General features: G+C 42.0%; 2 protein-coding genes across 2 annotated transcripts; one reads left to right on the top strand and one right to left on the bottom strand.

The window, feature by feature from the left end:
- Positions 1 to 21,115: 21,115 nt before the first annotated feature.
- On the bottom strand, positions 21,116 to 46,401 carry NLRP13 (NLR family pyrin domain containing 13). Its single transcript, XM_061172535.1, has 10 exons — positions 46,322 to 46,401; positions 45,572 to 45,897; positions 42,033 to 42,101; positions 37,713 to 39,300; positions 35,646 to 35,813; positions 33,206 to 33,373; positions 31,755 to 31,925; positions 27,405 to 27,575; positions 24,366 to 24,536; positions 21,116 to 21,290 (listed from the first exon to the last, which is right to left on the bottom strand). The coding sequence occupies exons 1-10, from the start codon at positions 46,399 to 46,401 to the stop codon at positions 21,116 to 21,118; spliced, it is 3,087 nt and encodes a 1,028-aa protein (XP_061028518.1).
- A 7,296-nt stretch (positions 46,402 to 53,697) lies between these two features.
- Positions 53,698 to 66,773, top strand: LOC133077788 (NACHT, LRR and PYD domains-containing protein 8-like). Its single transcript, XM_061172534.1, is given in 8 exon segments — positions 53,698 to 54,079; positions 55,304 to 55,393; positions 56,535 to 57,692; positions 57,695 to 57,909; positions 57,911 to 58,134; positions 59,225 to 59,395; positions 61,691 to 61,858; positions 66,419 to 66,773. Coding segments are annotated over 8 exon segments (2,763 nt in total).
- Positions 66,774 to 72,089: the final 5,316 nt, after the last annotated feature.

Raw genomic sequence — 72,089 nt, 5'->3', positions numbered from 1 at the left:
AGTTGGTGAGATAGAGACAGTGGACTTTTGACATTTTCTGCTTGTTCAAATCTGTTTCTCTCTGTCTTTTACAGATCTCTTACTTCATCATTTCTAAAATGAATCTCTCCACAGCTACCAAATCAATCAGCTTGTAAGATGTGAAAATTTCTGAAAGCCCAGTTTCAAATGGGGGATTGAAGGAAACCTGAATATGTCATCCCCAAATATGCCACTTTGAAATAAGGATTTGAGCTGTAAGCAATTGAGGAGAAGTAGATAGATGTACCTACCATATGATCCAGCAATCCCACTCCTGGGCATGTATCCAGAGAAAGCCATAATTCAAAAAGAGTCATGTACCACAATGTTCATTGTAGCTCTATTTAAATAGCCAGGACATGGAAGCAACCTAAGTGCCCATCGACAGATGAATGGATAAAGAAGATGTGGCACATATATACAATGGAATATTACTCAGCCATAAAAAAAACGAAACTGCATTATTTGTAGTGAGGTGGATAGACCTAGAGTCTGTCCTACAGAGTGAAGTCAGTCAGAAAGAGAAAAACAAATACCATACGCTAACACATATATATGGAATCTAAAAAACAAAAAAAAAAAGGTTCTGAAAAACCTAGGGGCAGGACAGGAATAAAGATGCAGACATAGAGAATGGACTTGAGGACATGGGGAGGGGGAAGGGTAAGCTGGGATGAAGTGAGAGAGTGGCATGGACATATATACACTACCAAATGGAAAACAGATAGCTAGGGGAAGCAGCCACATAGCACAGGGAAATCAGCTCGGTGCTTTGTGACTACCTAGAGGGGTGGGATAGGGAGGGAGACACAAGAGGGAGGAGATATGGGGATATATGTATAGTTGATTCACTTTGTTATAAAGCAGAAACTAACACACCATTGTAAAGCAATTGTACTCCAATAAAGATGTTAAAAAAAAAAAAGATACATGCACCCCCGTGTTCATTGCAACAGTATTTACAATAGCCAGGACATGGAAGCAACCTAAATATCCATCAACAGAGGAATGGATAAAGAAGATGTGGTACATATACACAATGGAATATTACTCAGCCATAAAAAGAATGAAATAATGCCATTTGTAGCAACATGGATGGACCTAGAGATTGTCATACTGAGTGAAGTAAGAGAAAGACAAATATCATCTGATGTCACTTATGTGGAATCTAAAAAAAGGGTACAAATGAAATTACCTACAAAACAGAAATAGCATTACAGATTTGGAAAACAAACTTATGGTTACCAGGGGGTAAGGGGGTGAGGGATAAATTGGGAGACTGAGATTGAAATATACACACTACTATATATAAAATAGATAACTAATAAGGACCTACTGTATAGCACAGTGAACTCAATACTCTGTAATGACTTATATGGGAAAAGAATGTAAAAAAGAGTGGATATATGTAAATGTATAACTGATTCACTTTGCTGTACAGCAGAAACAACATTATAGATCAACTATACTCCAATAAAAGTTAAAAAAAATGCTTTTTGCCCTTCTCTATTTGCCTAAAAATAGAACATAAATTTTCAAAGCTGTCCCTCTTCCCCTGTCTATCAGCAAAGACAAAAACTGATCACCAGAGACTTTATCAACCTGGAGACAGCACTAAAGGAATTTTCATAACAAATTAGGTAGGCTTTATCTACCTTTAGTTTCCCATATATTTACCTTCCCACAGTTTATTGCCCTTGGAAGCCTAAAGTTGCTTTTCATTGTCCTGCTATTTCTCTAGAAATTTATTGTTCTTTGTTGAAGATTATACATAACCTGAATTCTAAGCCACCTCTTTTAGTTACTCATCCCTGAGTTTCTCCTATGTGTATGTGAGATATTCATGTTAATAAACTTGTTTTTTACTTGTAAGCTTTTATTACAGAGCCTTAGTCAAGAACCCAAGAAGGGTAGAGGAAAAACTTCTCCTCCCCTACATAACATTGATTTACAGTTTAGAACACCGTATGACCAAAAATAAATTTCAAAAGACGATTGACACACTAAAGGAAATATTTGGAATATCTAGCACAAGTATTTACTACTGCTAATCTATAAGGGATTCTTAAAGATTGATGGGAAAAGAATCAAGTTTAAATAGAAAAACAAGAAAAAGAGACAAAACACCAAACTGTATAAAATTGCTCTTAAAGACATGAAAAGAGCATAGAGAAAGGCAAATTAAAATTACACTGATATACCATTATTGACTTAGCAGACTGACAAAAATCAAAAAGATTTAACAAAGATAATAGGAAAATTGAGCATTCTCACCTGTCACTGGTGAGAATACCAAATCAGACAAGTTTATAAACAAAATTAATAGTGATAATAATGGACTGTAATCCATAAAATGAAAATACATAAATACATACTGATACAGATTAACAGGAAATAAAATTAATTTAGTAGGGGTCATGGAAATAGAACCATTAGGCAAACACCATGGTCATAGTTGTTTCAGAGAAGAATCATCAATGGATTCTAAAAGTGGTGAGATAGTTCCATAATCTCACAAACTGATTAAAAAAAACAAACTGTTTCATATTAAAGTAGACCAAGGAGACATGATGATTAAATGCAATGTATGACTGTGGATTGGATCCACGTCTAGAAGTAGGACACTGGTGAAATTTTAGTCTTTAAATTATAGTATCAATATTTAACTGTTAATTTCCTGATTATCATCATGTGATGGTTATGAAATATGTTAACATTTGCTCTATCTAGGTGTTGAGTTGCAGATTTGAAGTCTGAAAATATTGCAAAAGATAAAGGTATAAAAATTTTAAAATACCAGCAAATTACATTTATTTAAGTTGAAATCCACAAGCTGAAGACCACAGCCAAAACACCTTTTCTGGCAATAGAACCACGGTTGATGGTGGTTGGAGCCAAAAAACAGTTTGATTCCAAAAAGCAAAAGAGTTACAGCTGAATGAAGAAACAGGTCAATCATGTTAGCAGGAAGTACACGGTATGTGTAGCAGCACGGGAAAGAGAAGAATCACGTTGAATTTTGAACTACCCATTAAAGGATAAACCTCCTGATGTTAGCTAGATGATAAAAAGCCCCTCCCCATCCAAAATGGTCAAAATCAAACCAGCACAGGAACTACACAAATATCCAAAAAAAAAAAAGAAAACCAGAGCACTATAGGATAATAAATAGCCTCTTTCAACTTTCAATACACACATGATGCCAAAGAGAAGGGCAAAATTTAGCAAATCCTGAACAACAACAAAAAACTATTTTATGAAGCAATTACATCTGTCAGGTAAGAGTTCAACTCAGGAATAACAGAAATCAGGGAAAAGATGAGACCATAGAAAGAACTGAAAAATATAGAAGTAAACAATATATGCTCTGGGACTTCCCTGGTGGTGCAGTGGCTAAGAATCCACCTGCCAATGCAGGGGACACAGGTTCGAGCCCTGGTCTGGGAAGATCCCACATGCCACGAAGCATCTAAGCCTATGCACCACAACTACTGAGTCTGAGCTCTAGAGCCCGTGAGCCACAACTACTGAGCCCGTGTGCCACAACTACTGAGCCCACATGCCACAACTACTGAAGCCCCTGCACCTAGAGCCCATGCTCCGCAACAAGAGAAGTCACCACAATGAGAAGCCCGCACACCACAATGAAGAGTATCCACCACTCGCCACAATGAGAGAAAGCCCATGCGCAGCAACGAAGACCCAATGCAGCCAAAAATAGATAAATATACTAAAAAAAAAAAATATATATATATATATGCTCATTCAGATACCTGAGTCTTTCCTATATAGAATACTTCCCGGAATAAAAATCAATTAAGTGAGAATGAGATTCTCTCTGCCTTCCCACTAAACTCGTTTTATTACATTGGGCAAGTTTTAAACAATTATGGACCATAGATTTACTCTTTAAAAGAAATTGGGAAGAACTAGGGCCAAGATGGTGGAGTAGGAGAATTCTCAGTTCACACCTCCTCTCACAGACACACTAAATACAACCATTTACAGAACAACCATTGATGAAAAAGACAGGAACTTACCAGTAAAGATCTTCTACAACTGGGAACTCCCTGGTGGTCCAGTGGTTAGGACTCCGTGCTCTCACTGCTGAGGACCCAGGTTCAATCCCAGGTCAGGGAACTAGGATCCTTCAGGCCACACGACCAAAACAAAAAAATCTTCTGCAACTAACAACATTAAGAAAGAACCACAAGAAGACAGGTAGGAGGGGTAGAGTCACAAGAAAGTCAAGTCTCACACCCCCAGGGTGGGTGACCTACAAATAAGAGAATAATTACAACAGCAGAGGTCCTCCCAAAGGGATGAGAGGTCTGAGCCACACACTGGGCTCCTCAGCCCAGGGGTTCTTCACCAAGAAGACAAGCCCCCAGAGTATTTGGCTTTGAAGAGCAGCGGGGCTTATTTTGGGGAGTCCCAGAAGGCTGGGGGAATAAAAACTTCACTCTCAAGGGTGCACACAAAACCTCACATGCTCTAGACCCAGGGCAGAAGCAGTAATTGGTTAGGAGCCTGGGTCAGACCTAACTGCTGATCCTGGAGAGTCTCTTGGGGACACAGGAGGCTCACTGTGGGGACACAGACACTGGCAGCAGCAATTCTGGGGACTCACTCCTTCTACCATGTGGACAATCGTGCTGGGAGGTACTGTTTTGGAATCCTTCATTTAAATTATCAGCCACAGGGACTTCCCTGGTGGTCCAGTGGTTAAGACTCCACGCTTCCACTTCCGGGGGTGTGGGTTCAATACCTGGTTGGGTAACTAAGATCCTGTGTGCCGTGCAGCACAGCCATATAAATAAACCAATGAATGAATGAATGAATAAATGAATGAATAAATACACACATACATATATACATACTAGACCCAATTATGTCTTGTTTCTGTAAAACTAAGAAAACAAAGTAGATAAACTTATGTTAAGCAAATAACTTTTCAATATTTTTATGGAAAAATGAACTGGATGTTAAATACCTTTCATTCACCTTAACTTGAAACCTTAAAGTTATACTAAGTTATCAAAAAAATTTTGGAAATATTTCAAGCAGACATGTTTTACAAAATATATAAACATTGTGGAAAAGTTCATTTACAAAATTTATCTCACTTAAATCAACTTAATTCACTTGTTTTTTACAAGTATTCTTAAATTTCATGAGAAAAACAAAGCTATCTTTCATCTCAAGTTATTTCTCTTGATGACAATTTTGTTATATATATAGTAAGCATAAAATTTCACAGAAGTTAAGAACCTAAAAAGTTAAGCATATGGCTCGAAAAAAATTTTTTTTACGGTTATGCTTGACATATATTAAGCAGTTCACGTGGGAGTATGTTTTATTCTTAGGCTAAATTAATAACATTATAATCTAAAACATTTAATTGCTATAGCATGTTTGTTTGACTAGTCTTTATTAAGCCAGTTAAATAAAGCTATTATACAGACTAATTTATATCAATATGATCTGGAGGTAAAAAATACCATGAATACAAATGTACACAGAGATACAAAAACATACAGAGAGCTGCAAATAGATCTTACAGCTTTAAAAATTTTAGCCCTGTGTCAGGTATTATAATTCAAAATTAATTAGTTTATAAAAAAAATACTTGATCCCAAATGTGTTTCTTAATGATGGGACAAGTAAAGGTCCCAGCTCAGATGGGAAAAAATTTTCTAATATATGTGGAGAAGACTTGAATTTTCCATTATTACAGAAATCTTTCTTTCAAATGTTCTTCCAAAAAAAGAACCCTCCTACATGGTTGGTGGGAGTGTAAATTGGTACAATCACTATGGAAAACAATAAGGAAGTACCTTAAAGATGAAATAGCGCCACCATAGGATACAGCAATCACAATTCTGGGCATATATCTGGAGAAAACCATGGTCAAAAAGATACATGCACCACAGTGTTCATTACAGTGTTGTTTACAATAGCCAAGACAGGGAAGCAACCTAAATATCTATTGACGAATGCATAAAGATGTGGTACATATATACAATGGAATATTACTCAGCCATAAAAAAGGTTGAAATAGTGGATTTCCAGCCACAGGGAAGGAAGTAGAGATGACCATACTAAGTGAAGTAAGTCAAACAGAGGAAGACAAGTATCATATGATATCACCTAAAGGTGGAATCTAAAAATGGATACAAATGAACGTCTACACAAAACAGAAACAACCTCACAGACTTTGAAAACAAACTTATTGTTACCAAAGGGGAAAGGTGGAGGGAGACGTTAGCACATTGAGATTAACATATAACACACTAATATTTATAAAATAGATAATCAACCAGGACCCACTGTAATGTAGAAGGAAATCTACTCAACACTCTGTCATAACCTATATGGGAAAAAAATCCAAAATGGAATATATGTACTCCCATATATAACAGTATCAAGTTGCTACACACCACCACCACCCCAAAAAAAGAAAAAAAACCCCACAACATTGTAAATCACCTATACTACAATACAAAATAAAAATTAAAACAAATCAAAAATGCCAACTCTATTCCCCTTCAGGCCTCAGTAACCACGGCTGGTGTCACATCCCTGGAGCCTAAGCAGGCTTGGGTTTCAAGACTGGACTGTCGTGGGGCTGAGGGAGCTCAGAAGGATGTGCCAGCAAATTAGCCCCGCCCCCTTGGGCCTGGAGTGCCTGGTCCCCTCTGCATGAGACCATAATCTCCAGATCCAGGCAGCGCCCCCCCTACAGCTGAACCAAGCCCCATGCACCCAAAAGAGGGTGGACCCTCTGGGCTGGCGGAGCTTTGAAAAGGCCCCTGGGATCCACATCTCCTAGGGGTGGGGTTCCCTCCTCCAGCCTCCTTCCTGGAAGTCAACCCACCTGAGGACCACAGATCCTGAGCAGAGCAGTTTGGCAGGGGTTGGGATTTGTCCTGGGAGTGAAGGGTAAGTGAGAAGAAGCAATGAGACACAAGACTTTGGGTGTTTCTTCTGGCACATTCCACTCTAATTGAGGACCCAGGAACAGGACTTTCCCTAAGGCTCTTGTTGCCACAGTAACCAGACTTGGGCATGAAGAAATGCTGCCACCTTGTGGTCTTTCCCCTCAACAACAACTTTAAAACCGGTGCTGATGGTCATTTAGTAGTCACAAGGCCTGTGGGCTGTAAACACCTGCCCTCAAGAAATGTCCTGGGATAGGTCATCAAAAAAAATTCAGAACCGGGCAGATGTTCAAGAAGCCCATGTTAAGAGCTAAAGTTTACTCAAGCTGTATTAAAAAAGGAGAAAGCACATGGAAATGTAGGCAACATCACTAATTATGAAAGGAATGCCAATCAAAACTACAATGAGGTATCACCTCACACAGTCAGAATGGCCACCATCAAAAATCTACAAAGAGACAAATGGGGGAGACCTTCAAGACGGTGGAGGAGTAAGACGTGGAGATAACCTTCCTCCCCACATATACATCAGAAACACATCTTGGGCTCCCCTGGTGGTGCAGTGGTTAAGAATCCGCCTGCCAACGCAGGGGACATGGGTTCGGCCCTGGTCTGGGAAGATCCCACATGCCACGGAGCAACTAAGCCCGTGAGCCACAACTACTGAGCCTGCACTCTAGAGCCCGTGAGCCACACCTACTGAGCCCGCATGCCACAACTACTGAGCCCGCATGCCACAACTACTGATGCCTAGAGCCTGTGCTCTGCAACAAGAGAAGCCACCACAATGAAAAGACCACGAACCACAATGAAGAGTACCCCGCGCTCACTGCATCTAGAGAAAGCCTGCACAGAGCAATGAAGACCCAAGGCAGTCAAAAATAAATAAGTTAAATAAATAAATTAAAATAAAATGCATCTACATGTGGAAAAACTCCTACAGAACACCTACTGAACGTTGGCAGAAGACTTCAGACTTCCCAAAAGGCAAGAAACTCCCCATGTACCTGGATAGGGCAAAAGAAAAAAGAAAAAAGAAAAAACAGAGACAAAAAGAATAGGGATGGGACCTGCCCCTCTGGGAGGGAGCTGTGAAGGAGGAAAAGTTTCCACACACTAGGAAGCCCCTTCACTGGCGGAGACAGGGGGTGGTGGTGGGGAAGCTTCGGAGCCACGGAGGAGAGCGCAGCCACAGGGGTGCAGAGGGCAAAGTGGAGAGATTAACGCAAAGAGGATCAGTGCCGACCAGCACTCACCAGCCCGAGAGGCTTGTTGGCTCACCCGCCAGGGCAGGTAGGGGCTGGGAGCTGAGGGTCGGGCTTCAGAGGTCACACCCCCAGGAAAGGACTGGGGTTGGCTGCATGAACACAGCCTAAAGGGGGCTAGTGTGCCACAGCTAGCCAGGAGGGAGTCTGGGAAAAAGTCTGGACCTGCCTAAGAGGCAAGAGACCATTGTTTCGGGTGCGCAGGAAGAGGGGATTCAAAGCACCACCTAAACGAGGTCCAGAGATGGGTGCAAGCCACGGCTATCAGCATGGACCCCAGAGACGGGCATGAGACGGTAAGGCTGCTGCTGCAGCCACCAAGAAGCCTGTGTGCAAGCACAGGTCACTATCCACACCTCCCCTCCTGGGAGCCTGTGCAGCCTGCCGATGCCAGGGTCCGGTGATCCAGGGACAACTTCCCCAGGAGAACACACGGCACGCCTCAGGCTGGTGCAATGTCACGCTGGCCTCTGTCGCCGCAGGCTCGCCCTGCATTCCGTACCCTCCCTCCCCCCGGCCTGAGTGAGCCTGAGACCCCGAATCAGCTGCTCCTTTAACTCCCTCCTGTCTGGCTGGGAACAGACGCCCTCAGGCGACCTACACGCAGAGGCGGGGCCAAATCAAAAGCTGAACCCCAGGAGCTGTGCGAACAAAGAAGAGAAAGGGAAGTCTCTCCTAGGAGCCTCAGGAGCAGCGGATTAAAACACAATCGACTTGATGTACCTGCATCTCTGGAATATCTGAATAGACAACGAATCATCCCAAAATTGAGGCGGTGGACTTGGGAGCAACTGTAGACTTGGGGTTTGCTGCATATGACTGACCATTTTCTGATTTTTATGTTTATTTTAGTTTAGTTTTTAGTGCTTGTTATCATTGGTGGATTTGTTTATTGGTTTGGTTGCTCTCTTCTTATTTTTCCCTATTATTACTTTTTTTATTTTAATAATATATTTTTTATTTTTTATTTTAATATCTTTATTTTATTTTTTCTTTCTTTCTTTTTTTTTCTCCCTTTTATTCTGAGCTGTGTGGCTGACAGGGTCTTGATGCTCTGGCCAGGTGTCAGGCCTGAGCCTCTGAGGTGGGAGAGCCGAGTTCAGGACATTGGTCCACCAGAGCCCTCCCAGCCTCACGTAATATCAAATGGAGAAAGCTCTCTCAGAGATTTCCATCTCAACGCTAAGACCCAGCTCCACTTAACGACCAGCAAGCTACACTGCTGGACACCCCATGCCAAACAACTAGCAAGACAGGAACACAACCCCACCCATTAGCAGAGAGGCTGCCTAAAATCATACTAAGTTCACAGACACCCCAAAACACACCACTGGACGTGGTCCTGCCCACCAGAAAGACAAGATCCAGCTTCATCCACCAGAACACAGACACCAGTCCCCTTCATCAGGAAGCCTACACAACCCACTGAACCAACCTTACCCACTGGAGGCAGACACCAAAAACAATGGGAACTACAAACCTGCAGCCTGTGAAAAGGAGACCCCAAACACAGTAAGTTAAGCAAAATGAGAAGACAGGGAAATACACAGCAGATGAAGGAGCAAGGTAAAAACCCACCAGACCAAACAAATGAAGAAGAAATAGGCAGTCTACCTGAAAAAGAATTCAGAGTAATGATAGTAAAGATAATCCAAAATCTGGGAAATAGAATGGAAATAATACAAGAAACGTTTAACAAGGACCTAGAAGAACTAAAGAGCAAACAAACAATGGTGAACAACACAATAAATGGAATTAAAACTTCTCTAGAAGAAATCAATAGCAGAATAACTGAGGCAGAAGAACGGATAAGTGACCTGGAAGATAAAATAGTGGAAATAACTACTGCAGAGCAGAATAAAGAAAAAAGAATGAAAAGAATTGAGGACAGTCTCAGAGACCTCTGGGACAATATTAAATGCACCAACATTCGAATTATAGTGGTCCCAGAAGAAGAAGAGAAAAAGGGACTGAGATAATATTTGAAGAGATTATAGTTGAAAACTTCCCTAATATGGGAAAGGAAATAGTCAATCAAGTCCAGGAAGCACAGAGAGTCCAATTCAGGATAAATCCAAAGAGAAACATCAAGACACATATTAATCAAACTACCAAAAATTAAATACAAAGAAAAAATATTGAATGCAACAAGGGAAAAGCAACAAATAACATACAAGGGAATCCCCATAAAGTTAAGAGCTGATCTTTCAGCAGAAACTCTGCAAGCCAGAAGGGAGTGGCAGGACAGATTTAAAGTGATGAAAGGGAAACACCTATATCCAAGATTACTCTACCCAGCAAGGATCTCATTCAGATTTGATGGAGAAATTAAAACCTTTACAGACAAGCAAAAGCTAAGAGAATTCAGCACCACCAAACCAGCTCTACAACAAAAGCTAAAGGAACTTCTCTAGGCAGGAAACACAAGAGAAGGAAAAGACTTACAATAACAAACCCAAAACAATTAAGGAAATGGTAATAGGAACATACATATCGATAATTACCTTAAATATAAATGGATTAAATGCTCCAACCAAAAGACATAGACTGGCTGAATGGATACAAAAACAAGACCTGTATATATGCTGTCTACAAGAGACCCACTTCAGACCTTCGGACACATACAGACTGAAAGTGAGGGGATGGAAAAAGATATTCCATGCAAATGGAAATCAAAAGAAAGCTGGAGTAGCAATTCTCATATCAGACAAAATAGACTTTAAAACAAAGACTATTACAAGAGACAAAGAAGGACACTACATAATGATCAAGGGATCAACCCAAGAAGAAGATATAACAATTGTAAATATTTATGCACCCAACATAGGAGCACCTCAATACATAAGGCAAATGCTAACAACCATAAAAGGGGAAATTGACCGTAACACAATAATAGTAGGGGACTTTAACACCCCACTTTCACCAATGGACAGATGATCCAAAATGAAAATAAATAAGGAAACACAAGCTTTCAATGATACATTAAACAAGATGGACTTAACTGATATTTATAAGACATTCCATCCGAAAACAACAGAATACACTTTCTTCTCAACTGCTCATGGAACATTCTCCAGGATAGATCATATCTTCGGTCACAAATCAAGCCTTGGTAAATTTAAGAAAATTGAAACCATATCAAGTATCTTTTCTGACCACAACACTATGAGACTAGATATCAATTACAGGAAAAAGTCTGTAAAAAATACAAACACATGGAGACTAAACAATACACTACTTAATAACCAAGAGATCACTGAAGAAATCAAAGGGGAAATCAAAAAATACCTAGAAACAAATGACAATGAAAACACAACGACCCAAAACCTATGGGATGCAGCAAAAGCAGTTCCAAAAGGGAAGTTTATAGCAATACAATCCTACCTTAAGAAGCAAGAAACATCTCAAATAAACAACCTAACCTTACACGTAAAGCAATTAGAGAAAGAACAACAAAAAAACCCCCAAAGTTTGCAGAAGGAAAGAAATCATAAAGATCAGATCAGAAAAAAATGAAAAAGAAATGAAAGAAACAATAGCAAAGATCAATAAAACTAAAAGCTGTTTCTTTGAGAAGATAAACAAAATTGATAAACCATTAGCCAGACTCAAAAAGAAAAAAAGGGAGAAGACTCAAATCAACAGAATTAGAAATGAAAAAGAAGTAACAACTGACACTGCAGAAATACAAAGGATCATGAGAGATTACTACAAGCAACTATATGCCAATAAAATGGACAACCTGGAAGAAATGGACAAATTCTTAGAAATGCACAAACTTCCGAGACTGAACCAGGAAGAAAGAGAAAATATGAACAGACCAATCACAAGCACTGAAATTGAAACTGTGATTAAAAATCTTCCAACAAACAAAAGCCCAGGACCAGATGGCTTCACAGGCAAATTCTATCAAACATTTAGAGAAGAGCTAACACCTATCCTTCTCAAACTCTTCCAAAATATGGCAGAGGGAGGAACACTCCCAAACTCATTCTACGAGGCCACCATCACCCTGATACCAAAACCAGACAAAGATGTCACAAAAAAAGAAAACTACAGACCAATATCACTGATGAACATAGATGCAAAAATCCTCAACAAAATACTAGCAAACAGAATCCAACAGCACATTAAAAGGATCACACACCATGATCAAGTGGGGTTTATCCCAGGAATGCAAGGATTCTTCAATATATGCAAATCAATCAATGTGATACACCATATTAACAAATTGAAGGAGAAAAACCATATGATCATCTCAATAGATGCAAAGTTTTCAACAAAGCTTTCAACAAAATTCCACACCCATTTATGATAAAAACCCTCCAGAAAGTAGGCATAGAGGGAAGTTACCTCAACATAATAAAGGCCATATATGACAAACTCACAGCCAACATCATCCTCAATGGTGAAAAACTGAAACCATTTCCACTAAGATCAGGAACAAGACAAGGTTGTCCACTCTCACCACTATTATTCAACATAGTTTTGGACGTTTTAGCCACAGCAATCAGAGAAGAAAAAGAAATAAAAGGAATCCAAATTGGAAAAGAAGAAGTAAAGCTGTCACTGTTTGCAGATGACATGATACTATACATAGAGAATCCTAAAGATGCTACCAGAAAACTACTAGAGCTAATCAATGAATTTGGTAAAGTAGCAGGATACAAAATTAATGCACAGAAATCTCCTGCATTCCTATACACTAATGATGAAAAATCTGAAAGTGAAATTAAGAAAACACTCCCATTTACCACTGCAACAAAAAGAATAAAATACCTAGGAGTAAACTTACCTAAGGAGACAAAAGACCTGTATGCAGAAAATTATAAGACACTGATGAAAGAAATTAAAGATGATAAAAATAGATGGATGGGCTTCCCTGGTGGCGCAGTGGTTGAGAATCTGCCTGCCAATGCAGGGGACACGGATTTGAGCCCTGGTCTGGGAGGATCCCACATGCCGTGGAGCAACTGGGCCCGTGAGCCACAATTACTGAGCCTGTGCGTCTGGAGCCTGTGCTCCGCAACAAGAGGGGCCGCGATGGTGAGAGGCCCGCGCACCGTGATGAAGAGTGGCCCCCACTTGCCTGTGGCCCTCGCACTAGAGAGGGCCCTTGCACAGAAACGAAGACCCAACACAGCCATAAATAAATAAAATTTAAAAAAAAATAGATGGAGAGATATACCATGTTCTTGGATTGGAAGAATCAACATTGTGAAAATGACTATACTACCCAAAGCAATCTACAGATTCAATGCAATCCCTATCAAACTACCACTGGCATTTTTCACAGAACTAGAACAAAAAATTTCACAATTTGTATGGAAACACAAAAGACCCCGAATAGCCAAAGCAATCTTGAGAACGAAAAATGGAGCTGGAGGAATCAGGTTCCCTGACTTCAGACTATACTACAAAGCTACAGTAATCAAGACAGTTTGGTACTGGCACAAAAACAGAAATATAGATCAATGGAACAGGATAGAAAGCCCAGAGATAAACCCATGCACATATGGTCACCTTATCTTTGATAAAGGAGGCAAGCATATACAGTGGAGAAAAGACAGCCTCTTCAATAAGTGGTGCTGGGAAACGTGGACAGGTACATGTAAAAGTATGAAATTAGAACACTCCCTAACACCATTCACAAAAATAAACTCAAAATGGATTAAAGACCTAAATGTAAGGCCAGACACTATCAAACTCTTAGAGGAAAACATAGGCAGAACACTCTATGACATAAATCACAGCAAGATCCTTTTTGACCCACCTCCTAGAGAAATGGAAATAAAACCAAAAATAAACAAATGGGACCGAATGAAACTTAAAAGCTTTTGCACAGCAAAGGAAACCATAAACAAGACCAAAAGACAACCCTCAGAATGGGAGAAAATATTTGCAAATGAAGCAACTGACAAAGGATTAATCTCCAAAATTTACAAGCAGCTCATGCAGCTCAATAACAAAAAAACAAACAACCCAATCCAAAAATGGGCAGAAGACCTAAATAGACATTTCTCCAAAGAAGATATACAGATTGCCAGCAAACACATGAAAGAATGCTCAACATCATTAATCATTAGAGAAATGCAAATCAAAACTACAATGAGGTATCATCTCACACCGGTCAGAATGGCCATCATCAAAAAATCTAGAAACAATGAATGCTGGAGAGGGTGTGGAGAAAAGGGAACACTCTTGCACTGTTGGTGGGAATGTAAATTGATACAGCCACTATGGAGAACAGTATGGAGGTTCCTTAAAAAACTAAAAATAGAACTACCATACGACCCAGCAATCCCACTACTGGGCATATACCCTGAGAAAACCATAATTCAAAAAGAGTCATGTACCAAAATGTTCATTGCAGCTCTATTTACAATAGCCAGGACATGGAAGCAACCTAAGTGTCCATCTTCGGATGAATGGATAAAGAAGATGTGGCACATATATACAATGGAATATTACTCAGCCATAAAAAGAAACGAAATTGAGTTATTTGTAGTGAGGTGGATGGAGTTAGAGTCTGTCATACAGAGTGAAGTAAGTCAGAAAGAAAAAAAGAAATACAGTATGCTAACACATATATATGGAATCTAAGGGGGAAAAAAAGGTCATGAAGAACCTAGTGGTAAGACGGGAATAAAGACACAGACCTACTAGAGAATGGACTTGAGGATATGGGGAGGGGGAAGGGTAAGCTGTGACAAAGTAAGAGAGTGGCATGGACATATATACACTACCAAACGTAAAATAGATAGCTAGTGGGAAGCAACCGCACAGCACAGGGAGATCAGCTCGGTGCTTTGTGACCACCTAGAGGGGTGGGATAGGGAGGGTGGAGGGAGGGAGATGCAAGAGGGAAGAGATATGGGAACATATGTATATGTATAACTGATTCACTTTGTTATAAAGCAGAAACTAACACACCATTGTAAAGCAATTATACTCCAATAAAGATGTTAAAAAAAAAAAAAGAAATGAACACAATGACCAGGTCCAGTTAATCCTAAGAATGTAAAGTTGCTTCAGAATTTAAAAGATCAGTGTCTTTCATCATACTAATTAAAAATAAAATCACTATCATCTAAAATAGAGAAAAAGCTTTGAACTAAAACATAATACCTAAGGGTGAAGGATACCTAAAAATAAAAGGTGGGAGGCTTTGCTCTGAAGATATGAAGAGATTACAAATTTATAGAAATTAAAAGCCATGTAAAAACAGACCAAAGACACAGAAGAGAGAGCCTACATACAGACCCATCTATGTGCGTTCAGAAACATTTACTATAATAACTCTTGGAAACAATAATTGGGAACTTCCTTGAACCAATAAGGAATATGTTCAAAACCTCTAAAGCAAACATTTGTTTAACAATGAAGAGATAAAAGCTTTCTCTTCTATGTCAAGAGAAAGATAAGAATGCTGGCTGTATTCACTTCTAATCTACACTGTCCTGTAAATCTTAGCAAGGGCAGTAAAGCTATAGGAAGAAAATATAAAACAAGTAATCCTTTAAAATAAAATAATACAAAGGAAGAAATACCTAATTCTAAAGAGTGTACATAAAGATGTTTTTAATCTGTAGCTAAATTATCAGAATTGAATCTAACAAGCTTTCTTTAAACAATATACAAAAAACATTTCCTATAGACCAAGAGGAAACAACAAACTAAAGGAATTAAAGTACCATTTACAGTAGCATCAAAAAGGAATTGGCAGAATAAAGATTAAAAAAGAAATTACCTAGGAATAAAGGTAACACAATATGTGTTACACATTTGTAGTGAATATCATCAAATGATAGTATAATCCAGGAAAAATGAGAGACATGCCACGTTCAAGAATTGAAATACTCAGTTTCAAAAGCCAATTCTCCACAAACTGATTTTAGTTTTAGTGAAATCCCACTTAAAATGAAATGCTCTGTTGTGTTGAACTTGAACAGTGGATTTCAAAATGTGTATGGAATTTGAAAGGGTGAAGGATACCGAAGAATAAAAGGTGGGAGACTTTGCTCTGAAGATGAAGAGATAACAAAGTTATAGAAATTAAAAGCCATGTAAAAACAGACCAAAGACACAGAAGAGAAAGCCTACATACAGACCCATCCATGTGCGTTCAGATGTTGCACTGTAGACAACTGTTATCACAGGTGGTGCAGGGAAAGGATGGACCTTTGGCAAATGATACAAAGATGATTGATGACCTATCCCCATGGATGATAGAAGTGTAGTGCTTTGCTATCTTCCTTTTCCTGATATCAAACAAAAATGTAGTAACCCTTGAGGGCGATACCATTGCTGTTTTCTTGCAGGATGTTAAAATGTCTCATCACTGCCCATGGCTGTCGAGACCTCACCTCAGTCCTCACTGTCAACCACAACCTGAGAAATCTGCAAATTGGGTGCAATGATATAGAAGAATATGGGGTGAAGCTGCTGTGCGAAGGTCTGACACATCCCAGCTGTCACACAGAGATACTTGGGTGGGTATCCTCAAAGTCATGGTTGTGTCTTCCTGGGTGGCAAAAGATGGAGGGTTGGTGGGCAGAAAGAGATGGGAAAATGAAGACCCCACTAGGGACACGGAGCAGTTAGCTGGCATGGCGTAACAGACCACTCCAAAACATAGAAGCTTAAATCAGTGAGCACTCACCATTGCGGGCTGGTCTGCTGGTATGAGCCAGGAAGCTGGTCTCAGGAAATCTGTGCTTACCTGGGTTGATCTAGGTGGGCCTCACCACTGAGTTTGGAGGTTGGTTGGTTGTCTGTGAACTGAAGAAGACAGGGTTGACTGGACCACATATCTCTCATATCTAACTGGTTAGCCTGGGCTTGTCGGCATGGCATCTGCATCCACTTGCTAGGGCTGTCTTAACAAAGGACCACAGACTGGGGGGCTTAGAGAACAGAAATCTATTTCCTTATAGTATTGGAGGCTAGAATTCTAAGACCAAAGTGTTGGCAGGGTTGGCTCATTCTAAGGCCTCTCTCCTTGGCATGTAAATGTCCATCTTTCCCTGTGTCCTCACATGGTCTTCCCTCTGTGTGTCCAAATTCCCTCTTCTAAAAAGGGATCCAGTCATATTGTAGGGCCCCATCCTAATGACCTCATTGTAGCTGACTTGGCTCTTTACAGAGCTTATCTCCAAATATGACCATCTTTTGATGTGCTGAGGGTTAGGTTTTCAATATGAAGTTTTGGAGGGACACAGTCAGCCTGTAACAGCATCTCAGGAGTCCAACAGAGCAAGAAATGTGCACAGTGTCAGCTCAGAACTCATATAACCTGGCTTCCATTGTGTTATATCAGCCAAAGCAGGCCACAAGTCCAGCCCAGATTCAGGGGGTGGGGAAATAGACCCTAACCCAGTGGAATGAGCTTCAGAGTCACCAATGCCATGGGTTCAGAAGGAGATGGACACTCGTGGCCATTTGTACCATCTGCCACAGAGCAGTCATCTGATGTCATAAACACAGGGCTGAAAGATGGTGTCCTCAGGGGCTGTGGGGTGAGCCTTGGCTCACCTTCCACCCCTGTGCTGCCCTCTTTGCCCGGAGGAGGGTCACTTCTCACCGTGTGTGTGTCTTCTATTGCAGACTGGGTGAATGCAAGCCAACCAGTGACTGCTGCAAGGATATCTCTTCTGTTCTCACCAGCAGTGAAACTCTGAAAATGCTGAACCTGGGTGGAAATGCCTTGGACCTCGGCGGGGTGGTGGTGCTATGTGAGGCCCTGAGACACCCCGAGTGCACCCTGCAGGTTCTCGGGTGAGCGGGCGTCTGCTCCTATAGTGGGGGGGGGGCGGTCCTGGGCCAGAGGAGGGATTGACCAGGGCCTGAGGTGTGGGAGGGCCACAGTCTAATCTCACTGTGTTTAAAATGCAAGTGATGACCATCTGATAAGTTCCTATTTTTCATACACATTTCATGCGTGACATCATCGATTTCACATCATACCCTGTGTGGGATCCATGTGCCTCAATATTTTCAGGTCACTGAATTATGTTTTAGATATAACACAGCCAAGGATCATTCAAAGGTAGATGCAAAGGCCAAAATTGGGTCTATTTTCATATTAAGACTCAGTCTAGATGTCCATCGGGCTTATTTCATCACAATATAATAATTATGGAATTATAATTACATCTATCCCACCTCTCAATCCATGAGAAATAAAGCTCTTGGCTTCCTCAAGACATTTTTATATCCTTTGTTTTACTGAATCCTCTTAACAGCCCCCAAAATGAAAAATCATTACACCAAGGGAAAAAAAAAAAACTTAAGGTAGAGCCAATGTAGGATCTTGGGCCAAATATAGTATTAGGTTAGGATTCTGGAGACTGGGTACTTAATATGCTGCCTGTTACAAACTGAACCAGCATTCTAGAAGCAATGGCTCATTTGTCCCCATGAACAGTAAGTAACTCCCAAGCAACATATGGGTCAGGAACTCCTGGTGGCTGTACTCCAAGGATGTTCCATGGTAATGCTGTGGCATATCATCATTGGATCACCACCACCATCTGTCTTCAGGGTCATTAAAATCCCACTGAGACTTGATTCTCAAAAAGGACCCCTTCTCCTGTAATTTCTCCAACTCTGCTCTCACTACAGAGTACAAGTCTTTTTCGAGCCTGCAAAAAATAGAGAGATAGAAGGAGAAGAGATGATGATGGAACGGGATGATAAAACAGGCATCCCATAGAAAAGCTAACTTTTGTTTACCCTTGTATTGTATATCTCTACCTCCAACTTCACCCAGAGAGATTGGGAAGGCTATCTGAAGGCACAAGAACCCCTTCCCAGAGAAAGACAAAACCACAAAAGAAAAAAGATGGGAAATCCTCAGGAAGATGATGAAATAAACATAGGACAGGGTAACTCAGGTCATCATCACTGTATATAAATCTGATTCCTCTCATTTGTATTATTAATATATGTTTAACAGACTTTTGACAAAGTCTTCACATGTTCTTCTTTGAGAAGAGGTTAGAGTCTGGTTACCCAGTGAGAAGTCCCCTCTACAACTTGACTTTCTCTCTCTCTCTCTCTCTCACACACACACACACACACACACACACACAATTAGCAAGGGGAGACTTGTCCATCCATGGTGGTCACCATCCCAGAACTTTTAAAAATCCATGACTTAAAATTGGTGCAGCCACTATGGAGAACAGTATGAAGGTTCTTTTAAAAAACTAGAGTTACCATCTGATCCTGCAATCCTACTCCTGGGCGTATATCCAGAGAAAAATCTAATTCAAAAAGACACATGCACCCCTATGTTCATAGCAGTACTATTTACAATAACCAAGACATGGAAGCAACCTAAATGTCCATCAACAGATGAATGGATAAAGAAGATGTGGCACATATATACAATGGAATATTACTCAGCCATAAAAAAGAATGAAATAATGCATTTGCAGCAACATGGATGGACCTAGAGATTATCATACTAAGCAAAGTAAGTCAGACAAATATATCACTTATATGTGGAATCTTAAGAAAAAACAAATATATATACATACATATATGTGTGTATACACACTCACACACACAAATGAACTTGTATTTACAAAACAGAAATAGACCCACAGAGGTAGAAAATAAACTTTACAGTTACCAAAGTGGTAGGGATAAATTAGGAGCTTGGCATTAACATATATACACTACTATATATAAAATAAACAACAAGGACCTATTGTATAGCATAGAGAACTATACTAAATATTTTGTAATAACCTATAAGGGAAAAGAATCTGAAAAAGAATAGATGTAGACACAGTAATGTATAACTGAATCACTGTGCTTTACACCTGAAACTAACACAACATTGTAAATCAACCGTACTTCAATTTTTTTTTAAATGTATGACCTAGGTGTGAAGTTGGTAGTATAAAATCCTCAAGGTACAGATTTTGACCAACTTCCCAAAGTAGGCAAGGTTCCTTGGTATCCAAGAGGATTTCTGCTAAAATGTGCTTAGTTTAATGTCTTTCTCAAAAAAAATAAATAAATAAAACCACTGCTTACCTTTCTGATCTCATCTCCAGAATACTGAACCAGGTGGAGAGTGTTCTAATGCTCTTCTTTCAACACCTCCAAGGGTAACACAAAGCTTGGTCCAACCTCAGAGCCTTTGCACAATGCTATTGCAACTTCCTTAGAACGCACCATCCCTCACCTCCATTCACTGTTCAAGTTCCCCTCCTGACACGTGGATTCCTCCCTCTCAGCCTCGTTGGGACTCAAGATCAATGACACCATCACAGACGTGCCCTCCCTTACTACCCTGATCACCCTTGTTTTCTACACCACAACCTGGAGTTTCCCTTCATAGCATTAATGGCAACTAACACTGCTTTTACGTGTCTCAGATTTGCCATCTCCCTAAGAGGAATCCACACCCATGAGGACAAGGCTCAGGACCATTTGTTTCCCACTGACTACACGGCGCACAGTCAGCGCTGAAAAGGAATTTGTTGAGTGAATGTCTGTTGAGTGAAACAGACTAGGTACCAGAATGAGAAAATTGAGGGGACTCACTGCCAAAATACACAAACGTCTATAGGACCACGCCATCCAATATGGTAGTCAGTAGCCACATGTGGCTATTTAAGTTAATTCAACCTACATAAAGTTAAAAGGTCAGTTCCTCCATCACATGAAGCACGTTTCAAGTGCCTAGTACCTGCACGCGGCTAGCGGCTACTCTGTTGGACAAGGCAGATACAGACCACCTCCTTCGTTACTGATAGTTCTGCTGGCCATCATCGCCCTAGGAAATTGAACGCAGGATAACCTGCATGCTCACTTTACCACATCATCCCATCCATCCCCATCTCGGCAGCTGCTTCCCCGTGTCAGCAGGGATTACCCGAGTTTCCGTAGTTTGCACGTCGATTTTTTCAAGGACGTCCACAGCGTGTTGACTCCCTCTGGCCCCAGGTCATTCCCTAGAAGGTTCAGATTAACCAGGCTTTTACTGCTTCTGAGAACTGAGGACAGAGGCCAGCAGCAATCAGGTGTCAAATTGCATTTCTCCAACCTAGGGGTGGGTGGGACAGAAGCGTGAAAGATGGTCCTCCAAGACTGAGAAATTAGAAATAAAAGTGATTCAAGATTTAGGAGGAAATATACTACTGAAACAGACTGGCTTACACACGCCAGACACTTCCAAGTGCTGACGCGTAACTCATTTAATCCATATACCAATCCTATAAAAGGTAGAGGACATCTTAAACCCCATTTGACAGATGAGGAAACTGAAATTTAGCCTGCCCGAATGTGAAATAAACAATTTTAGTATAAAGTAGACGTGTTCATTTAAAAGGCCCTGGAAAGGACTAAAATAGCATTACTACCGCTTCATTACACTTTTTCCATCTTATTTCTAAATGTAACGATACAAAAATCTAAAAATATAGTTGGCTAGCTACTAGGAATACAAAAACAAAAGTGACAAAATGTATTACATCAGTTTAACACAGTGGAAATTTTCATCTAAGTCTGTAAAGAAATGTGGTCCGTGGCTATTCATGCAAAATTTGATGCGCAAAGAGTAGAGGGAAGGGATGTATTTCCATAGGTTGGAAGAGGTTGGGTACATTCCAGGGGACACTTCAGGATAAAGGTACCATTTGTTGGACAGGAAGAGCATGATGAGAAAAACACAGGCTCCAGTGTCAAACAGGTGTGCACCCCCCTCTCAGGCCTAACACCCCCAGCAGGGCTTTTACCACTATTACCACTAAATTATATATCATTGATCTTGATTGTGGTCCTTGAATAGTGTTCCTTTAGTCTTCTAGGCCAGCGTTTCTCAATCAGGAGTGATTTTTCCCCCCAGAGATTTGGTGATGTCTTAAGACTGGGGAGGTGCTAATGGCATCTGGTGGGTAGAGGGATGCAGGGATGCAGCTCAACATCCAACAGTGCACAGGACAGCCTGCCACCACCAAGGATTACCCAGCCCAAAATATCAGTAGTGCTGAGATTGAGAAACCCTGGTCTAGATGGTAAAGATGGAACCCAGTGTACACAAATATGGGACCTGCAGGAAGCTGCTTTAAGGCTACAACACTGGAGAATGAGGCTGGATGGAAGTGAACTGAGTATCAGGAAAGAATTCATCCTTGAAGACAATGCAGTAATTTCTGGCAGATGTTTTACTGTTTTCTGCCTCTGGGGAGGAGAGCTTAGATAGAGAGAGGGCTTAAAACCAGACCTCATTATTTTAAAAGCTTAACTATGACCCTGATTGACTTGTATAAATCTTGCGGCTTCTCCTTGACCTGCAGGATAAAGAATACTGCACCTGAAGATGCTTCTTGAAGGATAGAAATGTGGTGAAAAACAAATGGCCTCTGACTTATTTCAATTAGCATAATGCCCTCAAATTACATCCATGTCACAAATAGCAGGCTTTCCACAGAGGAAGACAATTACTGTGCGATATCACTTATGTGTGTAATCATAGAAAAGCCAAACTCAAAGAAACAGAGTAGAATGGTGGTTTCCAGGGATGAGGGAAGCAGGAAAAGGGGAGATATTGGTCCAAAGGTACAAACTTCCAGTTATAAGATGAATAAATTCTGGGGATCAAATGTATAGCATGGTGACTATAGTTAATAGTACTGTTTTATATACTTGATAGTTATTAAGAGCATAAATCTTAAATGTTCTCATGACCAAAAAGAAAGGGCAACTCTGTGATGGGATGGAGGTGTTACCTAATGTAGGGTGGTAATCATTTTGCAATAGATAAATCTATCAAATCCGAAGGTTGTACACCTTAAACATACACAATGTTATGTATCCATTATATCTCAATAAAGCTGGAAGAAAAAGGAATTGGCTTTTGGACTAGGTCCCTGTCCCCATCTTTATTTAGCTAAATGAGCTCCTTGACTCAGTTTCTTCCTCAGTAAAATGGGTATACAAGTAGCAACCTTCTCATGCCTCCATGCTGGAGTATGAAGTGATGATTGTAACGTGCTTCACGTTTCCAAGCACATAGTAAGCATTCAAACGATACCTTGCCCTACAGAAAATTTTCCTACATAGTCTTATCCCCCTTCCCTACACCCATCACTCGGTTCCAACCACATGTTATTAAATTTCCCTGCAAAATCCACCTCTGAGCCCTTGTATACGCTGTCACCCTTTGCCAAGAGCTTTCCCCCTCTTCTTTTCAGGGGCAAGAACTCAAGTTTCAAGGCTCAAGGCCTAAGCTCCTCAGTACAGTTTTCCCCAAGCACCTAGGCAGTTTGTGAGAACAACGAGAGCCATTGCCTTTGTGAAAAATTGCTATCATTTGAGCCACATTTCACCAAACATCCTATTACTTGAGGCTAAGCCACCTCTGTTTGCTGAGCAAATGCATCACATTGTGGTTAAAAATCAGCCTTCCCCTTAGACAGGAAAGATTCTCAGGGTAGGAAACATGTAACACTGTCTCCCTCCTCGGGACCTACTCTCCAAAATGTGCTGATTAAAAGAAATAATATTTACAATAGATCAAGGATGGGGCTAATAAGAGTTAAACACTTTCTCTAAACTTGGAGCTTATTGCCAAGCAGAAGATACATTTAAAAGGAGAACATGTCCATCATTTCCCACCTTCTTAACCAACCCCCCACCCCCCCAACCCCCCCACCCCCCCACCCCCCCCACCCCCCCCACCCCCCCACCCCCCCCACCCCCCCCACCCCCCCACCCCCCCACCCGCCAACAAGGAACCATTTATTATTCCCTCCCCAGCCCAAGAGTAGAGACAGGGGACTTCCCACAAAAAGGAAAACATTGACTCTTGCTATAGATAGATAATAGATAAATAATGATAGGTAGGTAGGTAGATAGGGATTGATACATATATCCATAGATAACAGATGTATACAGAGATGATAGATAGAGAGACAGAGATAGATACAGATAGATGAGAGAGATGAGAGATTATAGAATAAATCTTTCAGGCAGAATGTAAACTATCGCTGACTCTAGTTAAAAGGTTAATGGTAATTCTTTGTACCACTTTTGCACCTTTTCTGTAAATTCAATAGATTACCAGAATAAAAAGTAACCAAAAAAAAAAGAAAAGAAAGAAAGAAAAGTAGCAACTCACCCAAGCGTCTCCAGTGCACAACTTGGACGTTTCAGAATCCTGCACAGCTCTCTCACCCCATCATCCTGAACATCATTTTTCCCAACATCCAGAATTTTCACATTATGATTGTACTTGAGGGCGTGAGTAAGCTCCCGACAGCCCTCCACCGTGAAAGAACAATCTGACAAGCTGCAAAATAAAAAAAACATACGAAAGAGGGAAAAGTAATCCTTGAATCCTTAGTCTCCATATATTTCAGCCCACCTCACTTTCTTCTAAGGAAGAAAGATGCCCAAACCAGACTTCTTCTCCCGAGCCCTAGAAAGAGGAGGGTTCTGGTTGGGAGGTCTGAACCCCTGGGTGATCTATTTACCTGTGAAAGGAAAAAAGTAGAAGGAACAGCCATGGAGGCCTCTCCCTCCCTCCCCAGGCCATCGACAGGCTTGTCTATGTGAAGGGCTTCTCTCTGTGACACTGACCACCAGAGCACCCAGACTCTTTTGCTAACAGAGAACACGTTTTTCAGCCTTTGAGCTCAACAGTTGAGCTGAAAAAGACAGCAGGACTCTCACTTAAGGGCAGATCTAAATTCCTGAGAATGAATTATTATGCCAAATAAGTTCAAGATGAGTCATCCAGGTAAACACTTGGAGAGAGAAAGAGAGAATTAAAGGAGGGGCAAGTTGAAAGGGAGAGACACAGAGATGAAAGAGAACAGAGACACAGAGAGAAACTAAGATACACAGAAGGGGAGGAGAGAGACATGAAATAATTAAAGAGTGCCACCTTAAGTAGGAGGTGTACATAAGGCAAAAATCCTTAAGACATAAAAGGAAAAGTTTGGCTTCATGAAAAATGTCCACATGGTTAAAACTCTCAAGAGCCAAGCCTAAGGGAACTGCCAGCAAGATAAACAACCTATGTAAATTATACCCAAAAGGGCTCCATTTCCCTACTGAAGAATGCCTACAAGTCAGTAGGAAAAGAAACCCAAAAACCCAATAGGAAAAAAAATAGTCAAGTTTTATCAGAAGGTTTTTCATTTGGAAGTTTACACAAATGGTTTTCAACATTTGAAAGCTGCTCAAGTCCATTCTTATTCACAGGATGCAAATATACAAGGACTTTGAGTTTACCAAGGAAGGTCTATGACCCTTGGGCCTGGACCTAAAATAAGCTTGCGGGTTTAGATGAAAGGAGATTGGCTGTGAATCAACACTTGTTGAAGTCGGGTAATGGAGTGGATTAAATACTACTCTGTCTACTTTTGCCTAAGTTTCAGTATTTCCATGGAAGAATAAAAATAGGTTGAGCCATCATTTTTCTACCTCTCAAATTGACCAAGATCAAGGAGGTTTGGTAACACTGTATGTGAAGGTGTGGATAACAGGTGCTCTTGGCTGGTGGCAGTGTTATATAGCGAAGGACAATGTGGCAATGTGTGTGAATTTTGATTGTCATGCTGAGGGAAGTAAGTCAGATGGAGAAACACAAATATATGATATCGCTTATAGGTGGAATCCTAAAAAATGGTACAAATGAACTTATTTACAAAACTGAAATAGAGTCACAGATGTGGAAAACAAACTTATGTTTACCAGGGGGGAAAGGAGGGGAGGGATAAATTGGGAGATTGGGATTGACATATATACACTACTATATATAACACAGATAACTAATAAGAACCTCCCTGTATAGCACAGGGAACTCTACTCAATACTCTGTAATGACCGATATGGGAAAAGAATCAAAAAAGAGTGAATATATGTATAACTGATTCACTTTGCTGTACACCTGAAACTAACACAACATTGTAAATTAACTGTACTCCAATAAAAAATTTTAAGAATGGCCCAACAAAAAAAAATAAATTAAAAAATTTTGATTTCAGATACCCTTTGATCCAGCCAGTCTATTTCTAGGAACTTATTCTACAAGTATATTTACATATGTCCAAAATGATACAGGTACACAGATACACTGCATAACTTTTATAACTATTCCAAAAGATTGGAAACAACCAGAGTACTTATTATATAAATAGAATACTCATTCAACAGATTACTATGTAGTCATACAAAAGTTAACGTTGTTATGTATGGATGTGGAATAGTCTCAGATACGTTGTTCGGGGTGGACATTTTCATGTTAATAAATGCTGAGTTTATAAAAATTTATATATGTACAAAGGCCTATGGAAGGATTAAAAAAGTGACAACTATACAAAATCACTTCCATTATGACTGGCAGACTACGGAGACTTCTGACTTCTGTATCAGACACGGAAGAGCACATTGTATAGAAAAGAGCTAGCCTCACATCCCTGATGCTTGTCCATAGAAAGCCCTGCTGGCAAGGCTAGCCTGGCCCTTGGCTGCCATCTGGGAACTTGGATTTCAGGAGAGTTCCCCCGATTCTCTGCTCAGAGTGACTCACTGTGCCTAAGCTGTGCAAACAGCGTGGTTTATGCTGAACACCTGCTTTCCCCGTGGAAGTCTAGACTCTTGATATGTGGTGGGCAGAAAGTGTCCACAGGAGCCGTGCCCAATCAAAGTCTTGAGCGTCGAGTCTGTCATGGGCGTCCCTGGTGGACGGCATTGCACGTGTGTTGCCACAACTCTTTGCTGGGAGAATGCAGTGTGTCCTGGGTGATTCCGCTGGGAGAGAATTCCTGGGAGCTTATACCTGGCTTCCTCTGGACCTCAACCCATGCAACTTTTTCCCTCTGCTGATTTTGCTGTTTCCCTTCACAGAATAAATAATAAATCACAGCCACGAACACTACTGTATGCTGAGTTCTTTGAGTCCTCCCAGTGAATCATCAAACCCGTGGGGTGGTCTTGGCGACCCCCAAGACCACCGTGGTTGGTCCTTAACAGTCATGCCATCTTTTCCCCTCCAGCACCAATACCTACCCACACGCCCCCACCTCCAGCAAAACCAGCCCCTCTATGGACTGGCTACCACGCCCAGGACGCAAACCCCATCTGGACCTCAGGTCAAGTCACATGACTCTCGTCTCAGCCACTAACCCAGAGGGAAGCGGATGAAACTTACTTCAGGGTCTGCAGGTTACAATCTGGACGACTCAGGGCCTCACACAGAAACTTCACTCCCTCATCTCCCAGGTTATTCTTCCGCAGATTCAGGTGTGTCAAGCTCTTACTCTGGAGGAGAGCGTCTGACAAATATCTACAACTGGGTGCACCAAGCTGGCAGGACCAGAGCCTGTGGGGTCAGAACCGCAGAGACAGATGCTCAGGAGAGCAGCCCAAAGCGAGGCCCCTCCTTCCAGGTCACCCACGGGGTCTCCCTAGACCCGAGTCCCGGACGTGCCGAGTATCTGTGCACACTTACCCCTTCTCGGTCCAGTTTTGTGCAATGTGCACAGCAAGAAAGTGCTAGTCAGTCATGATTGGGTTAAAAAAAATAAAGGAATGATGGTCAAAGGATACAAAGTTTCAGTTACTGGAGATAACTAATTTCTGAAGATCTACTATACCGCCTAGACCATGCCTACAGCTAACAAAACTACATCGTATACTTAAAATCGTGTAAGAGCCTATGTTAAACGTTACCACACACCAAAAAACGTAATAATAAAGGAGATGGGAAGAAACTTCGGGAGGTGATGGATATGTTCACGGCCTTGATGGTAGTGATGGCTTCACCAGTGTGTATTTATCCCCAAACTCACCGAATTGTATACATGAAGTATGTGCAGCTTCCTACGTGTCAAAAAAATAAAGTTTAATGTAAGAATTCTTTTAAATTTTTAAGTAAAAATGTTAAATGAAGGGAAAATATTTTAAATAGCTTTGAGGCAGCTGAGGATGAACCCCAGGTGCTGGAGCCAGTCAGATGTGGGTTCAAAGGCCACTCAGCCGTTACCAAGTGTTGTCAGGTGAGCTGTGCTATTCCCTTCAGCCTCCACCTCCTCCGTTCTGAAGTGCGACTACGGTCTGTTATAGAAGCACGGGACAGCACTTAGCAAGGGTGCAGTACAGGTTATAGGAGATATGTAATAGAGATGTTATATATCAGATTACAGGTTTATTATACAGTTATCTAACATTTATTTATATATTAGGTATTATATTATGTAATTATATAATAGATCTATAGGTATTATATAACAGATATATGTAATACATGTTATTATATAACATATTTATTACATAAATATATATTACATATAATAGTTATATAATATATAATAGGCTATATTATGTATCATCTTATTGTATATTATTAATATTAATATATATCATAGTAAATGTACTATATGAAAGTATATGGAGGAACTCCCTGGTGGTCCAGTGGTTAGGACTTGGTGCTTTCACTGCTGTGGCCTGGGATTGAGCCCTGGTCAGGAAACTAAGATCCCGCAAGCCACAGGGCATGGCCAAAAACAATAAAATAACATAAAGTATATGGCATAAATTATTATTATGAATATACATCATAGTAAATGTAATATATTAAAGTATATGGTGTAAGTATAATTATTATTTTATAATATATTATTAGCATAACAACTGAACATGTGTAATATTAGTTCTTACTATATATGTATTAATGGCCTATTAGCATTCTGGTTCTTTGAGGCTTAGGGCTAGGCGAGTACTATTCATTGGTTTCTTTGTTCAGACTCCATGGCCTTTCACCATAATCACCACCTTGGATGTACCTAAGGACCTTGGCCTTTTCCAGTCTTTTATACTCACCTGAATGATATCCAACCCCAGGAAAACTCAACTCTCCATCTATTCCACACCTGCCCCCAAGAAGCAGAATGTAGCTAAAGAAGAAAATATCTCTGTAATCAGCTTGGCATCCACCACTGCATGTGGACTCTCATCCCTACCCATCGACCCCCTTGAGTCCTACAGTCCTATATACACCTGCTCAGGTAACATCTCTGCATGGTTAATTCACAGGCATTCCACTCTCGTATGTCCCAATCCAAACTCCTCACACCCAAGCCAGTCTTCACCATGTCATAAAATGGCACCACCCTTCACCCAGCAGCCCAAGCCCATCACCTGGAGGTGTTCTTGCTTCCTTTCCCTCCTAAACCACCCCTAACCCATCAGGAAGTTCCCATGGCTCCATCGTCAAATATACCCTGAAGTCCTACACCTCATCCAAGCCAGCTCTCTCTTATCCTCTTGCCTGGGGTACAGACACTCGCTTCTTCTCAAACTTTTGTCCCTCATTATAGTCCATCCTTCAAGAACAGCCTGGGTGATCTTTCAGAGTATCTCACTGTCAAACCTCCAAACAAAACACAAAATCCTACCCTGCCTGGGCGTATTCAGGCATCTTGCTGCCTCTCCAGCTTCATCTTCTCCCGTTATCCCCTCTCACAGGACTCCGGCCATACTAGTTTCCTTGTACAACACCTCCAAGCTCATTCGAACCTCAGAACCTTTGCCCTCCTAACCCTTCTCTCTGCTTGTGGCTTCCTCCCTGACTTTCTTCAAGTCTCTGCTTCAAGTGTCACCTCCTCAGGTAGGTTGGTAGGAGAAGACCTTAGGAGAAACCAATCCCACCACTATTTCTTGTCTATTCATTCCACTTTTTTTTTTCATATCTGAACTATTGCTGTTGTTTGTATCTCACTCCTAAAACTGCATCCTCCACACAGGCAAAAAGCTTGTCTATCTTAACCACCCCCAACCTTGGCGCTAGCTCTGTATCTGGAGATAGGAGCTCAGAGATCAGTTGACTAAAGCATCATCATTTCCTGAGGTCCTTCCCTGGTGGTCCAGTGGCTGGGACTCCGTGCTTCCAATGCAGGGGGCCTGGGTTCCATCCCTGGTCAGGGAACTAGATCCTGCATGTCGCAACTGAAAGATCCTGCATGCCGCAAATAAAAGATCCCGCATGCCGTAATTAAAAGATCCCACATGCCGTAATTAAAAGATCCCGCATGCCGCAACTAAAAGATCCCACATGCCACAACTAAAAGATCCCACATGCCGCAACTAAAGATCAATTAAAAGATCCCACATGAGACACGGGGCCCAGCTTCCGAGGGCGCCAGCGCGGCCCTGGGGAGCGCGAGGAGCCGGTGGGCGCGGGGCCTGCTGTTGGCGGCCTGATCTGCCACGCTTGGCACCCACTTGCCCTCGAGGTGGTGTCCAAGCCCCAGAGAAGATGGTGTCCTGAATCCTCTCCAGAGCCGTGGTGTTGGTGTTTGGAATGCTTTATCCTGCATATTATTCATACAAAGCTGTGAAAACAAAAAACGTGAAGGAATATGGAGGAAGAATAATGAAACATTCAACTCACAAAGCAAGAAGAATATCAGAATTAAAGGAATCTGTAAAGAAAGTAGGATGAATAAAGCAATAAAAAAGCAGAAATAAAAATAAAACCAAAACCAAGAGAATTACAATATCTAAGATTTGTTCCCTTCAATGAGTCTAGTAAGATAAACACTTGAAATAGCTTAAGGTAGCGAGAAGAGTAGAAAAAGGATTGACAAAATAAACAAGAAACGGTTTAAGCAAGTAATGCTAAGCTTAAGTGACAGAAAATTAAGATTATATAATGGAGGGCTTTAAATGAATGCATAACATAGTTCTTTTTAAAATTTTAGAATAAATTTTTTTTGGACCTAGAGAGTGTCATGCAGAGTGAAGTAAGTCAGAAAGAGAAAAACAAATATCGTATTTTAACGCATATATGTAGAATCTAGAAAAATGGTATAGATGACCTTAATTGCCAAGCAGAAATATAGAGACAGATGTAAAAAACAAATGTATGGATATGAAGGGGGAAAGGGGTGGGGTGGGATTGACACCTATACACTGTTGATACTATCTATAAAATAGACAACTGATGGGAACATACTGTAGAGCACAGGGAACTCTACTTAATGCACTGTAGTGTCCTAAGTGGAGGGGATACATGTATATGAATGGCTGATTCATTTTGCTGTGCAGTAGAAGCTTACACAACGTTGTAAAGCAACTATACCCCAATAAAAATTAATTAAAAGAAAACAAAAAGATCCCACATGCCACAACTAAAGATCCCGCATGCCGCAGTGAAGATCCCACATGCCGCAACTAAAGATCCCGCATGCTGCAGTGAAGATCCCACATGCCGCAACTAAGACCCGGCACAGCCAAATAAATAAATAAATATTTTTTAAAAATTTCCTGGGGTCCCTGTTAAAACTGAATTTCTTGTCACAATCTCCAGAGACTGATTCAACAAATTTGGGGGTGCTACTCAGAATCTATGTTTAGAGCAATGACTAGCACATTGAGTAACAGCTCCATGAATGTTAGTTTTCAACGACATAGCTGGATCCCGAATGAAAGAGCCACTGTCTTCTTCAATGCCTAACCCCACGGAGGGTCATTTCCAGACACCGAAGGAGGAGGAACTTACACCAGTCTCTCTAAGACACACTCAGGGTGAGTCAGGGAAGCACACAGCAGCCTCACATCATCATCCTGGAGTTGATTAATTCCCAGGCACAGTCGAGTCATTCCCTGGGTGCTGATGAGAAGCAAGGCCAGGTCCTGACAGTGGGCCGCCAACAGGTTGCATTTCTCCAGGCTGTGGGAGGTGAAGATGCAAGGTGAGCCACAGCTATGCCCAGTTTCCTATCTCCTTCTCAAACTCTCAGTCCCTTGGGCCATACATCTGGGACCCAAAATCATGGAAAGGTTAAATTAGATAAGGAACATAATCTTCAAGGGAGAGAATAATGTGGGTAAAGGTAAGATTTCTCATTCTCATTCCTACCGACCTTTAGGGCAGATCATTCTTGATTGTAGGGGGCCCTCTGGTACACCGTAGGATATTGATCATACCTGGTCCATGCCAGGAGCACTAGATTACCCACTAGATGCCAGGAGCGTCCTCCCCTTCCCAAAGCTGAAAAACAAGCCTGTGTCCAGACACTGCCTAATGTTCCCAATGGGGACAAAACTGGCCCTCACTGAAAACCACTGTGTTTAGAGGAGGCTGGCAGAAGCCTAAGGAAGAAGCTGATGGTCAAGATGCCCAAGATCAAGGTGAAGGCAAAGCTGGCTGAGATGGAGCCCTAAGGAGAATGGTAAGAAGAATGAAGATGATAAGAACTGTGTCAGTGGGATGGGGGAATCAACACGGGGATCCCCAAGGCTCCCAAAACCCAGTCCCACTGCCAACTCCACGCTGCCACTCAAACGTGCAAAGAAAGTATTTTTGAAAAAGCAGGAGGACTTACGACAGCTCCTTCAGGGGGCACTTGGACATCCCAATGGGCCCCTGCAGTCTTTTCAGCTCAACATTAGAAAGATCATTGTCCCCCAGGCTGAGGAACTTCAGACTTGAGTTCTTGCTGAGTTCCATGAAGAGCTGATGACAAACCCTAGGGGTGAGGCCACACGATTCCAACCTATCAAAGAGGCCCCAGGATAGGCAGTTACTCCTGGGAAGAGTGGTCTTTGTTTAGAGACCCCCTTGCTCCATGAACAAGAGCTGATTTCTCCCTGTTTCTCATCCCTTCAAAGACAAGATGGCTACGCCCTTTCAAGTCAGTGCTACTCAAAGTGTGGTCCACAGTCCGGCATCACCTCAGAGTCTATTAGAAATGCTAATTATCAGGCCCCTCAATAGACCTGCTGGATCCTGGGGGTGGATTCCAGGAATCTGTGTTTTAACATGCCCCCTTGAGTGATTCTGATATAAGTTAAAATTTGAGAACAACTGCTCTACACCCATGCTTTTTTTTTTCCTCTTTGCTAGTCTTTCTCTGTATTCTTTTTCTGCAGTGTTGACTCCTGTCCTCCCAATGAATCATCAAACCTATGCGTGATCTTGGGGACAGATCTGGAAGAGCAAAGACTTACCACAGATACTTGAGGTTGCAGGCTGAGTGCCTCAAAGTTCTAAAAATCATCTTGGACACAGTAATTCCTAGGTTGTTAGAACTCAGATCCAGGTGGGTCAGCTTGTGGTTACCATGAAGCACGATGACAAGCTCCTTCAGAATCTTCACAGGAGATATCGATTTGCACCTGAGGAAGAGAGGCAGTGATAAAGTTTTGGGAGAGAAGCCTGCTTCCTCATCTTTCCTTTCTAACACACACGTACACAACCTCAAGGATGATGTACAAGACATAAGAGGAGGGACTTCCCTGGTGGTGCAGTGGTTAAGAATCCACCTGCCAATGCAGGGGACACGGGTTTGAGCTCTGGTCCAGGAAGATCCCACATGCCGCGGAACAACTAAGCCCATGCGCCACAACTACTGAGCCTGTGCTCTAGAGCCCGCGAGCCACAACTACTGAGCCCACGTGGCACAACTACTGAAGCCCACGTGCCTAGAGCCCATGCTCTGCAACAAGAGAAGCCACCGTGATGAGAAGCCCGCGCACCGCAACAAAGAGTAGCCCCTGCTCACTGCAACTAGAGAAAGCCCACGTGTAGCAACAAAGACCCAAAGTGGCCAAAAATAAATAAAATAAATAAATTTATTTTTTAAAAAAAAAATAAGAGGAGTCCAAAAATTGATTTGAGTCGTGGTACTAAAATGTTGAAAAGGCAATCTCAAATATGATCACTAAGCTCAGTTGGATGTATGAAGTCAGGAATCCATCCTCTCCCCACTCCTCCCCAGATCTAAAGTAAAATGTCCTGGGGCTGCCGACACTCTTCTAGGGAGGTGACCACCCATCTCACACCAACCCAGAGAGGACTGGTGAGAACAACTCTCTTGTTTTCTTCTTGAACTTGTTTCTCCTTATCTTGAGAACTAAGTTATAGAATGAAAATAGAAGAAAAAAAAGAAAGAAAGAAAGAAAGGAAAAGGACGTCAAAGGCTGTTTAAGCCTGCCACCCGTGTATTTGATCCGGTTCACTCAACACACAGAAGTCTGAGGACAAACATCATTGTCAACTCTTCTGCTCTTAAGTCGTTGAATCAGTGTCTGCATCTGATTTTTAGACCTTGGGGCATGACCTTGAGAAAGGTGGAGGGAGAGTAGGATAGAGTTAGTTGTCCTAGACTCCAGAACATCTGACCAAATTCCATCTCAAATTCCACTCTCAGTACTACTTGCTATGTCCTTTATCAGTTAATTTCTTCCCTGGCTTCTCTCTCAAGGTCGACCTCCACCTGCTAATTCTTCCCTATCTTTGAGCCAGATTTGAGAATCTATCATTTCTACTTGCAGCATGCTATAGGACCACTAAGTTTCAATCCTAAATTATGCTTCATATCCAATGTATAGATCTTTCCTCAAATATCTTTCAGGTAGATAGGGAAGGCAGAGGGTGCCTCCCCTATCTAAAAGTGCAAAGCTTACCTCTTTCACACCCTTTCTGAGTTGCTGAACTGATTTCCTTCTGCTTTGGGAGATGTCACCATCTCATATACCATCCTGATTATTTAAGTTTGTTTCTCCAACCCAATGTAAGCTCCATGAAGGCAAGAATTACCTGTTCTGTTCACTGCTATAACCTCAGAACAGATAACAGATGCTCAATAAATATGTATTGAATGAATAAATGCTGTACCACAAATGATTTACCTTTCCTTAAGACACAGAGCACGTCTCATGGACTCCACATACCTTTAGCTCTTCTCAAACACTTTGCCCCTACCATGCCCTAGAAATTTTCTATTCCTTCCTATTTGGCTCAAAAAGCAGTCCACCTTAAATGTCTTAAGGAAAAAGTAGTTTGTCTACATGTATCTCTAGTGCAAGATAGATTGCCCTTTTTTAGTTAAAATTATGAGATGAATTATTTATTTTTTTTGAATCATCACTTTTAGTTTCACAATGGTACCCTAAATATCCCATCTTCTATGTTTTCTGGGTATTTCCTCTCAGAAAATCACACTATACAACTTTCTGTAGAGGTGATGCCAGAACCCCCCATCTGAGTTGCCGTTGTGATACCTAAACTATTAAAGGTTCAGGTTCAAATAAACCAAGCAGAAATAAAGGATGCCATTTACAAGGGCATGTCACATACTAATTGAATTCTAAGGCCATATTCATGACAATAATTGAGTTGTTAATGGCTCTAAAACAATGTGCTCTAGAATGGTCAAATCCCTTCTGACCAACTTGCCACCTACTGCCACAGCAGATGGCCATTTTTAAAAATTTCAATCTACTTTGCCTAATTAGCAGCTTCATGAATGTAAGTCTCTTTATTTTATTCTCCTGCACACCTAGCTTACTTTCTGGCCAATAGATAACTCACGGCTGTCACAAAAAAAAAAAAAAAGTGGGTTATTCTCCTATTGTATTCTTCAAACCGTGAGAGTCTCACACTTACGTCAGTTTTTGGAGTTTGCACCTTGGATTTCTCAGCTTATAACAGAGTTCCTTCATAGATGAAGTATTAAGCTTGCTGTTACTCAGGTCCAGCTCTCTCATGTTCCCATTGCAAAACACAGAGCAAATATCCTCCCACTGATGTTTCCTGAAATCGCCAACCCCTGTCCTTTGTGAGGGAGAGAGAGAAGGCTGATGAGAGTAAATGAAACTCAACCAACACCCAGAATATGATCTACAGGAGGCAAGAAAAGACCTTAACAAAAGAGACTCACTGGAGTTCTGAATATGAAAATGTGTAACCAAAAAAGCATAGTTCGCACACCACCAGATGTTTTATTCCCACAATCCTTAACAATTCTTTTTGGAGGAAAGCAACCACATAAGTGAGGCAGACCACAGGTATAATCCTTAAGAGTTCAGACTTAAAGTTAAATAGACTTAAGACAGATTCAGAGCTCTGCCTCCTAGCATTGAATCTCTGTGCTCCAATTTCCTGTCTCCAAAATGTGCCTAGTAAAATTTACTCTCATAGGATTTTGTGATGATTAAAGAAGATTCATGCAAATATTTAGATCTTAGAATTATTAGAATTCTAATTATTTAGAATTTCCCTAATGCAGTAGGCTCTCAATGTTAAGAATAAAAGAGCAATACAGTCAGAAATTAAATTTTTTTATCTCAGATGAGATGAGGGAAGTAAAACAAAGAATATATTCTAAAAACACCTGGAGGATATAAAGTTCTACTCCGTAAGTCCAGAATTGTAACTGGTTAAAGTAGTTGTTTCCAACCTTAAGTGTACTTGTATGTGTGTGTGTGTTGTGTATACATGCCTGTGCTTTCATGTGTTTAACACCCCAGTTAATACTGATATACAGAGTTTAAAACCACTGAGGAGAAAAAGCAGTAAGAAGCTGTGCTGTAGAAAAGGAGGACATAACCCAACATCAGAAGATCTGTTATGAACTTTAGGGAAGGTCTTAAACTTCCTTAAGTCTTAGGGTGATCATGCATGAAGTGAGGACTGATGTTGTCTGGGCATTAATTCTCATAATAAATGGGATGATCCTTAGAAAATCACTTATAGTAAGGGCACTTACTCACATGACCCAACAGTGAATGCTACCTAAATCAAGTCTCCTATTTAAGTTTTAGGGATTCCAATATAGGACAAATGATAGTCTATATGTATTGGACATTAATTACCCCAGACCCCCAAACCAAGCATCTTACTAATATTCCAATGTGGGTGAACACGAAGAAATTAGTCTACTCAAAATCTTAACTTGTTCAATCCAAATTGGACTGGTGCTTCTTATAGATTTGAGGGTTAAACAGGAAAGGATTTGAGAACATGAACAGCAGCTCCTGTCTCAAGATAAGAATTTAGAAAACATTCCCGGGACCTGAAATAAGTAGCAGAACAGTCAGGTTTCCTTATCTTCCAGCTCAGAAGCCAGAAGTGTCAGTGATGGGATAAGGTCGTAGGAGAAGAACCAAAAGTAGCTCAAGTATTTTTAAGGTTCTTCTTCCAGGAGGACAAAGGGACAAACTCATCAGAACAAGCTTTTAAGATTCTGTTGACACCATCGGTCCCACCCTGGCTCCAATGTATGCTCAAAGGAGAGGCATACAGCATTTTATTTAAGTTCTGGAGCTCTGAAAGGGAGCTGGGCTACTTAATCGTCACATTGACTAAGAAAATTGTGCTTTTATTCTGCAGTTTTCTCATCTCTGAATAACAATAAGAGATCCCCCTCCATTGAGTTATGGGCATCAGTTTGACACAAGTAGATGTTATAGTACAATGCCTGGCACATAAACCTTCAACATGCAGTGCCTGAGATATAAAATCTACCTCTAAGTAGATGAGTTGAGTACCCAGGGAATCCTCCATGACACCTAAAGGAAAATGTTCTCACAGACTGGAGCTGATCTAGAATGTTTGGTCAATCATAACCATTGATAACACAACAACAGACTCCCAGTTTTTCATAGAAGAACTTGGGCAGAGCCTGTGAAGATGAGAGAAACTTAGGGAAGGGATGGTTTTTGCATTACTCACTCCAGAGTTTCCAAGGCAGAAGTCAATTTCATCTCAAGGATGGGACCGCTGACAGAGAGCCTCAGCTTACGTAACTTTTGACAGTGCTTTAGGCAAAAGGAAGAAACCTGGAGGTGCTGATACCCGTGAATGTCGAGATCAGCTTCAAGGAGGTGATTCAAAATCTGCCTTATAAAATTTTCGTCCTGAGTCTCACATAAGCACTGGAAAAACTGTAGGAATTCGAAGTGGACTGAGACAGCATCATACTTCTCCAACCCTTCTGCCCAATCTAATAATTCGTCCATTACCCTGGGAGACATTTCACAGCGTAAAGTATCTTCTAGCTCTCTTGCTAGGTCTGTATTTAAAAGACCGAAGAAAAAAAGAGCCATCTGATGCCAATAGAAGTTTGTGTTGGCAAAGGCGTCATTCAGGAGCACCCTCATCTCTTGATGCTTTGGGGGACCACCAAGGGATCCTCTTGTTCCCCAGAGCACATAAAACATGGCCCCCAAAAATGCCTGGAAACCTTGGTGAGTGAAAGAAATGCACTCTTCACAGTCACTGACCTTTCGAAGAATATTCAACCTCAAGAGAGAATCAATAAAAGAGGCTTCCAGATGCCCTTGTTCCATGACCTCTTTTGCAAATGTGAAGTTTGAGAACCACATCCCCTCTGCAGCCAGAGAACACAAGGCTCTCCACTGTTCTGGCAAGCTCTGATCTGACAAGCTCACCTCTGCCGTGGCAAACAAGCTGCAGAAAAAGTAGGCATAGATGCTGGTGGTGGTCTGTGTGGCCAGCCGGAAAGAAGGATTACTTGCCGTCTGCCACTTCAGGCTGGAACACACAGTCCAGCACACCAGGGGGGCAGAGCAGGAATCAAACAGAGTTTCCATTTTTCTTATCCGATTCAAGATTTTATTAGCTTTGTCTAGGTCACCAAAGAACTTGATGAAATACTCCTCCCGGTCTCCCTCTGTGAACCCTGAGACGACAACAAAGCATGGATTCACTAACACATTTTTAAGATCTCGATTACCATAGTCTCTGGTCGTTATCAGTAAGGTAGCTGTGGGAACCAACTCTTTCTTCAACAAGTGGAGTAAGATTCTGGCCACTGGGAGCTGCTGGTACCAGTCCGTACAGGGCGGGCTTTCGTACGAGTTGGAAGACACAGTCATTTCTTCAAAGCCATCAATGACAAACAGGAGCCTCTCGGGATGACTCCTGAACTCTTCGATGGGGACCTGAGAGTCAGGCCAGTCTCGGGAAAGCAGGCCAGCAAAGGTGGTGTTCACAGTCTCTCCCACTTTATGGCAGCTGATGTAGAAAACATAGGAGAACTGGTGCTGAAAGAGTATGCCCTCTGCCCAGTGTAGCATGACCTTCATTGCCAGGGTGGTCTTCCCAACGCCCGCCAGGCCCTCCAGTACGATCGTCAGTGGCTGGGCTCCAGCCCTGTTAGGACGCAGTAGGCTCCTTAGCGATCCGTGTTCCCGCTTCACCGTGCTGTGGAGATATATATGGTCATCAGGCCAAGGAATGTTGTCCCACAGAACCAATATGTTCGTCCTCATCTTCTCTCTGTATCTTCTTCTGTGAGCTAAAACAGAAGAGGGGCAAAAGAGATGGCCAAAAGGCACATGAAACGACACTCGACATTGTTAATTATCAGAGAAATGCAAATCAAAACTACAATGAGGTACCACCTCACACCGGCCAGAATGGCCATCATCAAAAAAATCTATAAATAATAAATCTATAAAATCTATAAATAATAAATGCTGGAGAGGGTGTGGAGAAAAGGGAACCCTCCTACACTGTTGGTGGGAATGTCAATTGGTGCAGCCACTATGGAAAACAGTATGGAGGTTCCTTAAAAAACTAAAAATAGAACTACCATATGCCCATTCCTGGGCATATATCTGAAGAAAACCATAATCTGAAAAGATACATGCACCGCAAGGTTCACTGCAGCATTATTTATGATAGCCAAGACATGGAAGCAACCTAAATGTCCATCAACAGAGGAATGGATGTATATATGTGAATCACTGTGCTGTATACCTGAAACTAACACAAAATTGTACATCAGCTATACTTCAATTTAAAAAGAAAAAAGAAAGTGGAATTCAAGATTAAATGGAGTCCCAGGATGGCAGCTACGTGGCAACCGATATGGAATGGAGAAGGATATGGGGCTTCTGGAAACTGTCTAGAAATTATGACAAGGGAGCCGACTGATTCCTTGATATGTTTGATGGTGTTATGCTTCCCAAAGAATTCTGGGATGATGTAATGGTAGTTGCAAAGAAAGTTAAACCAAAACAAAGCAATTATTACCTCAAACAAAAATAGAAAATGGGGGCTTCTCTGGTGGTGTAGTGGTTAAGAATCCACCTGCCAATGCAGGGGACATGGGTTCAAGCCCTGGTCTGGGAAGATCCCACATGCCGCAGAGCAACTAAGTCCGTGCGCCACAACTATTGAGCCTGCAGTCTAGCGCCCGAGTGCCACAACTACTGAGTCCACGCACCACAACTACAGAAGCCCGCGTGCCTAGAGCCTGTGCTCCGCAACAGAGAAGCCACTGCAATGAGAAGCCCGCGCACCGCAATAGAGAGTAGCCCCCGCTCACCGCAACTAGACAGAGCCCACGAACAGCAACGAAGACCCAACGCAGCCAAAAATAAATAAATAAATAATTTAAAAAAAAATAGAAAATGGTTCCCCCAAAAAGGCATGTGTAGTGGGCTCAACAGTGACCCCCCAAAAGATATATCCACATCTGAATCCCCAGAACCTTATGTGACAAAAGATGTGATTAAGGACCTTGAGAGGAGAAGCTTACCCTGGATTGAGCCCAATGCAATCAGATGTATTTCCATAAAAGAGAGGCAGAGAGAATTCCGAGACAAAAGAGGAGGCCACGTGACCACAGAGGTGAAAATTGAAGTGATGCTCCCACAAGCCCAGGAATGCCAGCAGCCACAGGAAGCTGGAAAGACGAAGGACCGATTCTCTCCCCAGGCTTCTCGAGGAAGCACAGCCCTGCTGACCCCTTGGTTTTGGACATTTTCTCTCCAGCACTTAGAAAATAAACTTCTATTGTTTAAGCACCCAGTCTGTGTTAGTTTATTACAGCAGCCCTAGAAAATGAATATAGCATGTAATCCTGATTAATTACATGGCTCAGCATTGACTTATATCCACATGACACTGACTACCTGTTCTTCCAAATCATACTTTTATTGGAGGATAAATGAGAAGAGATACTTACCTGCCATGATGAGTCAGCAGATAATTGATTGAAAACCTAAGAAATGGCAGTATATGTTAATCACTTATGAACACAGAAATAAATAGCCGAAGTGGCTGCCAAGAGAGGCTGTGATTGATTCCACAGAACAGAAGTCCAGGGTTGGGCAAAGGATCGATGCTTTTCATTGCAAGTTTTGCATTTTCTGTGACTCTTTTTGGATTATACACAAGTACAGCGTGTATTTCTTTAATGCAACTTAACTTGTTCCATCACAGTAGGTATTAGTTTGTCCATGTGAAAAATCTCCATGAGGCCACCAATACAAAAAAATACAGCTACGCAGCGTTACTCACAATAGCCAAAATATGGAAGCAACTTAAGTGTCCATCAACAGACGAATGGATAAGGAAGATGAGGTACATATACACAATGGATTATTAGACATAAAAAGAAAGAAATCTTGCCCCTGTAGCAACATGGATGGACTTGGAGTGTATTATGCTCAGTGAAATAAGTCAGAGAAAGACAAATACTATACAATATCACTTATATGTGGCATCTAAAAAATGCAACAAACTAGTGATAGTAACAAAAAAACAGCAGACTCACAGTTATAGAGAACAAACTAGTGGTTGCCAGTGGCGAAAGGGAAGCAGGGAGGGGCAGTAAAGAGGGTGGGGGACTGGGGTGTACAAACTATTGTGTGTGAGACAGGCTACAAGGATGTAGTGTACAACACGGGGAATATAGCCAATAGTTTGTAATAACTGTAAATAGACTGCAACCTTTAAAAATTGTGTAAAAAAAAAAAATAAAAAAATACATATACCTATTAATGCAACACAAAGTCCAGAAACAGACACTGGTATCTTAGACCTTGGAGGGGACCCAGAGGAAATGTCCAGTTTATGGTAACCTATTCCTCAGTGGGCAGCACTGGAAGAACAGATTGGCAAGTTTCTGGCAGACTATAAATTGAAGACAGTTTCAAAGGAGGTGGCAAATGTGGAACCCATAAAATGAATGTTCCATCAAGCAATTTGTCTGTAATCATCACAAAGTAGTAGCCAAACCTGTTTCTTCTTCCAGCATCTCTGGTTCTTCTTGGTTTGGATCTTGGGGTCCCCATACCTGCGCCATCTCTGAAATAAAACAGTGATGATGGGGTAGTGAGATTTCCCCTGGCTGAAAAACAAGTTAATAATGATGGATGGTCTTAGTAGAACCAACCATTTCTCTGACAGACTTGGAATTGAAGAGACTGAAAATCGTTATCTTCAAGCCGCATCAACCCAACTACTTTGGAAACATGCTACTTTGCAAAGACCACAGCACACATTAAAAGCACATCCCTGCCTGGGGGCCTTGGATCCAGCCAGCCTCCTGTCTGGAATGCTCTCCCCCCAACCCCAATATCCACTTGGCTCACTCCCTCCCCTCCGAGTCTCTACTGAAATCTTAGTGTCTCAGTAGTGCCTGATGATCCTGATTAACACTGCACCTGATTCCTGCAGCACACACCTTAGGCAGACCCCACCCGCCCTCCCCTCCACTCTCCATTGCATTTGTCACCTTCTAGCACACCCTATAATGTACTTATTCATCACATCCATTACCCGTCTCCCCACACCGGAGGAGGAGACCGGTAGCCAAGCTGTGTTTGTTCACTGATGTACCCCAAGTGTGCACAGCAATGCCAGCACACAGAAGCCACTCTAATATTTTGGAAATAAAATGCCATGGAAGAAAAGCACCGAGAATTGGTCTAACCCCAGCCCCCTGATGTGTTTCACATAACCACTCAGAAAGTCCTATTCTCAAAAACTAAAGGACCCCTTCCATGTCTCCCCGTGCGCCATATGATCCAGCAATCCCACTCCTGGGCTTATATCTGGAGAAAACCATAATCCAAAAAGATACATGCACCCCAATGTTCATTGCATCACTATTTACAATAGCCAGGACATGGAAGCGACCTAAGTGTCCATCAACAGAGGAATAAAGAAGATGTGGTACATATGAACAATGGAATATTACTCAGCCATAAAAAAAGAATGAAATAATACCATCTGCAGCAACATGGATGCAACTAGAGATTACCATACTAAGTAAAAAGTCAGATGGAGAAAGACAAATATCATATATCACTCATATGTGGAATCTAATGTTTTTAAAAATGGTACAAATGAACTTATCCACACAACAGAAACAGACTTACAGTTATCAAAAACAAACTTCTGGTTACCAAAAAGGGGAACACTGGGGAGGAGGGATAAATTGAGGAGTTTTGGATTGACATACACACAAGATAGATAACCAACAAGGACCTACTGTATAGCACAGGAAAATCTACTCACTATTCTATGATAACCTATATGGGAAAAGTATCTAAAAAAAGAATGAATATATGTATATGTATAACTGAATCGCTTTGCTGTACACCTGAAACTAACATTGTAAATCAACTATACTCCAATAAAATTAAAATTAAAAAAAAATCAGAAAGTACAAAAAAAAATAAAAAGAGCTAGGCTGTTCCAAATGAACAGCCTGGAATTTAAATCTAATTTCTTAAAAAAAAAAAAAAACCCCAGTTCTCACTTCCCTTTGGCCATCTATGGAAGCCTGTTGAACTAAAGATCCACCCCAAAAAAAAAAAAAAAAAAAAAAGATCCACCCCTTCTCCCAGATCTGATGAACTAGTCTTGGTGGGGTGGAGGGTGTGTACCGTGAGATGGTGAAGACCCTCCCAGTTCTGATACCGCCTGTCTGGCATCATCCTCAGTGATGATGTAGGATCTGGAAACCACCAGGGAAGGTGATACTGTTAAGAGAAAAACTGTCCCAAAGATGAACAAATGATTGAGAATCTACACTGCACCCAATGCCTTATAAGTTTTCACCCTAGAAACTCAGTTAGGTTCAGCTAGCTCTGTTTTCAATAAGAGAGAATGGGGCTCAGTGGTACATAATTGGTCCTGGGTTACAGTTGGTGACGTGGAACCAGCCTTTGAATCCAGCTCTGTGGTTAAAACCTGAACTCTTAAACCCATAGTCCCTAAAAGACAGCACACTTGTGCCTATAAACATGTGCATTCACAGACTCACTCACAAATCCCTCTGCCACAGCACCATTCAAGCACAGAAACTCTCACTGTGCCATGTTTGCTAGAAGGTGGAGCTGATGGGGGCATCAGTTATCCTGACCTGTCCGCTGGTCCCTTTACATCATCTCCCACGTTGCTGTGGGATGGGTGTGGTCTAGGGCTCCCTCCTGCTTAGGAGGTACCTTCTGAAAGCCCCACCCCTTTAGAAGGCCAGGTGGGAACCAGGTAAGGACTGGGGAAAAGGGGCTCCTGTGATGCAGCTTCAAGCAGGGCATTGACATGGCCAATTAGGACCAGTGGCCAGGAGGGAAGTTCTTCCTTTAATGTCATTCTCCTCTGTGCCAATGTCTCTCTCTGGGATTGCCAAATGGGATTTAAGGATTCTAGATCCCATTCCCAAGCTCTCTGTTCAACATCTGCCTATTCCAGACAACCATATGTAAGGGATTTATGATGGGGAGAGGGGAGGAGAGGAAGACGGAACTGAAGATGCAGGGAAATCGAGTCCCCATCCCCTCGTCCTGCCCAGAAGATGCTCGAAGCCTGAATTTCTGTGGCTCAGAACCTCCAATGCCCAAAGCTCTGATGGGGAAGACTTCATGTTGCCAACTCCCATCGCATTCCTTGAACTCATGCTCTCATTCTAGGGCAAGAGCACAGAGGATTTGGAGACCCACTGCCTGGGTTCACATCCCACCTCTGTGACCTTGGGCAATTTACTTGAGCTTTGTGCTTCAGTTTCCTTGTCTGTAAAACAGGAATAACAGAACCCCCTTCTTATGAGAGTGTGAAAAGTCAGTACCAATGCACAGAAAGCATTAAAATTAGTGCCTGGCTTGTAACAGGCACCAGCAAAAGTTATTAATTTCTACAGGTCTCAGAGGCAGCCAGGTCTGCCAGAAAGTGACATATGCATTCCTAAAACTCTCTGCAGTAGGTAAAGTTGCGGGCAAAAACCAGATGGAAAATGGGATCCGTGACACATTTTAAAAAGACAAACAATTAAAATGGTAGTGCAGTTTTACACTTGCTAACTAACTATGAAACACATGACTAGTACAATAAATACTGCAATGCTACAATAAATACTACAATATTACAATAAATGAATGAATACTACAGCCGGGTTCAGTTTCGTTGTGGTTTTTTTTGCATTTACCTCTTTGGAAAAAATCATGCATAAGTAAACATGAAATTCCTGTGGTGAGCAAATCATCCCCTAATGCAACAATTGCATTGGCACAAATCTGCATTTTCAAAAGCAGCCTTGGAACAGAACTAAATATGCATGTTTCAATTCCCTCTTCTTGCTTTTGATCACCATCCCCTCCGAGGCTAGAGCTCCAAACTTTCACAGCCTTTATACTTTTAAACTTTCATTCCCGTCAGGGAGAGTCTTTCTTAGGGGGGAGACCAGCAATTTGGAAGGACCCCGTAAAAATCCAACAGCAACCTCCCTGCTTCCACGAGCACCAGGAAGCTATCCCCGGCACAGACCCACTCACCATTCATCTCCGCTCTCATTTGCTCGCATAGCGAAGTCAGCTTCATGTGCTCAAAGATGCGGAGGGTCACGTCCCATATCTGCCTTACTGATAAGTGTTCCTTCAACAGACAGAGCAGGTTAGTGGGACTGATGGCTTTCAAGTTTGCCCAGGAGATCTTCTGGACGTTCTCAGGCAGCAGCTGTGGGGACTGGATGCAAAGTTTGAAATCCTCCAGCTGATACCGATCCAAGCCCATCAGGTGAGACAGCAGCTTATCACTGGAGCCATCATCTACAAAGATGCTAGGAGAAGAAGTCATCTGGCCCAACACGCAAGGTTTCCAGCTTCACTCAAGAACGCTTACAGCCACAAAATGAATAGCACCTGTAGGAGATAGACAGCGAAGACCATGAACCATGACTTTCACCTGCTTCAAGACTGTCTAATCTAGCCACGTGTTCTGTTTTCTCCTCACAGCACCTCCTGCTCCGTGTTTGTGTGGCTTATTTCTCTCTCTCTCTCTTCCACGTGAATGTCAAGTCGCTTTGAACACAGACCTTGCCTGTCCTAGGCTGTACCACCAGTGCCTAGAAAAGCACGGGACAGACATGAGGACCTCAGCTCTAAGGAGAAGGAAAAACGATACTGATGGAAGAAATGTTCACATCGTGAGGTATGGGGAGGTCCTTCTGGATGATACATGATTTGGCTTGAACTTGATGCTAGCTAGAACAGCCTGTCTTCGGGCCTGTCACACATACATTGTACATCTGCTTTAACCATGAAGTGTGGCTCATCATCCAGTTATAGGAAGGGTTAAGTCTCAGCCCCCTGCAGTCGCCCACCATCAGTGCACTGAAGGGAATTCAGGATGGCAAAAACAGGATGAAGCTTTCTGTGCTTTCATCTTCAGGCTCCTACATAGTGAAATGCATATCTAAGGAAGAATTTCAATGACCCCAGACTCTTGCATCTTCCCATATATAGATAAACACTAAAATCAACTTGAGAGACCTGTTCTTTGTGATTAGCAGTCATCTTTTACAAAGATGTATGCTTGACTGCATGTATTTTCCAACAACAACAACAAAACATCATATATCCTGGCCCCTCCTTTACCTCTTTGGAGAGTCCTCTCACAGCTACTGAGAGGCTGTTTCCCAGGCTATAGTCCTCAGTTTGGCTCCAAAAAAAGTCTTCTACTCTTATTATAGATTGTTTATTATTTGCATCACCAATACTAAGCACTTCCTATATACCGTGAATTGTTACCCTCATTTCATTCTCTAAACAACCAGTCACGCACAGTTTTGTTTACTAATTCTATTTTTTAAAAGTGAAAATGAAATGACATCTTCACAATGCTGTAAAGAACAAAATACCCTGCCACTTAGACTCTACGTCCAGTGAAAATATCCTTTAAAAATGAGGGAAAAATAAAGAGATTTCCGATCGAATGCTGAGTAGCCAGGGGCCGCCGGGAGGTGGGAGAAATGGGAGATGTTAGTCAAAGGGTACACATTTCCATTACACAATGAATAATATCTAGGGATGTAATGCACACCTTGGTGGCTATGGTTAATAATACTCTGTTGTATTCTTGGAATTTTCAAAGAGAGTAAGCCTTAAGTGTTCTCATCACACACAAAGTCAACTACGTGAGGTGATGGATATGTTCATTAACTTGACTGTAGTGATCATTTCACAAAATGTATGTGAGTTAAATAATGTTGAATAGCTTTAAAAATCATTTTGTACAACTTAGACATGAACAATTTTTATTTGTCCATCTTAGCTCGATAAAGCTGGAAATTTTTAAACTTTTAAAAACAGAATTTATTGCCAGCAGACATACACACCACTAAAAACCATCTAAAAACTTTTTCAGATGAAAGTATAGCAGCACAGAAGGAAAGAAAAAGCACAGAGGTAGCTGGTGTGTGAATCAATGTGAATGAATATTAACCCTTGACAACAACAACATCTTCTGGACTTTATAACATACGTAGTAAAATATGAAAACAATAACACAAAGGATGAAAGGAAAGTAAATGAAACAACTGTTTCAAGGTTCTTCCATTGATTGTAAAGTCCGGATGTAATCTCAGGTCAACTACTGGTGAAAGATGAATATTGACCTCTCTGTGGCAACCACTCTAAGAATAAAAGAATGTAACTAAGTTAAAGAAAAATGATATTACAAAGTATTTAGTTTATTCAAAAAATGGTAGAAAAGGAACAATAGAAAACAAGAAAATATACTAAATTCCAAATGTGTCAACAATTATATAAGCATAAGGGGGCTAAACACTAAAGAAGACTATCTGTCAAATTAGATCGAAAATAAAAGGTACACTTCAAGTACAAGAGCATAAAACGTTTAACATAAATTAATGGGGAAAAATGCAGCGTGCACACCCTAACAAGAAAAAAATAGGTACAGCTATATCATTACCAAAATAGATTTTAAGGCAAAATTGTTACTAAATACAGCACACTTCATAACAGAATCAGTCCAGCAGGAAGATACAGCAAGTCTAAAATTTTATGTACCAAATAGTATAGCTTCAAAATATATAAAGCAAAAAATAGAACTAAAAGAATGATTAAATGGAGATTTAAACACACATCTCAATAACGAAGTGAACAAGCAGGGGGAGGGTTGGATTGGGAGTTCGGGATTAGCTGATGCAAATTATTATTATACATAGAATGAATAAACAACGAGGTCCTACTGTGTAGCACAGGGAACTATATTCAATATCCTGTGATAAACCATAATGGAAAAGAATATGAAAAAGAAAGCATATATAACTGAATCACTTTGCTGTAGAGCAGAAATTAACACAACGTTGTAAATCAACAATACTTCAATTTTTTAAAAATGGAAAACAATTATTTCTTCAACCTTTCTGTGCATGCCTAAGAATGACTTTGGAAAGCACCACAAGCACTGATTTGGGGAGTTACAAATAAACTTTAGTGATCAGGTGAATTCAAAAACATGGAATCCATGCATAAGGAAGATCAACTGTAATTCGTATCATGTGTGTTGAGTGTAAGACGGGATCCCACAGGGTCCATGAGATTATACCGTGTAGAACAAGCAAGCCTAGGAAAGGGAATTATAAGAGACTTGAAGGATGCATCGGATTGAGGCAAGGAGGGTGGAAAGAGGGTTACAGGGCAGTGGTCAGTGAAAACAGGTGCAAAAACCCTGAAGAGAGAAAATACAGGACGGGAGAAATTCAGCTGCAATTTCTCAAAGACCTATCAAATCTCCTGGGTCTAGAAAGTCGGAAGCTTCAAATGAGAGTGAAACAGAGCAGGACCCTATGGTCCTTGCCCCCCATGTCCTCAGCCTGCCTTTTGTCTGTGGGAAAACTTTAGTCAAAGAATAAGTTTAATCAGAGAAGTGAAAAAATGCAGAAACGAAGGAAAACACTCCAACAAGATTGCATAATAATCATTTAGTCTTTAAGCACAGTCAAGGACGTTAGTTCCTCCTTAAGGGCTATAAGGTAATATTCTGGGCCATATCCTGTGAGCTGTCTTGTAGATACTGAAACGCCCACCAGGAGGAAGAAGTTAACTACATGATGACCAGACTGTAGCCATGACATAAGCTGCCACAATTCCGAGAATTGGCCTCAAAGAAATGGAAACAAAATGACCCTGGACCTGAAGACTAACTGTACTTAAAATAATCAATGAAGCTGATCAGACCACTGATGACCAACTTCAAGATGACGGTCAGAGGTGACTGTGCTGTTTCTGCATGGAGCCCCCTCTCTCCATCTATAAAAGCTCTTGCCCCCTGATTGTCCAGGAGGGGGGAGTCGGCCTTTGGACAGGAGTCTGCATTCCCGCCCCACAGTTGCTGGCATCCAAAATAAAGCAAACTTTCCTTTCCACCAACCTTGCCTCTTTATTGGCTTTTGAGCGGCGAGCAGCCAGACCCCACTTTCACTTACAAGAGGACAGAGGTGCAACAGATTCCTGCTGATTAAGAAAACACCGGCAACAATGACTCCCCATCTTCCGCTCCCCACCCCGAGCTCCTGGTAACCACCTTTCTAGTCTCTGCTTATAAAAGTTGGAGTCTTTTCTGTACCTCACAGACTGGAACCCTGCAGTATTTTCCTACTGGGACTGGCTTACTTCACTTAGGATAATGTTCTCCAGCTTCATCCATGCTGTCACAAATGGCAGGATTTCCTTCTTTTTTAAGGCTGAATAAGATTCTATACGGACTTCCCTGGTGATCCAGTGGGTAAGACTCTGCGCTGCCAATGCAGGAGGCCCAGGTTCCATCCCTGGTCAGGGAACTAGATCCTACATGCCACAACTAAAAAAAAAAAAAAAGATCCCACATGTTGCAACGAAGATCCCGCATGTTGCAACTAAGACCCCGAGTAGCCTAAATAAATAAATAAATAAATAAATAAATGTGCTTAACCCTGTTCTCATTACAGTTAAAAAAACAAAAAAGATTCTATTGTATGTATCACCCATGGTGTAAGTTTCAGTTATGCAAGATGAATTAGTTCTGGGGACCTGCCCTACATCAAAGTGCCCATAGTCATCAATACTGAATTGTACCCTGAAAATTTTCAGAGGATAGGTGTCATGTTAAATGTTCCTACTACACACACACATACACACACAGGACACAAAGAAACTTTTGGAGGTGCTGGCTATGTCTATTCCCTTGATTGTGGTGTATGCCTGTGTCCAAACTCATCAAGTTACATGTTAAAATATGTGCAGTGTTTTTTTCATATATTAATTATACCTCAAAAAAGCTGGTTGTTTCTACCCACCCCACTACTGTAAATCAATCACAATAAAGCTGTTCTTTTAAAAAAGAAAAGAAAAACCAAAGGACAGGAAAGTTTGAAGCCCCAGAGAAAGGAGACATCACTTACCAACCAGACTTCTAATCTCATACAACTTTCTAGATGCCGTTTACAGGGAACCTCAAAGAGGAAGTCAACTCCACGCCCTCCCCAGCCTTTGATTGGCCCTTGGGTCCCTTCAGCTCCTATCAGATCTGTCTCTGGGCGTCCCGCCCCCTCCATTGCAGCCTATCCCCGCATAGGTCAAGAAACCACCAAAACTCAGCTGCTATAGGTAATTGCTGACTCCTTCTCTTTTAGGTGTAAATCATCCCCACCTGGGAGAGGAGAGGCAGAGATGGGTTTCTAATTAAAAGGTGGGATAGGGAGGGTGGGAGGGAGGGAGATGCAAGAGGGAAGAGATATGGGAACATATGTATATGTATAACTGATTCACTTTGTTATAAAGCAGAAACTAACACACCATTGTAAAGCAATTATACTCCAATAAAGATGTTAAAAAAATAAAATAATAAAATAAAATAAAATGTGATTCAGTGAGCTCTGACAGATGCACACACTCGGGAAACCACTGCCACAATCAAGACAGAATATACCTAAAAAAAAAAAAAAAACCATCTGATGTAAATGGAATCTTCCACTTTAGCCAAAGGCCACTGATGTGAATACCTCTCCTACCATCTGAGGGGTCTTGTAGAACAATGAAAGATGAAAGGAGTCAAGAGTGCGTGAGGCCTCAGATACACAGAACAAACTAGTGGTTGCCAAGGGGGAGGGAAGGTGGGGGAGGGAAGGTGGGGGAGGGAAGGTGGGGGAGGGAAGGTGGGGGAGGGAAGGTGGGGGAGGGAAGGTGGGGGAGGGAAGGTGGGGGAGGGAAGGATTGGGTGTTTGGGGTTAGCGGGTGCAGACTATTATATATTGAGTGGATAAACAACAAGGTCCTACTGTATAGCACAGGGAACTGTATTCAATTTCCTGGGATAAACCATCATGGAAAAGAATATTAAAAAGAAAGCATATATATGTATAACTGAATCACTTTGCTGTACAGCAGAAACTAACACAACATTGTAAATCAACTATACTTCAATACAATTTAAAAAAAGAATCTATGAGCCCTGAAAATCACAGAGGCAACCACATCTAGGGACCACTTCTTCTCCCAATGCCAGGAAAACCACCCATGAAGCCGTTCCATCATAAACACGGAGGCTTTTCCACTGAAGTCAGGAACAAGACAGATGATCTCATGGCCACCACTAATTAACATCATGTTGGAGGTATTAGCCAATTAAATTAGCAATTTTAACTAATTTAACTCACCCCTGTCACAAACATCATCCCAAAACAGAAAGAAAATGCATTTGGTTTGCCCCACCTTCCAACTTAATAGGCTCTGGGGATACAGGCAGTTGACAACTGTAACTAATTTTAAATTTAAATCAGCAATTAGAGAAAGGCATAAGAATTGGAAAGGAATGGTAAAACTATATGTGCAGATAACTTGATTACATTTCAGAAAACCCAAAAGACCCCATGGAAATCTACTACCAATATATGTGTTTATATATATGTCTGTGTGTGTGTGTGTCATTTTCCTACATGCTCTGTCTCTGAGTCTCCTTTGACAGGGTCTCTTGCTTTGGGACGCACATTAGGTCCTGGTGATACTGAAACCCTCCTTTTGCTTAGTAAGATTACATTTCAAATAGGGGAGATGCTCATGTGAACAAGATCATCCAATTAATTGCTGTAGATGTTTTCTGTTGGATGCAGCACCTTTGGGCTGACAACAGTGTTAGCCCTCTGTGAGTTTGGAGAACACTCCAAACCTGTAATTTTCTAAAGTTGCTTGTTCTTCTGAATCTAAGAGGTAGGGGAGCAGATCCTTCACAAATTGGAAGCACCTGTGAGAATAAGCCTTGTAGCCCAGTTCCTCTGACCGAGGATGCTAAATGCTTTCAAATCTGTGCCATGAAGAAGAATGATAACGCACCAGCCCCAGCCAGTGGGAAGGGAGGATGCACGTTGCCCAGAACCCCAGAGCCTATTAAGGTGGAACGTGGGGCAGACCAAGTGCTTTTTCTTTCTGCTTTGGGAGATGTTTGTGACAGGAAGGAGACAGGAAGCCTAATTCCCTTCAGCGGTGAGTGGTGGTGTTGTTTTCCTCTCTCTTCTATCTCCTATTTTTCCACATCACTTTCTTACAGATACTATACCAGATACTTGAGTTCACCAGGTCCAGCTGGGCTCAGTTTGTTCTTCTTTTTCCACTTCCTTGAGGTGAAAAGTTAGGTTGTTTATTTGAGACCTTTCTTTTTTCTTAATGTAGACTTTTTCTTTTTGCTCAAATATCAGAATAACAGAATCAAGAGTGGAGGTGAAGTTTAAGTAGTGTGGCTACTTAAGAGGTGGTCGTCATCCACAGGGAGCTTGCAATTCTCCAAAACTGCTGCAGTGAATTGAAGGAGATAAAACTTTGAGTCAGTGCCCAATACACTGATGACTTAAGTATCCAGGAAGTTCTCGGGTGATGGAGATGAGAGTTAACAGATGATAATACATAAATAAGATAACTCAGAGAAGCAATAGGATACGAGCAGTAGGTAGACCAAGGCGAAAGCCCCACTCCCCCTAGTGACTTCATTCTTTTCTCCTCCACATTCCACTTTTTACACACAATAAACACGATGGAAGAAGACAAAAGAAAGACATATGGTGGAGAAGATGCAAGAAGATCCATAGAAGGGAATAAACCTTTGATTCCAGGTGCTTTTTATAAATTCCCATTGAGCCTTTAAAATAATCATGGTATAGAAGGAAGCCCTGAGTCACTGTTAGCTATGATGAACCAGGCACCGTCTTAAATGTACTTGTGGGTGTATCTCTTTGAGAATCCTCACAACCCCAAGAGCACATATGATAAGATCCCAGTATCAGAGATGAGAAAAGAGTCGCAAAGAGGCTCTGCAATTTTCCCAAAGTCACCTTGCTAATAAGTGGCCTAGAGAATAAAAACTACAAAATGGTTTTGAGTCTAAACACTGAGCCCCAATACTGGAGGGGCTCCCAGGTTTTTCCGCAGGCCAGAGAATCTTTGAGGAAGGGAGGGGAAGAGGATATCCAGCACATGGTATGCTCCATCCAATATGGATTACATAAATCTGTCCCCTGGGGTGGTGTTTGCACGTTCTTATAACTTCATGTCTCCCCAGGTCGCGTCTCTTCTCTCCCCCAACTGGTCCTCCTTGTCGCTGGCGCTGAGGCTCTCGGCCTTGAGTAACGATGAGTGATGTGAACTGGAGTTCTGACTCTTCCTCCTGCCCCTCCTCCTCTCCTTCCCCCCCTTCCTTCTCCTCTCACTCCCCTTCTTCCTTCTCATCCTCTTCCTCCTCCATCTTCCCTTTCAAAGACAGAGTCATGCTGTACATGGTCTATTTAAGCAAGGCGAACCTACAGAGGTTCAAGCAGCTTTTAGTGGAAGAGAGCCCCAGACCTGGCTCTCTCCAGATCAGCTGGGACCAGCTGAAGACAGCCCGGTGGGGGGAGGTGGTTCACCTCCTAATGGAGTACTTCCTTGGACACCTAGCTTGGGAGGTGACTCACTACATCTTCGCCAAGATGAACCAGGCCGAACTGTGTCTTCGGGTACAGATGGAGCTGAACGGTGAGTAAGAATCAGGTGTACAAGGTGGGGTTGGGCTTGGGTGCTACAGAGCTAAACGCTTCACTAGCCACTCCTATGTAGATACACTATATTTACACTTTATTTTCTTATACATCTAAATATGCACATACATAGATATATACACATATATGCACATACATACATGTATATTAAAGCGTTTATTTATTTTTTTATTTCTTTCGACTATGGTTTTATTTTTTAATTTGGAAATTGGCTCCCTTTTTCATTGAAGTATAGTTGATTTACAGTGTTGTGTTAGTTTCAGGTGTACAGCACAGTGATTCATATACATATATATTCTTTTTCAGATTCCTTCCATTATAGGTTATTACAAAACACTGAGTAGAGTTCCCTGTGTTATACAGTAGGATATTGTTGTTTATTTTATTATTTTTTAAATTTTTATTGGAGTATAGTTGATTTACAGTGTTGTGTTAGTTTCAGTTTCAGGTGTTAGTACAGCAAAGTGAATCAGTTATGCATATACATGTATCCACTCTTTTTTAGATTCTTTTCCCATATAGGCCATTACAGAGTACTGAGTAGACTTCCCTGTGCTATACAGTAGGTCCTTATTAGTTATCTATTTCATATATAGTAGTGTGTATATGTTGATCCCAATCTCCCAATTTATCCCTCCCCATACCTTACCCCTTCGGTAACCATAAGTTTGTTTTCTGTGTGTGTGGGTCTATTCCTGTTTTGTAAATAAGTTCATTTGTATCATTTTTTTAGATTCCACATATCTCTAATTCCATCCATGTTGCTGCAAATGGCATTATTTCATTCTTTCTTATGGCTGAGTACTATTCCGTTGTATGTATGTACCACATCTTTTTTCCCCATTCATCTGTCGATGGACATTTAGGTTGCTTCCTAAATGCACATACATGCACATTAAAGTGTTCCTGTGTTTTACATATATGTGTGTGTGTGAGTGCAGTGTCTGGCTGGGCTGTACATTTATATGTTATTAAACACCCTCCTAAGGACCTTCTGACACACCACCATTTTCTCACTTCCTAACATCGCAATGGGAGGTCTAGGTAGTCTTCTTCTCCCTGAACTAAGGTGGAGAGAGAATGAGACTCGTGAATGACGTGGCCGCCACTATCCTAAACGGTCCCGTTACCTCCGTGTTGCTCTCCCTGTTCTGTCCACGTTATCATTCCAGTGAGGGGCTCCTTTGTTTGTCTGTTCCAGACATTTTACCTAACTTGGAACCAGAGGCCTTGAACCCAAGAGAAACACAAATGAACTTGGAGGAAGATGAATCTGATATGTGCTGGCCCTGTGTAGGTTCTGGTGGAAAACAGGCTATGGATGGGGATGAGAAGCCCAGTTCCCAAGGCAAGGCAGGTTGTAAATGAGTATGTCTAGCGTCCCTTCTGTGAATCAGAACTTCAGAAAAAAGAGCAGCTGGGCACTCACCTAATCAGGAAGTCCAGCCACCGACCCAGCTGGATGCAGGGGCTCATGCTACCTCCTCGAGACATCACTTCTCTCCCTCCTTCCACTGGATTCAGTCTTGAGTGGTCCCTCCTCTGCACACTGGCCGTTTCTGCCACCAGCTGCCCTTAGCAACACCAGCAGGAAAAAAGAGTGCTTATTTCTCATTTTTCCAGCACAAGTCCTGGAGCTCACTCCCTTGAATGAACCGAGACCATGAGCTCCTCGATGAATGACGTGGTGAAATGCTCTGGTGGGTGGACGCTGGCTCATGTGCTTATGAGGCAGCTTGATGGTAGGTCCAGCCACCGTCCAAAGTAACGGTCGGAGAGTGGGAAGGGGGCGGTTCTCCAAAAAATGTAGGGTGCTGTTGCCAGGCTAGGAATGGTCAATAGGTAGGCAAATACAGCAGCTGTCTTAATCCATCCCTCCTTCCCCTACTCCATTATCCTGGACCATCAAAGTAGGATTCTAGGGAATTCCCTGGGGGTCCAGTGATTAGGACTCAGCGCTTTCACTGCCAAGGGCCCAGGTTCTATCCCTGGTCGGGGAAACTAAGATCCCACAAGCCATGCAGCGCAGCCAAAATAAAATTAAAAGGAAATGTTTTTTTAATTAAAAAAATACAAATAACATAGATAAAGCTACCCCAGCCATCTTCTGAGAGTTAAGAAATAGGAAGAAAGGACCAAAGAACTACGGTGCCAATAGAAGCTATGGGGTCACTGAACCAATTTCAAGAGCTTTATAACTGCCCCCCACTTCTTATGTAACGAGCAGTTCTTGCTTTGTCTCAGCCACTTCAAGTTGTCTGTTCTGTCCCTTGCAGCTTCTTAATTGACGCACTGCTCTCCGGAAACGTGCGTGATTGATGCACGTGTCCTGGAGCTGGATGTAGACATCAAGGCTCGTTTTCCGGTTGTTCAGTCAGTTCTCGCAAACAACTGACGTTGTACCCCGTATCTCTCCCATCTCATTCATCCAGATAAATTACGGGAGTACAGACTACACTTGATGAATGAATATTCGACCCTATGGAACAGGACCGCTTGGCCTGGGAACCACACGGACTTCTTTTACCAAGACCTACACAGAGAAGAGACATTCTTACCCTGTCTACTTCTTCCCAGAAAACCTCAAGGAAGACAGCCCAAGACTGTGGTTCTTCAGGGGGTCGCCGGGGTTGGAAAAACAAGCCTGGCCAAAAAAGTGATGTTAGAATGGGCAGAAAACAAGTTCTACGCCCACAAGCTCTGGAACGCTTTCTACTTCCATTGCCAGGAGATGCGCCAGTTGGACGAGCAAAGCTTTGCTGAGCTCATTGCACGCAAGTTGTCCGGGTCTCGGGCTCTGGCGTCCAAGATCATATCCAAAGCAGACCAGCTTCTGCTCCTCTTTGATGGCTTCGAGGAACTAACCTCAACCCTCATAGATAGCCCAGAGGACCTGAGTGAAGACTGGAGCCAGAAGGTGCCCTGGTCTGTCCTCCTGACCAGTTTGCTGAGCAAAAGAATGCTTCCCGGGGCCACGCTAATCATCTTCCTGAGGTTCACCTCGTGGAAGAACTTGAATCCCTTTCTGAAATGCCCGTCTCTGATAACCCTTACAGGGTTTAGTGTGCCTGAGAGATCCAGGTATTTCAGGACGTACTTCAGAAACAAGAGCGAAGCCGGTGAAGCCTTGCGTTTTGTCACGGGAAACACGATTCTCTTCTCCGTGTGCCCGGTCCCTGTCATCTGCTGGATGGTATGTTCTTGTCTGAAACAGCAGGTGGAGAGAGGAGCAAATCTCCTGCACACACTTCCAAACGCCACAGCTGTATTCGTCTACTTTCTTTCCAGCTTGTTTCCAACCAGGGTCAGAGACCTTTTCAATAAGACTCACCAAGAACAATTGAAAGGTCTGTGCTCCTTGGCCGTAGAGGGTATGTGGGAAAGGAGATGGGTGTTTAATAAGAGAGACCTCAGCCTGGCCAGACTGGATGAAACAGACGTCGAGACTTTTGTCAGCGTGAATATTTTTCGAAGGGTGGTGGGCAACAAAGACCTTTACGCCTTTGCCCACTTGAGCTTCCAGGAATTTTTTGCCGCCTTGTTGTATGTTCTCTGCTTCCCACGAAGACTCAGAAATTTCCATGTGTTGGACCGGTTCCATGCCTACGCCTGATAGCACATCCCGGAAGAAAGAGAAACCATCTCGCCCAGATGGCACTTTTTTTATTTGGCCTTTTAAACAACACGTGCGCTCTAGCCGTGGAGCAGGTGTTCACATGCAAGGTGTCCTTGGGCAACAAGAAGAAATTGCTGAAAGTCGCAGCCCAGCGCCATGAATGTGACCCACCAACCTCGCACCACGGGGTGCCCACAGCTATTCAACTGTCTGCATGAAATCCGGGAGGAGGTATTTGTGAGTCAGATCCTAAACAACTGTCGTAAAGCTACTTTGGTCATCAGCAGAAGTAAAGACATGCAAGTGTCTGCCTTTTGCCTTAAGTTCTGTCGACGTTTGCAGGAGTTAGAGCTGACTATCACCCTGATCATCACCAAAGCGAGCAGGCTCTACCCGGATCCCCTTCCTGCCTCTGGGTAAGTGCGCCCATCTCTCCCTTGGTAGATTCACGGTCCTATCGGGGACCTTGCCTACCATCTCCTGGGCATCTAGGGCGACCACCTCTGTCTTGAGGGGATCCCTTGCACATGGGACTTTCAGTCTTAAAAACAGAACACGACGTAAAATAGAGAGCTAGTGGGACGCAGCCGCATAGCACAGAGAGATCAGCTCGGTGCTTTGTGACCACCTAGAGGGGTGGGATAGGGAGAATGCGAGGGAGACGTAAGAGGGAGGAGATATGGGGATATATGTATATGAATAGCTGATTCACTGTGTTATACAGCAGCAACTAACACACCATTGTAAAGCAATTATTCTCCAATAAAGATGTTAAAAAAAAACAACAAAACAAACAAACAAACAAACAAAAAACAGAAGGTGTTCCTGGGGTGCCGATTTCCATGCTAAAACTGGGAGAATCCTGGAAAAAAACAAGAGGAGTGGTTCACTTACCTTGCCTCTATGCTGCACACCCTCCTTCCCATGTATGTGGGGACTCCGTTTCATCTATCACCCCAATTCTGTACATCATAAGCCTTTTAGTCTCTAAGGAAGTGCTGTCCAACGAGACTTTCTATGATGGGGAAGAATGAAGGGGGAAATTAGAGGTACTCCCAGAGCCAAAGACACTACGTGCTGGTCTTGCTCTGGATTTTGTATTCTGCACTCACCGTGCCCCTCCCACACCCACCAAAAAAGAAAGAATAATTTTCCCTTATTCTGTTCCTATATAGAGTTTTTTCTTTTTAGTAACAATTTCATAAGCACAGAGTAAGAATATGGATTATATTTTGCATCCTAATCTCTGCCCCCATATAAATCCTAAGTGATTAAAAGGCAACTCCCTTTCTCCCTAAGTCATAGGAAAATAGAAGTGAGGCCACGAATCTTCCTGGAATGAAATGACAAATCCTGTAACAGTTCTGCTGGGCATCTTCTTAAATGAGGGCATCTTATGACAGTCATAAAGGGGTCTGTGATCATAAGGAAACCCTGGGTTTGCTAGCAGGTTTTCTCAAGCTTAATCTCTAACGATGAGCCCTTTTCCCTTTTTCTCCCACACAGACCAGAGGGCAGTGATAGGTGTTATCTCTGGTGGCAAGACTTCTGCTCTGTGTTTAGGACACATGAGAGTTTGGAAGTCCTGGCTGTGACAAACAGTACTATGGATCCTGGTTCAGTGAAGGTCCTTTCTACAGCACTGAAACATCCACACTGTAAACTCCAAAAGCTGATGTGAGTATAAAACAAATCCTAGTTGGAAGGAATTCCATGGAAACAGTCTGTTTCCCTCTCTGCTCACGCCAGACGTGCTGAAGGCATCCGCGTTCATAGGTTTTTTCCTAGTCTGACTGAGATATAATTGACATATAACACTGTAGGTTTAAGTTTTACAGCATAATGACTTGACATACATATATTTCAAAATGATGACCACAGTAAGTTTAGTCAATATCCATCACCTCATACAGTTACTAAAATGTTCTTTCCTAGTGATTGAATGGTCTACTCTCTTAGCATCTTTCAAATCTACCACACAGCAGTGTTTACTACAGTCACCCCAGCAGTTATTTGTCTTATAATTGGAAGTTTGTACCTTCTGACCACCTTCACTCAATTCCCCCACCCCCGCCTCTGACGACCATAAATCTGATCTCTTTTTCTACGAGTTTCGTTATTTTTTAGATTCCACATGTAAGTGAGGTTGTTTTTCTAAAGAAGACATACAGATGGCCAACAGGCTCATGAAAAGAGGCTCAACATCACTAAACATTAGAGGAATGCCGATGAAAACCACAATGACATATCACCTCACACCTGTCATCAAAAACACAAGAGGTAATAAGTGTTGGTGAGGATGTAGAGAAAAGAGAACCCCAGTGCACTGTTGGTGAAAACATGAATTGGCGGCCACTGTGGAAAACAGCATGGAGGTTCCTCAAAAAACTAAAACTCCTAGTTGTTTTTACTGCTCGAATCGTCATGTGCTAAGCAGGTACTTAGTATGGTGTACCACTGCAGTCCTTTGAGGTAAGTACTGTTATCCTGATTTTTTTTAAAGGGAGAACCAGAGAGGTTAAGTGACTTGTCTGAGATCACACAGCTGGTAAGCTTTGGGGAACGCTGTCCATCTCAGGTGGTCTGAGGCTCGCCTCCTCCATCACCACACCACACTTCTGTGATGCATCACGCTTTGCAGGCCCCTGCGTGTCACAGGTCAAGATTTCCATGAAAGAGGGAAGAAGGTGAGCCAGATCCAATTGCAGTTTGGCAGGCTCTACGAAATGAAAAATGCATGTACACCTTGACCCCACGGTCCACTTTTTAAAATCCACCTGAGATAAATACATATGCACATACTCGGAGGAATGGATGAGAACATCACTGCAACATTACCTTCAATAGCAAAAAATGTACAGACATTTATGTAGCACTTACCCTCTGCTGGGCTGTCTTAGGTCCAGCATTACATTTCAGTGCTCTTAAAACTTACAACCATCCTAAAGAAGTAGGTATTTCATGAGGAAGCTAGGGCACGAGGTTACACAGCTGGTACGTAATTGGAATACAGATTTAAACTCCAGAATCAGTGGCTCCAGAATCAGTTCTCTTAGCTACTACCCTATACTCTATCTCCCTAACGTTTTTAAAACTCAGAAACTTAATACTTCATCAAAATTCCTTGAAATAGCCCACCTGGCCAGTATCTGAACTATTTTCTCTCCTGTTATTATAATGGTTATCATTAGCTCCCATTTTTTGAGTGCCTTTCTTTCTACATCAAGCCCTAAGCAGAGCCTCTTACAGGCATCACGTGTGTTCATTCTTGTGACCATCCTAAGCGGAAAATGTCATGAGCTCTCCCGAGGACGTGAAATGAAGTTTGGGGAGATTAAGTGACTTACATAACGTCGTCCAACTAGGAGGCTGAGCTGAGAAGAGAACCCAGTATGGAGCCCTGGGCTGCACAGAAAGGGCCCTCACATATTTATGGACTGATTGAACGAAGAACTAATTAGCAAATGGGGAGATGTTGGTCAAAATGTACTACAAACTTCCAGTTAAAGGATGAATACTTTCTGGGGATCTAATGCACAGCATGGTGACCATAGTTAACAATACTGTATCGTATACTTGAAAGTTGCTAAGAGCTTCAATGTTCTTAAACACAAAAAAGAAATGGTAAGTATGTGACCAGATGGAGGTGGTTAGCTGATGCTCAGGTGGTAATCATTTTGCAATATTAAGTGCATCAAATCAACAAGTGCTGTACACTTTAAACTGATACATTATTATCTGCATCATCTCAAAAAAGCTGGAGAGAAAAAAAGAACTAATTAGCCACCTTGATTGTGGTGATGGTTTCATGGGTGTATGAACACGTCCAAACTCATGAAATTGGGTGCATTAGATATATGATAGATGCACTTTTTTTGGTGTGTCGATTATACCTCAATAAAGCTGTTCAAGAAAAAAGAGCTGATGGGCTGATGCGAGCCTATGATAACCGGACACTGCTTACCTCTGCAGCTTTAGGCATGTGAGCCCCCTCGTGTTGAATGAAGCCTTAATCAGAGTTCTGGTGGAAAGCCAGTACCTAAGATACTTGGAAATACAAGACACTGAAGTGAGATGCCAGGTCACGGAGTTTCTGTGCAACGCCTTGAAACACCCCCAGTGTTTTCTACAGTGTCTGAGGTGAGACTGGGAGGGATGGAGAGAGAACCCTGGGACCCAGGTGGTCTGTTCAGAGGTGGGGGTTACATGCTCAGCCTGCCTGACATCTTACTGTAATCAGTTGTCAGTTTCACTCAGCTTTTTTCTTTTATCGAAGTATAGTTGATTTACAATATTGTGTTAGTTTCAGGTGTACAGCAAAGTGATTCAGTTATACATATATTTTTGCAGATGCTTTTCCATTATAGGTTATTGTGAGATATTGAATATAGTTCCCTGTGCTATACAGTAAACCCTTGTTGTTTATATATTTTATATATAATGATGTATATCTGTTAATCCCACACTGCTAATTTATCCCTCTCCCCACCCCTTTCCCCTTTGGTAACCACAAGTTTATATTCTATGTCTGTGAGTTTGTTTCTCTTTTGTAAATAAATATTTTATTTAATTTTTGTTTTATATTGAATTAGAGTTGATTTCCAATGTTCTGTTTGTTTTAGGTGTACAGTAACTTGATTCAGTTATCCATAGAGGTGTATCTATTCTTTTTTGGGTTCTTTTCCCATACATGTTTTTAGAGTATGTTCAGGAGAGTTCTCTGTGCTATTCAGCAGATACTTTTGGATTATCTATTTGACACATATTAGTGTGTATATGTTAATCACAACCTCCTAATTTGTCCTTCCCCCCTAAATTCCCTTTTTGATAATCATAAGTTTGTTTTCTAAGTCTGTGACCCTGTCTCTGTTTTGTAAATTAGTTCATTTGTATGAATTTATGGATTCACCTATAAGGGATGTCTTATGATATTTGTCTTTCTCTCTCTGACTGACTCCACTTAGTATGATAATCTTTCAGCCCATCCATCCATATTGCCACAAATGTCATTATTTCTTTCTTTGTTATGGCTGAGTAGTATTCCCTTGTAGAAAAGTACCACATCATCTTCATTTTTCTATCGATGGACATGTTGGTTGATTCTACGCCTTGGCTATTGTTAAGAGTGCTGCCCTGAAAATAGGGGTGTACTTGTCATTTTGAAATATAATTTTTCTCCAGATCTAAGACCAGGAGTGGGATTGCCAAATATTAGAGTAACTCTATAATCAGTTTTTTGAGGAACTTCCATACTGCTCTCTAAAGAGGCTCCACCCATTTACATCCCCACCAATGGGGGAGGAGGATTCCCTTTCCACTGCCGTCTCTGGCATGTACTAAAAAGCTTTTGCACAGCAAAGGAAACCATAAACAAGATGAAAGACAAACCACAGAATGGGAGAAAATATTAGGAAATGAAGTAACTGAAAAAAGATTAACTACCAAAATACACAAACACCCATACAGCTCTATCTCAAAAGGGATGGGCAGAAGACCTAAAAAGACATTTCAGCGAAGAAGACATACAGATGCCATAAAGCACATAAAAGGGTGCTCAGAATCACTAATTAGGAGACAAATGCAAATCAGTGGGGTAAAGTGAGGTATCACCAGACACCGATCAGAATGGTCAACATAAACATCACGCCATTTGCAGCAACATGGATGGATGGACCGAGAGATTTTCATAATAAGTTAAGTAAGGAAGACGGAAAAAGAAAAAATCAGAAGATATCCCTTGCAGGTGGACTCCATAACAGAGACAGGTTTAAAGACTTAGAAAACAAACATGATTACCAAAAAGAGAAGTAAGGAGGGAAGGATACATTAGGAAGTTGACATTAACATATATGCACCAAAATATGTCAAATAAATAATCCACAAGGACCTACTGAATAGCACAGGGAAATCTCCTGAACATACTCTAATAACCTATATGGGATAATAACCCGAAATAAAATCGATATAAGTCTTTGAATAACTGAATCCAGTTCTTGTACACCTACCACAGACACAACATTGGAAATCAACGGTACACTAATATGAAATAAAAATTAAATAAAAAAAGAACAAGGAGAAAAACAAAAAAGGTTGGGCATGAAGACATGCTGCCACCTTGTGGCTGTTTCCCATAACTACACCTTGAACACCTGTGCTGACGGGCACTTGTTCTTCGCAAGGCCTGCGGGGCTGTAAAGAAGAAACACCTGCCCTCAAGACACGTCCTCGGGTAGGTCAGCGAGAAAGAATTCAAAACCGGGCACACATTCCAGAAGCCAATTTCAACAGGTTAGTTTTACTCACCCTGCTTACAAACAACCACATGAAAAGAGGTCCACGTCGATAAATAGTAGAGAAATGCTAATCAAAACTAAAGCGAGGGAGAACAGTATGGAGGTTCCTTAAAAAACTAAAAATAGAACTACCATACGACCCAGCAATCCCACTACTGGGCATATTCCCTGAGAAAACCACAATTCAAAAAGAGTCATGTACCAAAATGTTCATTGCAGCTCTATTTACAATAGCCAGGTCATGGAAGCAACCTAGGTGTCCATCATCGGATGAATGGATAAAGAAGATGTGGCACATATATACAATGGAATATTACTCAGCCATAAAAAGAAATGAAATGGAGGTATTTGTAGTGAGGTGGATGGAGTTAGAGTCTATCATACAGAGTGAAGTAAGTCAGAAAGAGAAAAAAATACAGTATGTTAACACATATATATGGAATCTAAGGAAAAAAAAAAGGTCATGAAGAACCTAGTGGCAAGACGGGAATAAAGACACAGACCTACTAGAGAATGGACTTGAGGATATGGGGAGGGGGAGGGGTGAGATGTGACGGGGTGAGAGAGTGGCATGGACATATATGCACTACCAAATGTAAAATAGATAGCTAGTGGGAAGCAGCTGCATAGCACAGGGAGGTCAGCTCGGTGCTGTGTAACCACCTAGAGGGGTGGGATATGGAGGGTGGGAGGGAGGGAGATGCAAGAGGGAAGAGATATGGGAACATATGTATATGTATAACTGATTCACTTTGTTATAAAGCAGAAACTAACACACCATTGTAAAGCAATTATACTCCAATAAAGATGTTTAAAAAAAAATTAAAGCAAGGTATAACCTCAAACCAGTCAGAATGGCCACCGTCAAAAACTCTACAAACAATAGATGCTGAAGAGGGTGTGGAGAAAACGATACCATCCTACACTATCGGTAGGGATATAAACATGTAACAGCCACTATGGGCCCCAGTGGGGAGGGTCCCTAGATGATCAAGAAGAGCATGAAATTAGAACACTCCCCAACACCATACACAAAAATAAACTCTGAATACGTTAAAGTTCTAAACTTTAGGCCGCATACTGTAAAACTCTTGAGGAAAACCTAGGCAGAGCATGATTTGACATAAATTGCAGCAAGTTCTCTTTGAATCCATATATTAGAATAATGAAAAATAAATGCAAAAAAACAAATGGGACCTAATTTAACGTAAAAGCATTTGCACAGCAAAGGAGACCAGAAACAAAAGAAAAGGACAACCCACACAATGGGAAAAAAATAGTGGAAAAGCAAGATACCCACAAGGAATTCATCTCCAAAACATAAAGGCAGGTCATGCAGCTCAATATCACAAACACAAACACCCAATAAAGAATGGGCGGAAAATCTAAATGGACATTTCTCCAAAGAAGACATACAGATGGCCAAAAAGCATATAAAACGGTGCTCCGCATTCCTGATTAGGAGAGAAATGCAAATCAGTGGGGAAAATGAGGTATCACCTCACACAGGTCAGAATGGCCATCATCCAAAAATGTACAACAATAAATGCTGGAGAGGGTGTGGAGAGAGGGAACCCCCCTACACAGTTGGTGGGGACGTATATCCGTACATCCACTATGGACAACACTGTGGAGGTTCATTAAAACACTAAACATACAAGTACCATGTGACCCAGCCATCCCACTTCTGGGTACGGATCCGGAGAAAAACAAACTTTGAAAAGACACGTGCACCCCAGCGATCCTGGCGGTACTATGTACAATAGCCAAGGGAAGCAAGCCACCTAAGCATAGAACGAGAGATGAATGGATAAAGAAGATGTGGTCCATACAATCATGGCATATTCCTCAGCCATAATACAGGATGAAAGAATGCCATTTCCAGCCACGGGGAAGGAAGTAGAGATGATCCTACTAAGTCAACTAAGGGAAGCAGGGAAACACAGGTCTCGTATAATATCACCTATAGGTGAGTCGAGAAATGGATACAGATGAACGTCTTTACAAAACAGAAGCAGCCTCACAGACCTAGAAAACAAACAACTTATGGTTACCAAGAGGGAAAGGTGGTGGGCAGGGAGAAATTAGCCACTTGAGATGAACATGTACACACTAGTCTTTATAGAATAATCAACAAGGACCCACTGTAGAGCACAGGGGACCCTACTAGACACTGTGGGATAAGCTATATGGGAAGGGAAGCCAAAAAAGGACATATAAACGTCTAGGTATAACTGACACAAGGAGCTGGAAATCACCCACCCCCCAAAAAAAACCCTCCACAGCATTATAACTCACCTACGCCCCAATACAAAATAAAAAATAAAAGGAAGGAAAGAAAGAAAAGAAACGCCGACTCTATTTAACCGAGGCCTTGGTGACATTGGCTGGTGTCACAGCCCTGCAGCCGGACAAGTCTTGACTCCCAAGGCTGGAGTGTCGAGCGGCTGAGGGAGCTGCGAGGATGTGCAGGCAAACGGGCCCGCTTTGCCCTCGGAGTGCCTGGTCCTCTCTGCATGGGACCACACTCTCCAGATCCCCGCAGCCCTCCTACCGCGAAAGCAAGCCTCGTGCACCCAGAGGATGGGGGAGCATCTGGGCTGGAGGAGCATTCAAGCGTCCCTTGGGCTCCGCGTCTCCTGGTGCTGGGCTTCCCTCCTCCAGCCTCCTTCCTTTGGGTCGCCCCACCTACGGCCGACGGCACCCTCAGCAGAGAGGTGTTGCAGCACTCGGGTGCCATCCGGGGGCGGGGTCAAGGCTAAGGGGGAAGAAGTCAGGAGACACAAGCCTTGGGTGATTCTTCTGACGGATTCCACTGGAACTGACAAGCCAGGAGCAGGACTCTCCCTAAGGCTCTTGTTGCCACAGTAACCAGAGTCCGGCATGAGGAAATGCTGCCGCCTTGTGGCCGTTCTCCGCAACAACAACTGTAAAACCTGTGCTGAAGACCACTTCATATTCACAAAGCCTCGGGTTGCAGTTGACGCCGGCCCTCAGGAAATATCCTGGGCTAAATCATCGGAAAAGGAGGCAAACAGGGCCGACGATCAAGAAGCCACTTTCAAGACGTACATTTTACTCACAATGTATTAAAAAACGAAAAAACCACACGAAAAGATAGGCAACAGCACTAATTACGAAAGGAATGCATATCAAAACGATAAGGAGAAGTCACCTCACACCGGTCAGAACGGTCATCCTCAAAAATATCTACAAGACTACATGCTGGAGACGCCGTGGGCAAAAGGCAATCCTCCTCCACCGTTGGTGGGGATGTAAATGCGTGCAGTCACTATGGAGAACGCTATGGAGGTTCCTTAAAAATGTAAACATAGAGTTACCCTATGATCTGTCAATCCACTCCTGGGCTTGGATCCAGAGAACAATCATAATTCGAAATGGCACATGCCGCCCTATTTTCAGGTCAGAGCTATTTACAGTAGCCAGGACGTGGAATCCTCCAAAGGTCCTTCCACAGGAAAGTGAAGATGATGTGGTACATATGTACAATGGAAAACTGCTCAGCCATAAAAAAGAACAAAATAACGCCATGGATGGATGGACTGAGAGACTGTCACACTAAGTCAAGTAAGGCACAGAGAGAAAGACAAATATCAGAAGATATGCCTTACAGGCGAATCCTTACATTCATAGAAATTAACTAATTTACAAAACAGAAAAAGACTCACAGACTTAGAAAACAAACTTATGATTATCAAAATGGGTGGGTAGGCTGGAGCGATACATTAGGAGTTTGAGATTAACATATACACGCCAACATATGTCAAGTAAGTAATCCACAAGGACCTACTGAAAAGCACAGGGAAGTCTCCTGAACATACTCTAATAACCTATATGGGATAAGAACCCGAGAAAGAGTCGATATACGTCTATGGATAACTGAATCCAGTTCGTGTACAACTACCACAAACACAACATTGGAAATCAACGGTACACTAATATGAAATAAAAATTAAATTAAATACAAAGAAGAAGAAAAACAAAAAAGGGTGGGGCATGAAGAAATGCTGCCGCCTTGTGGCTGTTTCCCATACCTACACCTTGAACACCTGTGCTGTCGGGCATTTGCTTTTCACAAGGCCTGCGGGGCTGTAAAGAAGAAACACCTACCCTCAAGAAACGGGGTAGGTCAGTGAGAAAGAATTCAAAACAGGGCATACGTTCCACAAGCCAATTGCAAGAGGTAAGTTTTACTCACCCTGCTTACAAAAACCACATGAAAAGAGGTCCTCGTGGATAAATAGTAGAGAAATGCTAATCAAAACTAAAGCGAGGTATCACCTCACACTGGTCAGAATGGCCACCGTCAAAATGTCTACAAACAATAGATGCTGAAGAGGGTGTAGAGGAAACGATACCCTCCTAAACTATCAGTGGGGATAGAAACTTGTAACAGCCACTATGGGCTCCAGTGTAGAAGGTCCCTAGATGATCAAGAAGAGAATGAAATTAGAACACTCCCCAACACCATACACAAAAGTAAACTCCAAATAGCTTAAAGTTCTAATCCTTAGGCCGCATACTATAAAACTCTTGAGGAAAACCTAGGCAGGACATTTTTTGACATAAATCTCAGCAAGTTCTCTTTGATTCCACCTCATACAATAATGAAACATAAACCCAAAATAAACAAATTGGACCTAATTCAACTTAAAAGTATTTGCACAGCAAAGGAAACCAGAAACGAAAGAAAAAGACAACCCTCACAATGGGAAAAAATAGTGGAAAACCAAGATACCCACAAGGAATTCATCTCCAAAACATACAAGCAGCTCATGCAGCTCAATATCAAAAACACAAACAACCCAATAAAAAATGGGCGGAAAATCCAAATGGACATTTCTCCAAAGAAGTACAGATGGCCATAAAACACTGAAAAGGTGCTCAGCATCCCTAATTAGGAGAGAAATGCAAATCAAGGGGGTAAAAAGAGGAATCAGCTCACACAGGTCAGAAAGGCCATCATCCAAAACTGTGCAAGAAGAAATGCTGGAGAGGCTGTGGAGAGAGGGAAGCCCCCTACACGGTTGGTGGGGACGTATATCCGTACATCCACTATGGACAACACTGTGGAGGTACATTAAAACACTAAACATACAAGAACCATGTGACCCAGCCATGCCACTTCTGGGTATGGATCCGGAGAAAAACAAACTCTTAAAAGACACCTGCACCCCAACGATCCTGGCAGCACTGTGTACAATAGCCAAGACGAGCAAGCAACCTAAGCGGAGGACAGAAGAATGGATAAGGAAGACGTGGTCCATATACTCCATGGCATATTCCTCAGCCATAATACAGGATGAAAGAATGCCATTTCCAGCCACGGGGAAGGAAGTAGAGATGATCCTACTAAGTCAACTAAGGGAACCTGGGAAACAAAAGCCTTATATGATATCACATATAGGTGGAGCTGAGAAATGGATACAAATAAACATCTTTACAAAAGAGAAACAGCCTCACAGACCTAGAAAAGTTACTTATGGTTACCAAAAGGGAAAGGTGGTGGGCGCCGAGAAATTAGCCGGTTGAGATGAACACGTACACACCAGTCTTTATAGAATAATCAACAAGGACCCACTGTAGAGCACAGGGAACCCTACTCGACACTCTGGGATAAGCTGTATGGGAAGGCAACCCAACAAACTACATATAAACGTCTAGGTATAAGTGCAACAAGGGGATGGAAATCACCCGACCCTCCCCAAAAAAGGCTCCACAGCATTATCACTCACCTATGCCGCAATACAAAATAAAAATTAAAAGGAAGGAAGGAAAGAAAAGAAACACCGACGCTAACCGAGCCCTTGGCACAGAGAGAAAGACACATATCATAAGGTATCCCTTACAGGCGAATCCTTACATTCATAGAAATTAACTAATTTACAAAACAGAAAAAGACTCATAGACTTAGAAAACAAACTTATGATTATCAAAATGGGTGGGAAGGCTGGAGCGATACATTAGGAGGTTGAGATTAACATATACATGCCAATATAGGTCAAGTAAGTAATCCACAAGGACCTACTGAAAAGCACAGGGAAGTCTCCTGAACATACTCTAATAACCTATAAGGGATAAGAACCCTTAAAAGAATCAATATATGTCTATGGATAACTGAATCAGGTTCGTGTACACCTACCACAAACAGAAAATTGGAAATCAATGGTACACTAATATGAAATAAAAATTAAATTAAAAACAAAGAAGAAGAAAAACAAAAAAGGGTGGGGTATGAAGAAATGCTGCCGCCTTGTGGCTGTTTCCCATAACTACACTTCGAACACCTGTGCTGACGGGCACTTGCTCTTTGCAAGGCCTGCGGGGCTGTAAAGAAGAAACACCTGGGCTTCCCTGGTGGCGCGGTGGTTGAGAATCTGCCTGCTAATGCAGGGCACACGGGTTCGAGCCCTGGTCTGGGAAGATCCCACATGCCGCGGAGCAACAGGGCCCGTGAGCCACAACTGCTGAGCCTGCGTGTCTGGAGCCTGTGCTCCGCAACAAGAGAGGCCACGATAGTGAGAGGCCCGCGCACCGCGATGAAGAGTGGCCCCCGCTTGCCGCAACTAGAGGAAGCCCTAGCACAGAAACAAAGACCCAACACAGCCAAATAAATAAATAAATAAAACTCTACCATGAATGTAATAAAAAAAAAAAAGAAGAAGAAGAAACACCTGCCCTCAAGAAACGTCCTCGGGTAGGTGAGCGAGAAAGAATTCAAAACCGGGCACACGTTTCAGAAGCCAATTTCAAGACGTTAGTTTTACTCAACCTGCTTACAAAAAACCACATGAAAAGAGGTCCACGTCGATAAATAGTAGAGAAATGCTAATCAAAACTAAAGCGAGGTATAACCTCACACCAGTCAGAATGGCCACCATCAAAAAGTCTACAAACAATAGATGCGGAAGAGGGTGTGGAGAAAACGATACCCTCCTACACCATCAGTGGGGATATAAACTTGTAACAGCCACTATGGGCCCCAGTGGGGAGGGTCCCTAGATGATCAAGAAGAGCATGAAATTAGAACACTCCCCAACACCATGCACAAAAATAAACTCCGAATACATTAAAGTTCTAAACTTTAGGCAGCATACTATAAAACTCTTGAGGAAAACCTAGGCAGGACATTTTTTGACATAAATCTCAGCAAGTTCTCTTTGAATCCATAACTTAGAATAATGAAAAATAAATACAAAATAAACAAATGGGACCTAATTTAACGTAAAAGCATTGGCACGGCAAAGGAAACCAGAAATTAAAGAAAAGGACAACCCTCACAATGGGAAAAAAATAGTGGATAACCAAGATACCCACAAGGAATTCATCTCCAAAACATAAAGGCAGGTCATGCAGCTCAATATCACAAACACAAACAACCCAATAAAGAATGGGCGGAAAATCTAAATGGACATTTCTCCAAAGAAGACATACAGATGGCCAAAAAGCATATAAAAAGGTGCTCCGCATTCCTGATTAGGAGAGAAATGCAAATCAGTGGGGAAAATGAGGTATCACCTCACACAGGTCAGAATGGCAATCATCCAAAAATGTACAACAACAAATGCTGGAGAGGGTGTGGAGAGAGGGAACCCCCTACATGGTTGGTGGGGACGTATATCCGTACATCCACTATGGACAACACTGTGGAGGTTCATTAAAACACTAAACATACAAGAACCATGTGACCTAGCCATCCCACTTCTGGGTATGGATCCGGAGAAAAACAAACTTTGAAAAGACACGTGCACCCCAGCGATCCTGGCGGTACTATGTACAATAGCCAAGAGGAGCAAGCCACCTGAGCATAGAACGAGAGATGAATGGATAAAGAAGACGTGGTCCATACACTCATGGCATATTCCTCAGCCATAATACAGGATGAAAGAATGCCATTTCCAGCCACGGGGAAGGAAGTAGAGATGATCCTACTAAGTCAACTAAGGGAAGCAGGGAAACACAGGTCTCATGTAATATCACCTATAGGTGGAGTCGAGAAATGGATCCAAATGAATGTCTTTACAAAACAGAAGCAGCCTCACAGACCTAGAAAACAA

Source organism: Eubalaena glacialis, chromosome 18, assembly GCF_028564815.1.
Source record: "Eubalaena glacialis isolate mEubGla1 chromosome 18, mEubGla1.1.hap2.+ XY, whole genome shotgun sequence".
Taxonomy (NCBI): domain Eukaryota; kingdom Metazoa; phylum Chordata; class Mammalia; order Artiodactyla; family Balaenidae; genus Eubalaena; species Eubalaena glacialis.
The sequence above is the reverse complement of the archived record's forward strand: the minus strand, read 5'-3'. Positions and strand labels throughout refer to the sequence as shown.

Coding starts and splice junctions, on each gene's coding strand:
- NLRP13 (XM_061172535.1), bottom strand. CDS start 46,401: ATGGTGGGCGACTGCAGGGGGCTGAGACTTAACCCTTCCTATAACTGG. Junction 24,537..27,404: donor TGTAACCTGCAGACCCTGAA/GTAAGTTTCATC, acceptor TTTATTTTGCAG/CTTGTCAGATTGTTCTTTCA. Junction 21,291..24,365: donor TGTGCACTGGAGACGCTTGG/GTGAGTTGCTAC, acceptor ACCCACCCCTAG/GTTGGAGAAATGCAATTTGA.